This window comes from Bombina bombina, chromosome 4 (genome assembly GCF_027579735.1).
Source record: "Bombina bombina isolate aBomBom1 chromosome 4, aBomBom1.pri, whole genome shotgun sequence".
NCBI lineage: Eukaryota > Metazoa > Chordata > Amphibia > Anura > Bombinatoridae > Bombina > Bombina bombina.
In genome coordinates, this window is record NC_069502.1 from 388,352,655 (window position 1) to 388,424,743 (window position 72,089).

At 38.3% G+C, this 72,089-nt stretch overlaps 1 protein-coding gene across 2 annotated transcripts; it reads left to right on the forward strand.

Annotated features, from left to right (window-relative positions):
• Window positions 1–10,362: 10,362 nt before the first annotated feature.
• ZNF639 (zinc finger protein 639) lies at window positions 10,363–48,794 on the forward strand. 2 transcript variants are annotated; one of them, XM_053710161.1, is made up of 5 exons: window positions 10,363–10,439; window positions 32,460–32,525; window positions 34,638–34,731; window positions 45,477–45,578; window positions 47,262–48,794. In XM_053710161.1, the coding sequence occupies exons 3-5, from the start codon at window positions 34,647–34,649 to the stop codon at window positions 48,362–48,364; spliced, it is 1,290 nt and encodes a 429-aa protein (XP_053566136.1). In that variant the 5' UTR covers window positions 10,363–10,439; window positions 32,460–32,525; window positions 34,638–34,646; the 3' UTR covers window positions 48,365–48,794. The 2 variants fall into 2 exon arrangements, with proteins under 2 accessions (XP_053566136.1, XP_053566135.1); XM_053710160.1 differs by lacking the exon at window positions 10,363–10,439 and adding an exon at window positions 25,073–25,214.
• The last annotated feature ends 23,295 nt before the right edge of the window (window positions 48,795–72,089 follow it).

The window sequence follows — 72,089 nt, forward strand, 5'->3', positions numbered from 1 at the left end:
ACTGTTTTTCTGTATAAAAGTGCTGGAGCTGAAAGGACCCTAATGTTTTGCAGTAAAATGTTGTTGGATACAGAAGTGTCTGGATGTGTTTTTGTGGAAAAAATTAAATTTGTTTGTATCTGTCTAAATTAGGCATGGATCTGGCAGGATCCGGCTGTTTTTCTGAAAAAAAGTGTTGGTTCTGAAATGACTCAAATAGTTTTGTTTAAAATATTGATAGATCCAGAAGTGTCTGGATGTGTTTGTGTGGAAAAAGATTAAATTTGTGTATCTGTCTAAATTAGGCATGGATCCAGCAGGATCCGGCTATTTTTCTGTATAAAAGTGCTGGTTCTGAAAGGACCCAAATGTTTTGCAGTAAAATGTTGTTGGATAAAGAAGTGTCTGGATGTGTTTGTGTGGAAAAAAATTAAATTTATGTGTATTTGTCTAAATTAGGCATGGATCTGGCAGGATACAGCTGTTTTTCTGTAAAAAAAAAGTTTTGGTTCTGAAAGGACCCAAATGTTTTTGTTTAAAATATTGATAGATCCAGAAGTGTCTGGATGTGTTTGTGTGGAAAAAAAATTGTGTGTATCTGTCTAAATTAGGCATGGATCCGGCGGAATCCGACTGTTTTTCTGAAAAAAAATGTTGGTTCTGAAAGGACCCAAATGTTTTTGAGTAAAATAATGTTGGATACAGAAGTTTCTGGATGTGTTTGTGTGGAAAACACTTAGATGTGTGTGTATCTGTCGAAATTAGGCATGGATCCGGCAGGATCCGGCTGTTTTTCTGTAAAAAATTGTTGGTTCTGAAATGACCCAAATGTTTTTGAGTAAAATGTTGTTTGATACAGAAGTGTATGGATGCGTTTGTGTGGAAAGCACTTAAATTTGTGTGTATCTGTCTAAATTAGGCATGGATCCGGCAGGATCCGGCTGTTTTTCTGTAAAAAAAAGTGCTGGTTCGGAAAGGACCCAAATGTTTTGCAGTAAATTGTTGTTGGATACAGAAGTGTATGGATGTTTTTGTGTGGAAAACACTTAAATTTGTGTGTATCTGTCTAAATTAGGCATGGATCCGGTAGGATCCGGCTGTTTTTCTGTAAAAAAGTGTAGGTTCTGAAAGGACCCAAATGTTTTTCTGTAAAATATTGATAGATCCAGAAGTGTCTGGATGTGTTTATGTGGAAAACAAATTTGTGTGTATCTGTCTAAATTAGGCATGGATCCGGTAGGATCCGGCTGTTTTTCTGTAAAAAAGTGTTGGTTCTGAAATGATTCAAATGTTTTTGTTTAAAATATTTATAGGTCCAGAAGTGTCTGGATGTGTTTGTGTGGAAAAAGATTAAATTTGTGTGTATCTGTCTAAATTAGGCATGGATCCGGCAGGATCTGGCTGTTTTTCTGTATAAAAGTGCTGGTTCTGCAAGGACCCAAATGTTTTGCAGTAAAATGTTGTTGGATACAGAAGTGTCTGGATGTGTTTATGTGGAAAAAAATAAATTTGTGTGTATCTGTCTAAATTAGGCATTAATCTGGCAGGATCCAGCTGTTTTTCTGAAAAAAAAAGTGTTGGTTCTCAAAGGACCCAAATGTTTTTGTTTAAAATATTGATAGATCCAGAAGTGTCTGGATGTGTTTGTGTGGAAAAAAAATAATTTGTGTGTATCTGTCTAAATTAGGCATGGATCCGGCAGGATCCGAATGTTTTTCTGAAAAAAGTATTGGTTCTGAAAGGACCCAAATTTTTTTTGAGTAAAATAATGTTGGATACAGAAGTGTCTGGATGTGTTTGTGTGGAAAACACTTAGATGTGTGTGTATCTGTCGAAATTCGGCATGGATCCGGCAGGATCCGTCTGTTTTTCTGTAAAAAAAAGTGCTGGTTCTGAAAGGACACAAATGTTTTACAGTAAATTGTTGTTGGATACAGAAGTGTCTGGATGTGTTTGTGTGGAAAACACTTAAATTTGTGTGTATCTGTCTAAATTATGCATGAATCCTGTAGGATCCGGTTGTTTTTCTGTAAAAAAAGTGTCGGTTCTGAAAGGACCCAAATGCTTTTGTGTAAAATATTGATAGATCCAGAAGTGTCTGGATGTGTTTGTGTGGAAAACACTTACATTTGTGTGTATCTGTCTAAATTATGCATGAATCCTGTAGGATCCGGTTGTTTTTCTGTAAAAAAAAGTGTCGGTTCTGAAAGGACCCAAATGTTTTTGTGTAAAATTTTGTTGGATACAGAAGTGTCTGGATGTTTTTGTGTGGAAAACACTTAAATTTGTGTGTATCTGTCTAAATTAGGCATGGATCCGGCAGGATCCGGCTGTTTTTCTGTAAAAAAAAGTGTAGGTTCTGAAAGGACACAAATGTTTTTCTGTAAAATATTGATAGATCCAGAAGTGTCTGGATGTGATTATGTGGACAACACTTACATTTGTGTGTATCTGTCTAAATTAGGCATGGATCTGGCAGAATCCGGCTGTTTTTCTGTAAAAAAAAGTGTTGGTTCTGAAATGACTCAAATGTTTTTGTTTAAAATATTTATAGGTCCAGAAGTGTCTGGATGTGTTTGTGTGGAAAAAGATTAAATTTGTGTGTATCTGTCTAAATTAGGCATGGATCCGGCAGGATCTGGCTGTTTTTCTGTATAAAAGTGCTGGTTCTGCAAGGACCCAAATGTTTTGCAGTAAAATGTTGTTGGATACAGAAGTGTCTGGATGTGTTTATGTGGAAAAAAATAAATTTGTGTGTATCTGTCTAAATTAGGCATTAATCTGGCAGGATCCAGCTGTTTTTCTGAAAAAAAAGTGTTGGTTCTGAAAGGACCCAAATGTTTTTGTTTAAAATATTGATAGATCCAGAAGTGTCTGGATGTGTTTGTGTGGAAAAAAAATAATTTGTGTGTATCTGTCTAAATTAGGCATGGATCCGGGAGGATCCAGCTTTTACCCACACCCCTGAGAATGGCAATAGCTTGGACATTCTGGAAGTTTAGACACAGCAACAGGGTCCTGCTTTATTTGCACATTCAAATGCTCTTTGATATAGCTTAAGGGGTGTCCAAACTTTGCTCTCCAGAGGTTTTGGAACTACATTTCCGATGATGCTCAGCCAGCATTTTATCTAGCTGAGCATCATGGGAAATGTAGTTCCAAAACCTCTGGAGAGCAAAGTTTGGACACCCTGCCTTAAAGGGACATTATACACTCATTTTTTTCTTTGCATAAATGTTTTGTAGATGATTTATTTATATAGCCCATAAAGTTTTTTTTGTTTTTTTTTAATGTATAGTTTTGCTTATTTTTAAATAACATTATTATTATTATTATTATCAGGTATTTGTAGAGCATTGCTCTGATTTTCAGACTCCTAACTGTGTGATATTGAGATTATCAGTTGGTATGAACCATATCAACCTGTTGTTATGTGCACAATGGTAGAGTCAGGAAGTGCCTCTGGCATTGTGTGTGTGTGTGTGTGTGTATTAGAGATGGGAAGTTCAGTTCATCTTGATGAATCGGTTCATTTCGTTCAGTTCATTTAACTGAACCGGTTCATGAACCGATTCATCAGTTCACCTAGCCGCAGATTCTAATTTTGAGGAAGCTTTGCCCACCAAATCACCGTTCCGATTCTTCCTGAATCATTCATGACTCTTTAGTCTCTGTATGATTGACAGTTCCACTCCTCCTGACCACACAGCGTTATTTAGATCAGTTTTTTGTTAGATATACAATTCTTAGACAAATAATACATACACACAAGCAGCATATGTTCTATTTGTCTAAGATTTGCATACCTAACAAAAAACTGATTATTAACGATCATACACAGAATAATAAATTAAAAACACATCTTAAATGTATAATACAACTTTTGAAGATAAAAAGTGGCATTCATAAATGGATACTTATATAAAATATTTTATTGTAAAATACTTTTTTTTTTTTATTAATTTATAATTATATTTTTCTTAACAGGACATCTGTGAGAACTGCTGTCTGTTGGAAACTGCTGATTTGAATCAGTGAACTGTTAACTGAACGATCCATTGCAAAGGAGTTAGCTAACAGTACAGTACACTGATTCGCTGTGAACTGAACGATCCATTGCAAAGGAGTTAGTTAACAGTTCACTGATTCATTTGCAAACAGTTCACTTCTTGAGTCAGTAGCAGCACTGGTAATATGATCCTAGAGTGGGGCTGTCTGATTCTGCTGTGTGATTCATTGCAAAGGAGTTAGCAGAAGCAGGAATCACTCTAGGATCATATTACAAGTGCTGCTGCAGACCCAGGAAGTGAACTGTTTGCAAACGAATCAGTTCAGTCTGGTGAACTGATTCATACAGTTCAGTAAAAAGAACCGGTTCAAAAGAACGATTCGTTCACGAACTGGACATCACTAGTGTGTATAGATTTTATTACAGGACCAGAGACTTCATATTTGCATTATCTTTCTTTACTACTCAAGTGCAGCTTTTAAAGTACATAAAAACACATAAACATTTAAAATAAAACAGAAAAAATAGAGTCTATATAACTAGCCAATGAGAATGCTAGGTTAGAGACAAAAGAGAAAATGGACCAATCAGAGGACCCATATTGGCCATAAACAGACCAGTGAGCACCCCATCTTCCTCTTTCTTTTGCTGCTCATGCAACAGATAAGTGTGGCTCATTATTCTCTAATATATATTTTATTGTCAAATTATTATATTACTTTGTTATTACATTTTATTTATTTCCTTTTGTTCTATTCCTACACACACATATTTTCTCTCCTTTCCGTTTTCATTTTACACCCTTTGTGCCTCTTCCTGCACTCGTTTTTGGTGTAATGCTCGTTTTTTTCCCTGTGCCTATTCTGCTTTTTTCCCCCTCTAATCCGGTTCTCTGTTTGAGTAATTTTATTAAAATCTAACTTGCCGTTTTTCTGCTGCGTGTCTCTGTCTCCTCTCCCTTCTATTGAGCTCCGGCGCCATCTTGTGGGCGTTCTTAGTGACGTCACAGCCCGCCTTCTGTTTTTCCTCAGAGTGCTGTGGACGCCTCCTGCCCTCTTACTGAAAAGTAATTTTGTTTCTTTCGGCTCTTTTTCAACTCTAAGCTTGTGTCAGATGCTAATTTTCTTTCTCTTTCTTCATTTTTAGGCATTTGCTGCCCTCCGGTGGTGCTTTTTATATTTACTAAAGATTTTTCCTGTCAGAAAACTTTTCCTGTCAGAAATTTTCTCTGTGAAGCATTTATGTTTTAAAAAAATTTACACAATAATTTTCTCTAATATTACATATTTTTTCTAGGTGTTTGTTGCTAAAGGTTCAAATATATTTTATATAAAAAAATTTTAATCAAAAAAATTGTTTGTCAATATATATTTTACCTTTGTATCAATATGTCTCTTGACATTTCTCCCAATCCCTTATCTGAACAATCTGTTCAGATTATGATTGATAACTCAATAAATAAATTAATGTCTCACATGTCTTCCCTTATGCATAAATCTCCTCCAAAGAAAACAATTAAAAGAAAAGCTCCTTCCAGTGCTTTTAAATTAAGCAAAAAGCTTGTCAGTAAATCCAAGCATACTCTGACTGAATCTAATCTTCCTTGCGGCAAAGGAAGTAAAACATCCGCTAAAAGACCCCTTACTCCCAAGGGGAATAAAAAGGGAGTTCAAATTAAAAAATCTGAAATATTTTCCAAAGAAAAAGGTTCTGATTCCTCTACATCATATAATTCAGATAATATGTCTGAGGACTCCAATAATTCCTCATCTAATAATTGTGATTCAGACTCCTCCTCTGAATCTGAGCCTAAACGCAAAAAAGCTAAAAAATGCTCCAAAAAATCCAAACATCTGGATGATGATAATTTTAATTTTACTGACGCTCTTGGTAACCCCCGCTTTAATGCGGACACCTTACACCATCCTAGATCCTCAGAATGGTTTCCTCCCATGGAAATCGCATCCTTTATAGATTTTCAACTTAAAAAGACCCTAAAGAAAAGGGCTAGAAATAATATGAGAGCTGAATGCCCCAGACCCCTTCTTCCCAAAAATTGTAACATTACCCCTGAAATTGACCCCAAAGTTCTCAAATTTATTGGCTCCCCGGAGTACAAAATCAAAAAAGGATTAGACAAAGCCTGGAAAAATTGCCAGGATAAACTACTTGACACCATTGGTCCTATTACAAAGCTCTTTGAGTTATCTGAAGAGGCTGTACTACAAGAATCCCCTATGGACCCTTCCCTCGTTAGAGAGTGGGTTCAACGCATTCTCTCCTTTGTGGGTAATGCCAATACCGCTATTATAATTGAACGCAGAAAGAATATCTTAAGAAAAATTGACCCTAAGATCTGCGATTTCGCAGTTAATGAATTACAATCGGACAAAGACGGTCTTCTTTTTGGAGACGCTTTTCTAAAAGATTTGAACCTTTATGCGAACACCTTTTCCACCCTTAATAAAGTAAAAACCTCTATGAGAAAAATGATGTACTCTCAGAATTTCTCTGACAGGGCCGGGAAAGGTAGAGGTCGCTTTCCCGGCCGTTCCTCACAAATTTCAAGACCTCAATTCCAACAAAACTACCCCTCTCAGTATCAGCACTACAGATACAACAATGAAGCCTCTCCAGCTTTCAACTTTTTTCCACAACGGTCCAGACCCTGGCAACAAAGAGGTCAACGTTTCAGAACCCGATCTCGCCCTTCTCCAGGTAAAATTTCCTCTTTTCAATACTCCTCTTTCTTCCCCACTAAAAGTTGGGGGAAGAATAGCCTTCTTCGCTCACAATTGGAACCTCATATCTTCAGATCCTTGGATCTTAAACACAGTTCAAGGAGTTCACATAGATTTCTTATCTCCCCCTATCCAAAATTCTTTTCCAAAACCTATTCATTTTTCCCAAAAAGACAGACTTCTAGTTCAAAAAGAGATAGAAAATCTTCGACAAAAAGAAGCTATCTCCCCAAATCCAAATCCTCACTTAGCTTTCTTCAGCAACCTTTTTCTAGTAAAAAAGAAAAATGGTCAGTTCAGACCTGTTATAAACTTAAGAACTCTCAACGCTTACGTTGTTTACAATCACTTCAAACTAGAGGGGATTCATCTTCTAAGAGACTGTCTTTTGGACAACGATTGGCTGGTCAGACTAGACCTCTCGGATGCATATCTCACAGTTCCCATAGATCCAGAACACTGGAAGTACCTGACTTTCACTTGGGAGGAAAAAGTTTGGAGTTTCACTTGTCTCCCTTTCGGACTTTCATCCGCTCCATGGATATTTACAAAACTCCTCAAACCAGTAGTATCTTTTCTGAGACTCAGAGGAATTCGTCTGATCATTTATCTAGACGATATCCTGCTGATGAATCAAGATTTTACTTCTCTTCAATCTCAGTTATCCATGACAATAAATCTTTTAGAGAATTTAGGTTTCCTAGTAAACAAAGAAAAATCAATCCTTCTTCCTTCCAAATCTCTAATTTTTCTTGGTTTTCTTATAGATACGGCGAAAGCCACTTTAAGCTTACCCCTTTCAAAGATAAAGAACATCAAGAAGGAAATTTCAAAGACTCTCACCAAACAATTTGTCTCGGTCAGACAGATAGCCAGGATAGTTGGGTTACTTTCATCCTCTATTCAGGCTATCTTTCCGGCTCCCCTTCATTATCGAGAACTCCAAAGATTAAAGATTTCTTACCTTCAGAAAGGTTTCTCTTATTCTCACCTCATTCCATTATCCTTGGAAGCCAAAGAGGAGCTTTCATGGTGGCTTTCCCAAATGGAAGCTTGGAATGGGAGAGCTATTTTTGGAAAATCCCCAGATTTGATCATAGAATCCGATGCCAGCCTGTCGGGTTGGGGTGCCCGCTGCGGTCCATCTATTACCGGAGGGAAATGGTCCGCAGAAGAAAAAGGCCTCCATATAAATTGTCTGGAACTTTTAGCCGGGTCCTTTGCTGTAAAAAGTTTTGTAAAATCTCTAGCCCCTGCCTCTATCCTTCTTCGGATGGACAACATCTCAGCTGTGAGATATCTCAATCGATTAGGTGGCACAAAGTCCAGAAATCTGTCAAATATTACCAAGGATTTTATTCATCTCTGTCTAGACAAGAATATCTCTATCAAGGCAGAATATATTCCAGGTCTTTCGAATTCAGCTGCAGATTGGGGTTCTCGTTTCCTCAGGGACTCCAGCGATTGGAAAATTCACAGAAATATTTTCCTATCCATCCAAACCCTTCTGGGTCCTTTCTCTTTGGACATCTTCGCTTCTCGTCTCAACCGTCAACTTCCTCTCTACTTCAGCTGGCGTCCAGATCCAGAAGCATTAGCAATAGACGCTTTCCTTCAAACCTGGCCGAATCAAGGGGCTTATGCTTTTCCCCCCTTTTCCCTGATTGCCCGGACGATTTCTGTAGTTCGCAGGAATCTTCTATCTCTTACCCTCATAACTCCCCTGTGGCCAACTCAAGCTTGGTATCCCTCTCTTCTGGAGATGTCTTTCAAACCCCCAATTCTCCTCCCTGTTTTTCCGGATCTCCTCTTAGATCCAGAGGACAACCCTCATTTTCTCATTCTCAATCACTCTCTCAGACTAATAGCATGGTCGATTACGGGGAACTCAGAAATCTCCTCGACCTTTCGGACTCAACTAAATCTCTCATGCGAGATTCATGGGCCCCAGGAACCCACAAATCTTATTTTTCCGCATGGTCCAGATGGTCTAGCTGGTGCATGCTTAGGAGTCTGGATCCCTTTTCATCTCCTTTAACTCAAATCCTAAATTTCCTCTCTCACCTCTTTGACCTAGGCCTTGCATACAGGACCATCAATCTTTCCAGATCTGCTATTTCGGCTAGACATGATTTCATTAACAATCTCCCTATCGGAAAACATCCTTTAGTATGTCGTCTTCTTAAAGCTATTAGACTAAAAAGACCTCCTACTCCAAAACATAATTTCTTTTGGGATGTAGATTTAATTTTCTCCCTCTTTAAATCTTGGCCTTCCAATGACTTTCTCTCTTTAAAACAAATTTCTGCTAAACTTGCTACCCTTCTTTGCCTGATCTCTTTTCGCAGGGTTTCTGATGTCTGGGCTCTAGATTTCAATTCTAAATCCTTTTCTCCTGAAGGTGTCACTTTCCTCATTTCTCGTAGAACTAAGACCTTATCCTCTTCTATTTTCTACCCCTATTTTCCCTCCGAACCTTCCCTCTGTGTTGTTTCTTGTCTCAAATCTTATGAATCTAAAACTGCATCTTTCAGAGATTCTTCTAACAACCAACTCTTGTTATCTTTTGTTCCTCCTCATGCTCCTGTCACTACTACCTCTATTGCTAGATGGATAAAATGGGTCATGTCCGAAGCTGGAGTTGACCTTTCTTTTTCCGCTCATTCAGTTAGAGGATCGGCCGCTTCTAAAGCTCTTCTGAAGTCTGCTCCATTGCAAGACATATTGAAGGCTGCGGACTGGTCCTCCGACTCCACTTTCAAACACTTTTACTTTAAACCTATCCAACATGCTTCACTTAATCTTTTTCAATAATTGCTTTAAACATGCAAATATGAAGTCTCTGGTCCTGTAATAAAATTCCGATTATCCTAGCTTAGTGAAGGTATAATCTAGATTTTATTAAGGACACAGAGACGAATATTTCCCTCCTCTATACTATCTTATCCCACCCATACAGTTATCTATTTTTAATTGTACTAACGTTTCTATATATTTTATTTTAGTTACCAACTTCCCAAATGTCCCTAGTTAAATCAGGATTTGTTCCTACAATGAAGACTCCTGTCTCTTCATGGAAGAACAGATGGATCTTTAAATCCTCTCATTCATCTCCTCAATCATCGAGTCAAGCCTCCATGAAGACTCTTCAATTCCTGTGGTTTTGTTTACTGATTTGTTTATTCCTTGGACTGTTGGGACTATTAAATTTCTTCAAAAGTTTCCTGTTTATGAGCATCAAACAAGAAAGAGGAAGATGGGGTGCTCACTGGTCTGTTTATGGCCAATATGGGTCCTCTGATTGGTCCATTTTCTCTTTTGTCTCTAACCTAGCATTCTCATTGGCTAGTTATATAGACTCTATTTTTTCTGTTTTATTTTAAATGTTTATGTGTTTTTATGTACTTTAAAAGCTGCACTTGAGTAGTAAAGAAAGATAATGCAAATATTCGTCTCTGTGTCCTTAATAAAATCTAGATTATACCTTCACTAAGCTAGGATAATCGGAATTCTTAAAGTTTACAGTTATGAAGACATGTGCTTGATCTCCTTACATAAATAAGATAAAAAATGGTGTAAGAATAAGGAGTTCCCTGCTTCCATCTGAACTGACAAGCAAGGACTCCGAGGAATCCATAAGAAATATTTGCAGCAAATTGAAAGTGTGAGAGTCAAGGCTCTGGCAGAGTGACTACAGCTTATTGTCATGAGTAAGTGCATCATAACTTGTACAATTGACTGATTCTAACAGCACTACAGACTTTTATATTAATACTGCATAATTTACAACAAACAGAAATCTAGAGTCACTAACATTATTGAAAATGACTGGTAATATGGAAGATGCATGGCAGAGATTTAAGCAAAGATTCCAGCTATTTGTTAGAGCTATAGGAGCTCAGGAGCAAGATGATGAACAAAAGATTGCACTTTTTCTGACTGTAGCAGGATCAGCAGCAATAGATGTATACAACACCTTCACATTTACAGATGAAGAAAGGGATGTTTATCAGGTTGTTCTAGACAAATTTGAACAGTACTGTATACCTAGACGCAATGAAACCTATGAAAGGTATCTTTTCAGATGTAGAATGCAGAATGAAACAGAGACTATTGAGGAGTATGTAACTGACTTAAAACTGAAAAGTAGATCATGTAATTATGGAGCAATGTGTAACTCATTAATCAGAGACCAGCTAGTCATGGGCTGCAGAAATATAAGGGTTAAAGAACGCTTGCTCAGAGAGAAAGATTTAACACTGGAAAAGGCAGTAGAAATGTGTCAAAGTTCAGAGGCAGCACAGGAATAAGTGCTCACACTCTGCCACAGTACAGCAGCAACACCAGTAATGGCAGTTACAGTGGGGAAAAACAAAGTGCATCCACAATATGAAAATAAAATGAAAGGAAAAAGTTTTATCACACAAACAGCAAATTCTCAGCCTGTATCAGACTGGCTATGTACGAGATGTGGAAAGCAGCATGGTATAAGACAATGTAAGGCTTATGGGCAAATCTGCAGAAAATGTGAAAAAGGAATCACTTTCAAAAGATGTGTAAAGCTAAAAAAACTGTTCACATTGTTGACCAGTCAGAAAGTGAGGAATCAGAAGAATTCTTTATTGGAATACTTGACTTAAGCAAAGCTACAGATAAGGAGTGGGTCATTGAAGCTATTACAAATGGCACTAATATTGCTTACAAAGTAGATACAGGTGCACAAGCTAATTTGATGCCCGAGAGCAAGTATCACCAACTGAAGAACAAACCAGAACTGCTGAAAAGCTCAGATAAACTAAAGACATATAATGGGGATTTTATTCCAATGCTTGGCAAGTGCAGTGTGTTCCTAGAATATGGAAATCAAACGCATAAAATGAACATTCTGGTAGTTCCAGGAAACAAACCAGCCCTACTGGGTCTTCAAATGTGTGAAACAATGTTCCAGTTGCTCTAAGGGATCGTCTTAAACGGGAACTTGCCAGGATGGAGGATAAAGGTATTATAAAGAAAATCAAGACACCTACTGAATGAGTTCATTCTATGGTGTTGGTGGAAAAATCGGATGGGGGTCTCAGAATCTGTATTGATCCCAAGGAACTGAATAAAAGCATCTTAAGAGAACACTTCCACTTACCAACAAAACCAGAATTGCTTGGGGAGCTAAGTGGAGCAACTGTATTCAGTAAACTGGATGCATCCTCAGGATTTTGGCAAATTCCACTAGAGGAGGAAAGCATGAAACTCTGCACTTTCAATACTCCTTATGTGAGGTACAAACGACTGCCCTTCGGCTTGTGTTCAGCACCAGAAGTGTTTCATAGTACCATGCAGCAACTTCTTGAACGAATACCAGGCACAACCATATTCATCGATGATATTCTGATTCATCGATGATATTCTGATCTGGGGTAAAACTAAGCAAGAACATGATGAAAGGCTAAAGATGTAGGAATATTAATATCTTACAGCGCTGCGTCTGGTGACCTCTAGCTCCTGTCTATAGTGGGCCCCCCAAGCACCCACTAGGTGAATAGGATATGTTAGAATAGATAGATACGAGCGCCACAAATAGGCAGGGTCTTGTATGATTTATATTTGTAGGTCTAGTGCTAGACCATGGGTTAGAGTAGCATATATTAAATGTATAAAAAAGTCTCTGTATAAGATTATGTGGCACAGGGATAGGCTTAGATGTTTGATATAAAATGTTTATAAAAGATTTTTTATTACAATTTGCACAAAATATCATATAATTAGAAACAATTAGGTACAATTTGCACAGAATATTATATAATTAAAAACAGTTAAGTACATGGATCCATGTGGACAAAATCCTATTTCGTATAAGTATGTCCTAAAATAGTCTAAAACAAATGTGACTGTCTGAATGTTAAATTATGTATGAGTCTCACATATACAATGTAATGGTGTGGTCGCTCTGATAAGTGACCTCTCTAGTGTAGTTAACACAAAAGCTATGTGATAAAAGCACAAGAACAACAACACAATGTCATATAAGGATAAAAACAATGATGGTATAGTAAACAAAGATGTGAGCGTTGTGATCAAAGATATTTAAAAAATCGGTCTCCAAAGATGAGATCTACAAAAGCAGTTTAAATAAACATGTGAATAAATACAAATAAAAATGTGATCCACAAAAACATATATATGTATATACTCAGTCCAAAGTTGTGAAAGCAAATCGCAAAAATTGTAAAAAAATGTTGAAAAAATGCTGAAAAAAATCTTTTGTGAGCAACTAGTGTGTACACAAACTAGTAAACGTGATTATGAAGTCGTTTTGGAGGTGTGAAAGTTCCTGGAATTTACTCCATTTGGTGTAATGATCCTTTGTTTGTAATCCTAAAAAATGTTTGAAGATCAAATATAAAATTGTGTAAAAGTGTGACCAATGTGTGATGAAAAAAATAAAAAATAATAAAAATAGATGGTAAAAATAAAAATGATGATAAGAAAAAATAAAAATAGAAATATTCTGGGAATTCCTCAAGACCTGGAAATAGAAAATACTGACATAGTGTAATACTGTTTAGGTATTTTAAAACTGATAGGAATAAAACTCACCATATATCTGTCAACGCGTTTCGGCCTGCCAAGGAGGCCTTTTTCAAGACTAATATATGGTGTTGGTGACTTATATACCTTTGTCTGACCAATCATCTCTACATTGATGGCGCCAAGATTTTGCACCAAAAACGTCAAACCGGAAATGGTAAACCGGAAGTGGTTATGTATTTAACCGGATGTTGTTCCATTATTAACCTCTATCTCAACATAGTTGTTTATTTGGGAGATGTAATAATTAATTGTGCCACATTGTCTCCCATTTGTGTTTCTTTATCACCTGTCTGGTGTTACTCTATTGGGCTTCTATTGTATTATCGGGTGCCGTGATTTCTGAAAACCGGAAGTGCTTAGAGTAATGTGACTTCCGGTGTAGTTCCCTACAACCGGAAGTGAGAGAGGAGAAGGCTTCCGGTTTCTCCCGGATGTTTACATTATGTCTGATTGTGTGATCTATTTTACCCATTTGGTTCCTGTTAGTGTATCTTTACCACCTATCTTGTGTATACTTTATAGGCTTCAAATATGGGTATCTTAATTCCGAAAAAACGGAAGATTTGTGGACCAATCCACTTTCGGTATAATTTTCTAAAGCCGGAAGTGGAAGACAAGATGTCCGGTTTCTCCCGGATATTTACATTATGTTAGTGTAATATGAAATCGATTGATCAAGACCAGGATATATGATTCTAGAGTTCATGTGTGTATAAAACATACAGATCGAGTTACAATATGTTTAGCATACAATTGATTGGCGTGTGTCATTCTAGATTGTCATATTGAAACACATGCTTATGATTACATGTAAATCGAGAGTGAGTCTTATATATGAAATTAATGCAATAGATGTATATCCTTGTAGGTTCGTATAATTCTCAAGAATTGATAGTTTATATGTAGTCTGTTTTTCAGGTTACAATATTATGGACTGGTGTATTTTTTTTAAAAAGTGACTTATTTATATTACAACTCCTCTATGTTAGCCTGCTCTGTGTATAAAAGGCAGAAAAATAGAGTAAGTAGAATTCTTACTGCAAGATGGATTTTCTTATGTATATTACTTATATTCTATGAGTAGCTACATGATCTATTGTATATATTATGTGAATATTGGGGCGAAGGAGAGACTTTTCTACCAATCTTGGGAATATGATAAAAACATGTTAAGTCGATTGGTGGCTGTGTGGTGGATTGATCTATACTTATTAATACTTTTGACAACCCAAAAAAATATAGAATAAAATAATAGTCAAGAGAGTTTCCCACCAATAAGATATTTTTATCTCTTGTTGGTGGTATCTTTAGTGGAGTGTGGGGCATTGTATAAAAGGGTATGTTTATATGACCCAAGAGTAAGAACATTGGAGCGAGAGGAAACTTATCAGCCAGTGAGTATTATTTGAATCACTTCATAGTGATGCTACAAATGGGATTTGGGACATTGCAAAAGATAATAAGGGCTCTAATGGTGAAATTGTTTAATTTGATAAAACATACTATCTATGTTAGATAGGATATCTACCTCTTAGAAAGAACTAGTTGTTATGATTTATGTCATCCCTTTATTGGTCTGGTTTAGGTCTGAAGTGTTACTATCTGTGATTGGTGACCCCGTTGTTATTGTCCCTAAAGTTCTTTTTTATATATAATGGTAATTCTCCTAATTAGATAATATTTGACGATCTAAAATTATAAAATATATATATATGTGTTTTGTCTAAATATACAAGGATCAAATATGTCCTAGAGTTGTCTGAAAGGGTGTGTATTCATCCTTTTTGTAACCCGTATTGGGGTCCGTGTTCTTCATATTTTTATATATATATATATATATCTCTTGTTTACTCCTATGTCTGCTTTGAAGTGCAGAATTTCGTGAGGTTTTTGTCTCTTGTTTACTCCCATATATGTTTTGGAGTGGAGAATTCCATGAGGTTTTTCGTCTGATTTTTTCTTTCCCTTGTTCTTTTCTGTTGTTGTGTAGTCGGTTTCACATTAATGTAGTTATGTGTTTACTTCAGACTTAGAAGATGGGATAAGTCTTCCTTGTTGTTTAGACCCTTCGGATAGAGACAGTCAAGGTCAAAAATCCATCTCGACTCTGCAATTAGAAGCCTTTTTTCATAGTTCCCTCCCCTCCAATTTGGTTTTATTGTTTGAATTCCATAGAAGCTGAGGTCTTTGATGTTTCCTCTATGTTTGATGGAGAAATGTCTGTATAGGGCCGTGTCAGTGTTACCATGCTCAATCTGTAACAGATGTTCTCGTATTCTGTCTTTTAGACACCTTGAGGTCTGTCCGACGTATTGGAGTCCACAGCTACATTGGACTATATAGATCGTACCCTTATTGCTGCATCTTATCAGACTCTTTATCTCATACTCGATGTTGGAGTTGTGTGAGGTGAAGTTCTTGATTTTTAACCCCCTCTTGCACGCTTTGCAGCTAGGGCACGGATAGAATCCTTTGATGTATTTTCCTGATGTGTCTTTTATTTTTGTTTCTCTCAGACGCGGGATACTGGGGGATAGTATGTTCTTTAAGTTGTCCAATTTTCTATAGATAAATCTCGGTTTTTCAATGAGAGTTTCTCCTATGATGTCGTCATTCTTCAACAGGTGCCAATGTTTTTGTACGATTTTTTCTATTATCCGTCTATTTTCACTATATTGAGTGATAAAGGCAACATCTATGGGATTGGTGTTATCATCTGTTTTGGCCCTCTTATCCTTATATTTGAGAAGTTCTTTGCGGTCTCTGCTTCTGACCTCCTCTATATCTTTATTAAGTCTCTCTTCGTCATATCCTCTTTCCAGGAATCGTGTCTTTAGTACCTCCACCTGGGTTTCCCATAGGTTGTGATCTGAGCAGTTCTTTTTTAATCTGAGTAGCTGCCCCTTCGGTATATTCTCTTTCCATCTAGAGTGATGACAACTCTCGTTGTGGATGTAGTTGTTGCAGTCCACTGGTTTAAAATGTGTGGAGGTCTTGAGTTTCCCATTGGCGATCGTTATCTTTAAGTCCAAAAATGTGATCTCAGTACTGCTAATCTCGTAGGTGAATCTGAGATTGTCTGGGTCTTCAAATGTGTGAAACAATGTTCCAGTTGCTCTAAGGGATCGTCTTAAACGGGAACTTGCCAGGATGGAGGATAAAGGTATTATAAAGAAAATCAAGACACCTACTGAATGAGTTCATTCTATGGTGTTGGTGGAAAAATCGGATGGGGGTCTCAGAATCTGTATTGATCCCAAGGAACTGAATAAAAGCATCTTAAGAGAACACTTCCACTTACCAACAAAACCAGAATTGCTTGGGGAGCTAAGTGGAGCAACTGTATTCAGTAAACTGGATGCATCCTCAGGATTTTGGCAAATTCCACTAGAGGAGGAAAGCATGAAACTCTGCACTTTCAATACTCCTTATGTGAGGTACAAACGACTGCCCTTCGGCTTGTGTTCAGCACCAGAAGTGTTTCATAGTACCATGCAGCAACTTCTTGAACGAATACCAGGCACAACCATATTCATCGATGATATTCTGATTCATCGATGATATTCTGATCTGGGGTAAAACTAAGCAAGAACATGATGAAAGGCTAAAGATGGTCTTAGATGTTGCTAAGGAGAATAATTTGAAGTTCAATAAGACAAAGTGTCAATTCAGAAAAACTTCAATTCAATATTTGGGAGAACAACTAACTGGATGTGGTGTTTTACCAGACATGAATAAGATTAAGGCAATTACAGAAATGCCACAGCCAGAAAATAAGCAAGATATACAACGCTTACTAGGAATGGTGAATTACCTTGGCAAGTTCATACCTAATTTACCAGACAAAACTGTACTAATGCGACAACTACTCAGAAAGAACTATGCCTGGGAATGGTCAGAGAATGACCAGAAAGAATGGAAGTTTTTGAAGGAAATGCTTACTACTGCACCAACTCTGCAATTCTTTGATCCAACAGCAAAAACAAAGTTGTCAACTGATGCTTCACAGAATGGATTGGGAGCAGTTCTATTTCAAAATCAAGGCTAGGGATGGATGCCTGTGACTTATGCATCTAGGGCATTGACAGATACTGAAAAATCATATGCTCAAATTGAAAAGGAAACACTGGGACTGGTATACAGATGTGAAAAATTTCATGTTTATTTGTATGGGAGAGTATTTTCAGCAGAAACTGATCACAAACCTTTGATTCACATCTACCAAAAGGGCTTGATAGATGCACCTCCAAGAATTCAACGTTTGTTGCTAAGACTTCAAAGGTATGACTTCACCTTGGATTTTATACCTGGCAAGGAGTTGGTGGTAGCGGATGCTCTGTCACGAGCTTACTTACCATTTAACAATGAGGACTTACAGCTGCAGAAAGAGGTTACTGTTCACGTCTATCTAATCTTGAAGACAGCCCCGTTTAGTCATGCAATGTGGGCAGCAATAGAACAGGCTACAGAAACAGATGCTCTTTTAAGTCAAGTGAAAAAAGCAGTTTCTAGTGGCAAATTCAAGACACTAATGCCATCACTGTATAGACCATACATTTCTGAACTTTCTTTAATAAAAGGGGTACGTTTGAAAGGACAAAAGATAATTGTACCAGCGAGTTTGCAAAGTCAAATACTGAAAAGACTACATGAAGGTCATTCAGGTATAGAAAAGACAAAAAGACAAGCTAGAGACATTTTGTACTGGCCAAACATGAATGAAAACATTGAGACAATGATCACTCAATGCCGGACTTGCCAAAAATTCAGACCTCAGTTACCTAAAGAGCCTATACTGGATACAGACTTTCCGTTGGCACCCTGGGAAAAGTTAGGAATGGACTTGTTTGTTTTCAAAAATCAGCATTATATCTTAGTAATGGATTACTTCTCTAATTACACAGAGATAGCATTATTGGAAGATGAGTCAGCAAGTACAGTGATCAAAAAAGTAAAAGCATTCCAAGAGTAATAATATCAGACAATGGTCCTCAATTCAATTATAGAGAGTTTAGGGGTTTTGCCAGTACCTATGAATTTGAACATCGAACATCCAGCCTGGGATATCCACAAGCAAATGGATTAGCAGAAGCTGGAGTAAAGATAGTGAAAAACATACTTCGTAAAGCAACAGATACAGACGAGGATCCATGTCTGGCTCTTCTTAGCTATAGAGCTACTCCTTTAAAATGTGGGAAGTCACCGGCAGAATTATTGCTTGGCAGACAGCTGGTCACACGAGTACCAGTTGTAAAACCTTGGAAAAGGTTCGCACAAAAACATGTAATAGAAACCAAACTGAAACTAAGAGAAAAAAGGAATGAATACTATGATCGAGCTGGTACAAATTCCTGTGTGAGTACAAGGTTCAAACAGCTGGAATACTGAAGGGACAGTTATCCAGCAATATTCTCCAAGATCGTATGTAGTTCAAACCAATGATGGGCAATGTTTACGTAAGAATCGTAGACATTTGATGGCTATTCCATCAGTTCACAACAATTCGACAGTGAAAGAAACCTGTGAGGATACATTGAACACTCCATTGCAGCTGGAGAATGAAGATGCCAGAGAAACTTTGCAAAGCTTGACTGACTTGCCTGCCAGTGATGCAATGCAAACAAGGTCAGGTTGATATATCAAAAAACCTAATCGTCTCATTGAACAATGTTAAAAGGGACTGAAGTTTTTTCACATAAACTACAGTTAAAAAAAAAAAAAAAGTGTACTTTAAGTTTTCTGTTGTTTAAAAAGAAAAGAAAAAAGGAAATGTGTGATATTGAGATTATCAGTTGGTATCAACCATATCGACCTGTTGTTATGTGCACAATGGTAGAGTCAGGAAGTGCCTCTGGCATTGTGTGTATAGATTCTTAAACCCTTAACAACATATGTCGTACAGGGTACGTCTTGCACAAACTGGTCTTTAAAGACCAGCGACGTACCCTGCACGACGTTGGGGTTGAAAGCGGCTTCCAGCCGCTTTCCGGTTATTGCAGTGATGCCTCGATACGCGTAACTAGAAACCACAGGGCCCAGGTGCAAGAATCTAAGAAGGGCCCCATCACCCCCCCCCCAAAAAAAGTGAATTTGATACATATATATATATATATATATATATATATATATATATATATATATATATATATATATTTACATTTAACACAAAAAAAAATGTGAATCAGATTACATGTCTGTAAAAGGAGGTACCCTGTGCCCACAGTTTGTGAGATGGTCTGACCCCCTATTACTGTATATAGTGACACTGTTTAACCCACCAGCACTGTATATAGTGAGTCAGTGACACAGTCTGTAATCTGCCGGTGAGATGGCTGGCCTGACCCTACCCACCCCAGTACTTTATAAAGTGACCACAGTAGTCTGTGACATAGTCCAGCCCCCCGTACTGTATATAGTGACACTGTATAGACTGACACTGTTTACCCCCCCCCCCCCCATGCTGTAGTAAAAAAAGGTCTGTAATTTGCTGGTTCCACAAACATACACACACACACATACATGCATAAATACACACACAGTCGCATACATACATACGTACACACACACATAAACACCAATGGGTAAAACAGAAACACTAACCCCTGTAGTCAGAGACACTAGTGAAGCATCATGTCACACTCACATGATATCAGTGCAGGCAGTGGCAGGTCAACGTTTTTTATTGTAAAAAAAATAAATAGTTTTTTTGAATCTGGGCCCCCACCCTTGTGGGCCCAGTCGCAATTGCGACCTCTGCACCCCCTGCTCGATATCGAGGCATCACTGCAATAACATTTTTCCCCATCCAATGCAGAGAGAGCCACTCTGTGGCCCTCTCTGCACAGCCGACGTGGGAGGCGGGTGGGCGGCAATCGATGGCTTGCTGAGTGCAGAGGTGGGCAGGATCGTGGACGGGGTAGATGGGGGAGGCGGGCGCGTGCACGGGGAGGGAGCGGGTGGGATCCATTACACTATGGAACAGTTTGTTTAAATTTAGAGGGAGAGAGGGGGAATAAAAATTTTAATATAAATAACCGAAGTGAACTGGGAGGGGGTGGGGGTTTAGTCTTTGGGGGGGGGGGAAGCTACACTACAGAAAAGTGTGGGGGGGGAATGGACAGCTGCCAGTACCCAAGATGGCTCCCAATGATGTAGAGGGGGAGGGTTAGAGAGCTGTTTGGGGGGGATCAGGGAGTCTGATGTGTCAGGTGGGAGGCTGATCTCTACACTAAAGCTAAAATTACCCCTGCAAGCTCCCTACAAGATCCCTAATTAACCCCTTCACTGCTAGACATAATACATATGTGATGTGCAGCGGCATTTAGCAGCCTTCTAATTACCAAAAAGCATTGCCAAAGACATATATGTCTGCTATTTCTGAACAAAGGGGATCCCAGAGAAGCATTTACAACCATTTGTGCCATAATTGCACAAGCTGTTTGTAAATAATTTCAGTGAGAAACCTAAAATTGCGAAAGATTTTACGTTTTTTTTTAAAATTTGATTGCATATGGCGATGAAATGGTGGCATTAAATATACCAAAATGGGCCTAGATCAATACTTTGGGCTCTATTTAACAAGCTCCGTATGGAGCTTGATGGCCCGTGTTTCTGGCGAGTCTTCAGACTCGCCAGAAACAGCAGTTATGAAGCAGCGGTCACAAAGACCTCTGCTCCATAACCTGTCCGCCTGCTTTGAGCAGGCAGACACACATCGCCACAATACAACCCGATCGAGTATGATCGGGTTGATTGACACCCCCTGCTGGCGGCCCATTGGCCGCGAGTCTGTAGGGGGCGGCGTTGCACCAGCAGCTCTTGTGAGCTGCTGGTGCAATGCTGAATACGGCGAGCGTATTGTATTGCTCGCCGTACTCAGCGAGGTCTGGCGGACCTGATCCGCAGTGTCGGATCAGGTCCGCCAGACCTTGATAAATATGCCCCTATGGGTTGTCTACTACACTACACTAAAGCTAAAATTAACTCTACAAGCTCCCTACATGCTCCCTAATTAACCCCTTCACTGCTGGGCATAAAACACGTGTGGTGCGCAGTGGCATTTAGCAGCCTTCTAATTACCAAAAAGCAACGCCAAAGCCATATAAGTCTGCTCTTTCTGGGATATTCAGGTATTCCTGACAGATATCAGGGTTCCAATGTAACTAGCGCTCATTTTGAAAAAAAGTGGTTTTGAAATAGCGAAGTGCTACTTGTATTTATTGCCCTATAACTTGCAAAAAAAGCAAAGAACATGTAAACATTGGGTATTTCTAAACTCAGGATAAAATGTTGAAACTATTTAGCATGGGTGTTTTTTGGTGGTTGTAGATGTGTAACAGATTTTGGGGGTCAAGGTTAGAAAAAGTGTGTTTTTTTTCAATTTTTTTCCTCATATTTTATAATATTTTTAATAGTAAATTATAAGATATGATGAAAATAATGGTATCTTTAGAAAGTCCATTTAGTGGCGAGAAAAACGGTATATAATATGTGTGGGTACAGTAAATGAGTAAGAGGAAAATTACAGCTAAACACAAACACCACAGAAATGTAAAAATAGCCCAGGTACTTAAAGGGCCATAATACCCAAATGTTTAAACACTTGAACGTGATGCAGCATAGCTGTAAAAAGCTGACTAGAAAATATCTCCTGAACATCTCTATGTAAAAAAGAAAGATATTTTACCTCAAAAGTTCCTCAGTAGCCACCTCCCATTGTAAAGGATTTCTAAGCAGCATTTTAGTGTGTTTGTCCTGGGACATCTGAAGGGACTAGCATTGTGCACTCTCATATTATTTCACCAATCAGGTAAAGGAAGCTTACTATGAAATCTCATGAGAATTAAGTCAAATCTCATGAGATCACAGTAAGAGTTCATGACCTCAGCACTGCTGATGCTGATTGGCTGCTGTTCATTTCTTCATTTTTTTTAATTTTTTTTACCTGCAGCTGGGAGCAGCTGAGTATAACTTTTTACACAGAACTTACTCTGCTGAGCTGAGGAAATTGTGAGGTAAAATATCTTCCTTTTTTACATAGAGATGCTCAGGTGATATTTTCATGTCAGCTTTTTACAGTTATACTGCATCAGTTTCAAGTGATTTAGCATATCACATAGTTGCCAACATTTCAAAAATATTTCCAGGGACACTTTGCAGCTATCAATTACCTGCATTGAAATTTTAACCACACCCCCTGCCCTAAAGCTCCGCCCACTTTGCCAAACCCACATAATTAGCATAATTAAGCTCCGCCTATTTATTATGGTGGGAAAAAAAGCTAAATAAAGAACCAGTTTAAAAGATTACATGCCCTTATGTCTCACTCCTGTGCAGACTCAAAATGGATCATTCAAACAAAAGTCACATTCTGTGGCTTTGTATTTAGAAATTAGCAGTCTGACTTTAATATATATACAATATTATATATAACATGGGGAGCAGTTATAGGTGCAGTTAGGGGAGGGGACATATGGAGCAGTTATAGGTGTAGTTAGGGGAGGGGACATAGGGAGCAGTTAGGGGAGGGGACATGAGGAGCAGTTATAGGTGCAGTTAGGGGAAGGACATGGGGAGCAATTATAAGTGCAGTTAGGGAGGGGACATGAGGAGCAGTTAGTGGAGGAGACATAGTGAGCAGTTATAGGTGAAGTAAGGGAGGTCACAAGAAGCAATTATTGATCATTAACAGTTATAGCTAGCAGAATTTACACATTTAATATGTTTACATGTAACTGGAATGTAGAAAAAAATACATGTTTGCACAACTCCAAGCTATATTTGTGGCGATTAAAAGGTCTGTACAAGTTGGATTTAGAGGGAGAAAAACATTTGAATGCAATATATTTGTAACCTTTCATATGCCAGACAGAATTACCCTCTGTGCACCACAGCATCTCTGGAAGCAAGGAGTTAATCACTTAGGGGTTGGTCTTGTTTAAGTAAATGAATCTCTCCCCTGTATGTATCACCATTTCACTGAGTTACTCACATGCTGTGCTTTGTAATAGTAAAGGTTAATTAAGTGCCATAAAAGTCCCATATTTGTTCTAATAATTCATCCACCATTTCTATCTCACATGCAGCTCACACGCAATTTAACTCAGACAGCAACAAGTTAATAGGTGACTTTTGTTACCTCCTCAGAACTCCGTGATCTAAAATAAATTATGAGACCCCAGCAGCTGACAGGCATTCCTCCCAAACACTGACACCGTGGGATATGCTCTCTGCATCGTCTGGTGATCACAAGGAATGCATTTTTGTTATGCGCAGCATTCAGTTCCCTGATGCTGTTGTACAGTTTATTTTCCCATCTAAATAATAACTTTCAAGGAAGCACATACAGTATTTGCAAGTTGGCTTCTGTAGTGTACTATATAAATGGTAAATGCTGAATTATTTAAATGATAAATTTGTTCAGAATAAAGTAAAACTATACTTCATGAACAGTAAAACAGTAGCAGACAACGTTAACTGCAAGAATAATTGAAAACTTTATCTGGGGCTTTATTTTTACTTGCATATGAAGGGACAAATATATTGCTGGGGGTGAGGAATAAAAAAGCGAGACAGACACAATACACTTTAAAAAATAAAATACCTTTGTGTATTTAAGATAATAAACTGGCTTACACTGTGCAGATCAGGAGACTAAGGAGTTGTGCTGTTTACCATCACACCAGTTACACGCTGCACGGAGGTATCAATCAGAGGCACATCAACAACCGTTACCCGCGCCAAATGTGATGTCACTGCACAGCCAGCTGACGGGGAGGAGAAACTGACTTTTTTTTTTAATATAACAAACTTTATTAACAAAACACTGTCAGTTAACTCAAGTGATTTATAAGCCACAAAACGGTTGCCGGGACATTTAAATGGCCGGGACTGGGTCCCAAATTCCGGGACTGGGTCCCAAATTCCGGGACTGTCCCGGCAAAAACGGGACAGTTGGCAACTATGTGAGTATTATGTCCCTTTAAGGGAAAAAAAAATTAAAAATGGCCTTGTCCTTAAGGGGTTAATAAAGTTTACAGTTATGAAGACCTGTGCTTGATCTCCTTATATAATTAAGATAAAACACTAACCAATCCCCAAAGTTTTTTGTGAGTACCGTCAGATACCTTCCCCAGCTTGCTCCTGTTTGTGTAAAGGGTCTTTTCATAGGGGAGTATTTCCCAACAGAGCTAAACTGAGAGCTTCGCTTCTAAGTAAGTTTTTAAAACAGTTTTATACTGGATTTTGGTACTGTATCAGTATCTGTTAATCTTATTCTTTATAGTAGTGTCTATTGCATACAGTTATATGAAAACGAGTGTATACTGTCCCTTTAACTATGGTGGACAAACCATTATCATCACATTATATAGTTTACATAAATGCAACTCTTATTTATACCGTTTCACTACATAAAGTGCTAACGTGCAATATAAATATTGTACATATCACCAGTCACTGACTGATTAAATTGATCTATAAGTCTGTGTAATTTACAACTGTGCCTCTCTTTAATAATGTGCAAATAGTGCGTTTTTAATAATGTGCAAATAGTGCGTTTTGAGTTTAGACAGTATAGACATATTTGGTGCAACCTGACATAGCAGAACAGTGCTGCTGAGTCTGACGTCCCAGTGGGAGACAGCAACAAGTCGCAGCTTCTATCTCTTCTCCTGCGCGGCTTGCACCTACCTGGCGACTACTAGAGGTCGCTGTGTTGCTTTCCTAGGCTCTCACACCGGTACTTGTCTTCCGCCTCTCTGTCCCTCTTTCCTCTCAGGCTTCTGGGAGGAGTGAGCTCCATGTTGTTTCAGTCCCCGGCCTGTCAGGGCAAGAGGTGCCCGAACAGTGTTCGCATTGTCGTGTGTAGATCTCTCTGTTTGGGCCTGTAGGCAGATCCGGTAAGAGAGATATATTATAGATAATTGTGTGATGATTTAATACTTAGTGATTGCTGCGATCTCATAGGACAGTGCAGATCTGGGTTTATCCCCAAATCCTCTCATTCATTGAGCATTCCTTGTAGATGGTGGGTGCGTAAGGCATTGGGTGACAAAGTTACAACCATGGAACTTGAGTCAAATTCTCTCGATTACACCAATATTCCAAGAAACAAAGGAGACCTCTAAAATGTTGCATAGGGCTGTATAACACACTGTCGTTACTATTAGTAACGTGTCATAGATTAGTGCAAATTGTATATAAGGCTCTTGTTTCCAGTCTTGGTGTGCACAACTATTGGGATCAAGTGTTAGTCGTACTACCAAATTATGCTGCAGTTAGGGTTGGGTAGCAACCCTAGCTGCAGTTTACTTTCATATAGTCTATACATCACAATAACCAAAACGATCGAATCATTAAAATAAGCCTTGCTGCAATCACACCAGTCTTTAAATTGGCATTAAACTTCGATCAGACTGGTTGTTGGATGATTATGAAAGATGTGCAAGTGTTTAATCCTTCCAAATGTCAATAAATTGAACCACAATCAGAGTCTGGGAGTTAAACCTTTGTTCATCAAAATCTGAGTCTATTTAACTGCGAAGGTACTAATATTTCCCAGCTAGATATCAAATTATTGTTAATTAGACATTGGATCTATTACTGGGAGTGGGTTAAAGCTGCAATATGTATAATATTAGGAGTGAGAGAGATAGACACACCCCTGTTTACTGGGCACACAAACAGCTGATTTTAATGAACACCTGTAAAATTTAATCCAGTACTAAAGTGATGGTAAATTTGTGCATAGTAGAACAAAAAATTGTAAGAAAAGCTTTTAGTATAAGGTTAATTCAGGGCTCGACAAACCCAGGAGCCATTGGCTCCTGGAAAGTTACAACTGGCTCCTAACTTTTTGGGTTATTCTCCATATATCTATATACATATACCACTGTCTGGCTCCTAAAAGTATGCCTGGCTCATAAATATTCTTAGTGGCTCCTAAATTTTAAACAGATTTTTCAACCCTTGGGTTAAGTGTTAAAATCTTTTTTTTACACTAAACAAAAGTTATACCCTAATCTGACATCCTCTTCTTCCGTAGCTGTCTGCCCTTTACTAGACTAGACTGACTTTTATTTTTATGTTGTCTTCGTGCGGCAGCCAATCAAATTGCGTGGCATACGACACAAAAGTCTGATTGGCTGCTGCACGAAATCAACATAAGAAAAAAAAAGCAGCCTAGTTGTACTAAGTCACAGGCTGTATAGACTGTAACAAACTGGTTAAGGTGTAAAGCAGAACTTTCCAAACTTCATGTTGGTGACACACTTTTTAGACATGCATCATTTTGAGAAACAGTAATTCAGATATGAACACATACATAAATTGTATAATGGCGAAATGTATTTACGAGTTTTGGAAAACATTTCAAAATTTCCTTCTGTCACCTTACAATACATATCATACATACAATATATATCATGACACATAGGTCCAGGTTGCTCAGCTTCAAAAACACATAAAGTAAAAAAGCAAAAGCCCAACAAAACGGTGTGTGTGTATATATATATATATATATATATATATATATATATATATATATATATATATATATATATACACACACACACACACAGAGTGCAGAATTATTAGGCAAATGAGTATTTTGACCACATCATCCTCTTTATGCATGTTGTCTTACTCCAAGCTGTATAGGCTCGAAAGCCTACTACCAATTAAGCATATTAGGTGATGTGCATCTCTGTAATGAGAAGGGGTGTGGTCTAATGACATCAACACCCTATATCAGGTGTGCATAATTATTAGGCAACTTCCTTTCCTTTGGCAAAATGGGTCAAAAGAAGGACTTGACAGGCTCAGAAAAGTAAAAAATAGTGAGATATCTTGCAGAGGGATGCAGCACTCTTAAAATTGCAAAGCTTCTGAAGCGTGATCATCGAACAATCAAGCGTTTCATTCAAAATAGTCAACAGGGTCGCAAGAAGCGTGTGGAAAAACCAAGGCGCAAAATAACTGCCCATGAACTGAGAAAAGTCAAGCGTGCAGCTGCCAAGATGCCACTTGCCACCAGTTTGGCCATATTTCAGAGCTGCAACATCACTGGAGTGCCCAAAAGCACAAGGTGTGCAATACTCAGAGACATGGCCAAGGTAAGAAAGGCTGAAAGACGACCACCATTGAACTAGACACACAAGCTGAAACGTCAAGACTGGGCCAATAAATATCTCAAGACTGATTTTTCTAAGGTTTTATGGACTGATGAAATGAGAGTGAGTCTTGATGGGCCAGATGGATGGGCCCGTGGCTGGATTGGTAAAGGGCAGAGAGCTCCAGTCCGACTCAGACGCCAGCAAGGTGGAGGTGGAGTACTGGTTTGGGCTGGTATCATCAAAGATGAGCTTGTGGGGCCTTTTCGGGTTGGGGATGGAGTCAAGCTCAACTCCCAGTCCTACTGCCAGTTTCTGGAAGACACCTTCTTCAAGCAGTGGTACAGGAAGAAGTCTGCATCCTTCAAGAAAAACATGATTTTCATGCAGGACAATGCTCCATCACACGCGTCCAAGTACTCCACAGCGTGGCTGGCAAGAAAGGGTATAAAAGAAGAAAATCTAATGACATGGCCTCCTTGTTCACCTGATCTGAAACCCATTGAGAACCTGTGGTCCATCATCAAATGTGAGATTTACAAGGAGGGAAAACAGTACACCTCTCTGAACAGTGTCTGGGAGGCTGTGGTTGCTGCTGCACGCGATGTTGATGGTGAACAGATCAAAACACTGACAGAATCCATGGATGGCAGGCTTTTGAGTGTCCTTGCAAAGAAAGGTGGCTATATTGGTCACTGATTTGTTTTTGTTTTGTTTTTGAATGTCAGAAATGTATATTTGTGAATGTTGAGATGTTATATTGGTTTCACTGGTAAAAATAAATAATTGAAATGGGTATATATTTGTTTTTTGTTAAGTTGCCTAATAATTATGCACAGTAATAGTCACCTGCACACACAGATATCCCCCTAAAATAGCTATAACTAAAAACTACTTCCAAAACTATTCAGCTTTGATATTAATGAGTTTTTTTTGGTTCATTGAGAACATGGTTGTTGTTCAATAATAAAATTAATCCTCAAAAATACAACTTGCCTAATAATTCTGCACTCCCTATATATATATTCTCCCTCAGTTTACGCCGGGGTTAGGTTCCAGGAGGAATGGTTGTAAATTGAAACCCAGTTTATAATGTAAGTCAATGGAAAGTGAGGGAGTAAGGTTCCAGGCTCCTCTCAAAATTGTCATAAGTAACACCTAATACATTATTTTTAAAGGTTTGAAATGAAGACTTTAAATACTAAACAGCATTATAAACCTAATAATATAGATTGTATCTTCATCAATCTAAGTTTAATGAACAAAAACATTTGCTAAACATCACCTGATAAAATAATTACACAACAGACTGCAACATCATCAAGCTAAGTTTAATGAACAAAAACGTTTTTTTACTTGCATTTTTCTGCCATCAGTTCTCTGCATTGTTAGCATGTTAGATAATATTGGGTCTGCACCTATTCTATGCATTTCAATCTGCAGTGATTAACCCCTTAACGACCAAGGATGTACCCTGCACGTCCTCAGTCTCTGAAAGCGGTGGAAGCGATCCTGATCGCTTCCAGCCGCTTTCCGGTTATTGCAGTGATGCCTCGATATCAAGGCATCCTGCAATAACCCTGCATGGCCATCCGATGCAGAGAGAGCCACTCTGTGGCCCTCTCTGCACCGGACATCGATGGCCGGTATCGTTGGTGGGTGGGCGGCCATCGATGGGCCTTGTGATGTGGAGGGGGCAGGACCAACTGGGGCGCCAAAGGGGCGGGAGCGGGTGGGAACCGCTACACTACAGAAAATTTTAATAATAAAAGTTAAAAAAAACGGGTATGTTAGTTTTTATAAAAAGCATCTAAGGGATCTGGAAGGGGTGAGGGGTTGGTCTTGGGGTGGGGGGGAAGCTACACTACAGAAAAGGGCAATTGTTTTTTAAAAAAGCATATTTTTTTACTTAACTGGGTACTGGCAGACAGCTGCCAGTACCCAAGATGGCGCCTATTAAGGTAGAGGGGATGGTTAGAGAGCTGTTGGTGGGGGATTAGTGAGGTTGAGGGCTAATGGGGGATCTTACACAGTATTATAAATGTGATAGTGAAAGACAGCACCTTTTTTCCTTCTGGGGCATGGAAAGGGGTTAGCCAGACCCCAATATGTATTCAAAAGAAGTAGTTTTCCAGCCTCCAGTTAGATTTTAAAAAGACCTTTATTAATTTCTTACAGGGTCCATCATATCAACAACGTTTCAAACCTATACCAGGTTCTTAATCATGTCTTAACCTGGTATAGGTTTGAAACGTTGTTGATATGATGGACCCTGTAAGAAATGAATAAAGGTCTTTTTAAAATCTAACTGGAGGTTGGAAAACTACTTCTTTTGGATCTTACACAGTAGCATATGTAAATATGCTACAAAAAGCACAAAGCCCAAATATTCCTTTTATTTTAGTACTGGCAGACTTTCTGCCAGTACTTAAGATGGCGGGGACATTTGTGGGGTGAGGGAGGGAAGAGAGCTGTTTGGGAGGGATCAGGGGGTCTGATGTTTCAGGTGGGAGGCTACACTAAAGCTAAAATTAACCCTGCAAGCTCCCTACAAGCTACCTAATTAACCCCTTCACTGCTAGCCATAATACACATGTGATGCGCAGCAGCTTTCTAATTACCAAAAAGCAACGCCAAAGCCATATATGTCTGCTATTTCTGAACAAAGGGGATCCCAGAGAAGCATTTACAACCATGTGTGCCATAATTGCACAAGCTGTTTGTAAATAATATCAGTGAGAAACCTAAAGTTTGTGAAAAAAAGAACAATTTTTTTTATTTGATCGCATTTGGCGGTGAAATGGTGGCATGAATATACCAAAATAGGCCTAGATCAATACTTTGGGTTGTATATTACACTAAAGCTAAAATTACCCCAAAAAGCTCCCTACATGCTCCTTAATTAACCCCTTCACTGCTGGGCATAATAGACGTGTGGGTCGCAGTGGCATTTAGCGGACTTCTAATTACCGAAAAGCAACGCCAAAGCCATATATGTCTGCTATTTCTGAACAAAGTGGATCCCAGAGAAGCAGTTACAACAATTTATGCCATAATTGCACAAGCTGTTTGTAAATAATTTCTATGAGTAACCGAAAGTTTGTGAAAAAGTGAACAAATTTTTGTATTTGATCGCATTTCACGGTGAAAAGGTGACATGAAATATACTAAAATGGGCCTAGATCAATACATTGGGATGTCTTATAAAAATATATATACATGTCAATGGATATTCAGGGATTACTGAAAGATATTAGTGTCCCAATGTAACTAGCGCTAATTTTGAAAAAAAGTGGTTTGGAAATGGCAAAGTGCTACTTGTATTTATGGCCCTATAACTTGCAAAGAACATGTAAACATTGGATATTTCTAAACTCAGGACAAAATTTAGAATCTATTTAGCATGGGTGTTTTTTGGTGGTTGAAGATGTGTAACAGATTTTTGGGGTTAAAGTTAGAAAAAGTGTGTTTTTTTTCCATTTTTTCCTCATATTTTATTAAAAAAAAATTAAAGTAATTTATAAGATATGCTGCAAATAATGGTATTTTTAGAATGTCCATTCAATGGCGAGAAAAACAGTATATAATATGTGTGGGTACAGTAAATGAGTAAGAGGAAAATTACAGCTAAACACAAACCCCGCAAAAATGTAATAATAGCCTTGGTCCCAAACGGACAGAAAATGGAAAAGTGTTGTGGTCATTAAGGGGTTAATAGGCAGTTAGGCACCCTCATCTCAAGCAGCTGGACAGGAAGATAATAGGAAAGTGGCTGCAAGATCTTGCTCGATAGGTCTTGTCTGATCTGTGTACACAGATCAATTTCAGGCTGTTAAACTAGCTTAACTTTGCTGAAACACAAGCGGACACTATTTTAATTAGTGCACTGATTTTTAAAGGGACACTGAACCCAAACTTGTTCTTTCGTGATTCAGATAGAGCATGCAATTTTAAGCAACTTCCTATTATCAAATTTTCTTTATTCTCTTGGTATCTTTATTTGAAATGCAAGAATTTAAGTTTAGATGCCGGCACATTTTTGGTGAACAACCTGGGTTGTCCTTGCTGATTGGTGGATACATTCATCCATCAATAAAAAAAGAGCTGTCCAGAGTTCTGATCCAAAAAAAGCTTAGATGTCTTCTTCTTTTTTTTTTCAACTAAAGATAGCAAGAGAATGAAGAAAAATTGATAATAGGAGTAAATTAGAAAGTTGCTTAAAATTGCATGCTCTTTCTGAATCACGAAAGAAAAAATTTGGGTTCAGTGTCCCTTTAATGCATTTCAATAGCAGTCCCATGACTGGAAAAAGAAGGTTGTTATTCTGAAACGGCGCAAATTGAACTGGCGTAAACCGAGGGCCACCTGTATAGATAGATATATACAGTATATAGATAGATAGATAGATAGATAGATAGATAGGGCACTTTCACCTCCAAAGGCAAATGCCAGGGTGCCAGCAGGTAAGTATATAGATGAAGGAAGGCACTCTCTGGTCTTTTAAGTGAATAGTGGCCTGCTCGGTGCAGTAACAGTCCAGGACCTCTGGGGGACTCCTCCGCTCAGAACAGCCAAGATTTTGTGGTGGCGTAACTCCTTGCTCCATTCTTCTCACTCTAGTCTACAATCCACCTTCTTCCACACTCCTCGGCCTACCGCTCCGACACCGCAAGTCACATTAGCAGAGCTGCTTTAGGTAGTTCCGGGGTTGGGACCAAGGGAAGCAGATGCGAGTAAGGGAGCTCCGCAGTGCCCTTCTGCAAAATATTCTGCATTTCGCGCGACACACAGTTTGGAAAGCACTGGTGTATAGGGCTGGTTAACCCTTTATGTGACAAACTTGTGACTGTTGCAGGGTTGGTAAAAAACTACAACACTTTTTGTAGTGGGATTTATTTTAGTAAAAAATCTATGGAAACTTAGACATGAAATGATTACTGAATTTACTTTAGATTTAATTGTGTGATTTGCTAAATGTAATGTATTAAAAAATCACTAATTTTGCTTTTTGTAAAGTTTAATTTTACTTTACAGGTGCCTACAGCTGCGCTATCGCATAACCTTTTGGCAGAGTACACTTCTTATGATTAGTCAGATACCGTAAGTAATACACCAAATATTAGAAGGTTATTGGTCTTCCTTTATAGTAGATATGGTATAGTTATGTTCAATAAAGGACCCAAAGGATTTAATATGAAAGAGTGTTCTGTGTATTATAGAGAAAGTCAATATAAACGTTTGTGATTCAGACAGAACATGCAATTAAAAAAAAAACGTTCCTATGTATTATCAAATTTGCTTTGTTTTCTTTGTATTCTTTATTGAAGAGCAATTCTTTGTCTATTAGTTCAGGAACACGCATATGTCTTAAGCACTATGGCAGCAATGCAACAATACATAACATCTCTATATGCATTGTTGCTAACACTGCTGTATTAGAGTACTAGATATGCACACGTGCATACTCCTCTGAGCCTATTTAGGCTTACTCTCCAACAAAGGATACCAAGAAAACCAAAGCAAATTTGAACTAGTAAACTTGAAAGTTGTTTCAAATATATCTATCTAAATCATAACTATGTAATTTTAACTTTACTTCCCTTTAATTAAAAGGACAGTGTAGTGCAAAAATACATGCTCTAAATTGTTTTGCAGCGGTACTTTACCCCCCCACACACACACACACACACACACACACACACACACAAAGAAGTTAAATGCAAACAGTTCCACCATAAGTAGTCCAAAAATAGCTGCTCTGACAAATAGGATGATGTAATTTTTGCAATGTCTTTGTATACTAATACTTTTTTTTGTTAAAGTGAAGGTAAAGTTACCCTCATCACTATCTAGAATATGATTCAATGTTTAAAAATAATATGACTTTAATTCATCATATTTTATATAAATAGATATAAATAAATATATTACCTGTATAATCCTAATTATATACATCCCCAAATTCAACCCGTAAATTATTATTTTTTTCTACTTAACATCACATGTATTTTATAGCCAATTGATTTTTAGGCCGTTAGGCAGCCGTCATCCGCCCCTTTACTCGTCGTCGCATGCGCACTCTAATTTTTCTCCTTCTTATCAACCAAGCGCGCTCCAGTTTCGCGCATGCGTCCCACAGACTACCTCATCGTCTTGTTACAGTGTGCACAATCAGAGCCAGGAGCTGCATTTATTGATATTGTTGAAACGTTTCTTAAAAACATCGATCTATTAACTCTGTTTGCCCAATTGTACTATAGATTTTATAGTACAATTGGGCAAACCAAGTTAATAGATCAATGTTTTTAAGAAACGTTTGAACGATAACAATAGATGCAGCTCCTGTCTCTGATCGTATAGTACTGAATGAATATACCTATTCATTCAATACTATACTACAAGGCAAATTAGCGCATGCGCATTGTAAAATAATAGGAGAGTAACGCATGCGCAATTTTTATCCTGGGTCGTGCACGCGCATTTGCGAGGGGTAGAGACTTCACAAAATGCAGCAGGAAGTAAAGGCTTGGGAGGAGTCAGGAGACAAATGGTAGGGATTTTTAAATTAATTTTTAACATATATATTTGAATATTCATTAAAAAAAAAACTTAGCGACTATTATAAGTTGATACTGAGAAATGGTTAAATTAATTAAACAAATGTTAACTTTACCTTTACTTTAATATGGGCAGATTTTTTAAAAGAGCGATACTAATTTTTAATATTTTTTAGTTATTAAGTACTCATCTCTGGATCAAATTAAACTAACAAATCCAAACTTTGAAATCAATTGGGAGACTACTTCTACATAGTAAATAAGATTAATGAAAAAACAATCTGTTCATTTACTTTTTAACATCCTTGTGTCATGGTTTTACTTTTAAAATATATTTGTGTCATTTCTGGCTGCTGTGTGAAGCCATGGCTTAGCTTGTGTATTGACTTTCTTTTTTTACACTTCTAATTATATTTATGTTGTTAATAGAAATGTAAATGATTCAAATGCACTAGTAAGAAGATTATTTAGAACAACATTCAGTTTTTTGTATCTTACTCCCCCCCCCCCCCCCCCCCTAGAATGACAACTCCTATCTCCTCTAATAAGGAAATTCAAACCTGTTGTATGAATGTTTAAACATATGTAACAAGTTGTAATCGGTGATAACAGGATAAACACCTCTTTATTTCTCAAAAATAATTTTTTTCTTCAGATTGCAAAGATGAATGAACATCCTAAAAAAAGAAAAAGGAAGACACCTTTTCCATCCCGATATGCGGGTCAGAGCTTGGCTGTATCCTCCCCAGGTAATACACATATGTTGTATTTTATTTGTGCACAGCTTTTGTTGTTTTAGTAAAACTATAGTAAATCTAACTTACAAGAAAGACAGGTGTTAACAAAATAGTGTTGTATTTTTGTTCTTCAAGTGGAAATATCCATTAAGCTAACAGGTGTGGTGTACACTCGGGTCATTTCTGAGATTGATTTTAAAGGAGAATTCTAGTACAATTTAATTGTGTTTAAAGGGGATTTAAACAGTACTCCTTTGGTAAAAACAAAATGTTAGAGACGGTCTACACCCATAATACACTTATTGGTTTGGATTCCTTGGCCCCCTAATTAGTCTGTAGAACATGCTTACAAGTATCACTCATAATTTAATTGCAGGCAAATCTGTGTATGTTTTTTGCCCTTTACATTTTTTTAAATGGCTGCCAGACTCCTATGTACTACATCATCTTGTCATTTTATATTATTGTTGTGCACTTTGTTCCAGGCTTGTTCATGGTGACTAGCGCATGTGCAAAGAGAGCACCTCTTAAGCACGTATGAGAGCACGGCTTTCATAGCGTTTACGCAAAGCCAGCACCCTCCAGCATATGAGTGAGAGTTAGGGAAGCAACAAAAACCCATAAGGACATGACACAGTACATAGGAGGGGTCTAACGGCCTTTCAAATCTGTAAATGCTGGAAAACATACAAGAATTTACCTGCAATGAAAATATGAGTGATACTTGGAAGCATGTTCTATGAACTAATCAGAGGGCAAGGGATCCAAACCAGTAAAAGTATTATGGGTGTAGACTGTCCCTTTAAATCGAAGTAAACCTAAAAATAAACTGACTTGTAAAAACAGCAAACAACTTACTTGTTTTCTGGCAAAATTAGCACTTAAAATTGCTCACTGTAGCCCCTGCCTCCAGTTTGGTAAGATGGCAGTTCTAAACATCCGCAAACCTGACTTCCTGTTTTATCTAGTTTAGTCACTTAATACTAAACCAACTCTGCAAGTTTTACAACATCATGGTAAATACGTTTTCTATAGAGACCATAGCCTCCTTGGAGGGCTGTGACCGGAAGTAATGGACACGGCACAAATTTAAGTTTTTAAATAAAAGGCTAAATCCATTTCAAATAGATAAATGATACATAATGTAATTATTTCTAGTAAGTATATACCACAGCTTAGTGCTTTTTTTTTATTACAACAATGAAACAGACTGTAATAAGTGTAGTAATAAAATATGTAGGTTTTGTTAAATACCTTGATAAATATTTGCCTATTTGAAGTTTGTTTATATAATTTTATTTAATAGAATTGCTAAAATGTAAATGTTTCTGTGTTCTGGCAAATACTCTTTTCATTACACCTGGCTTGATGTAGTATAACACCAGTCACATTTATGCTAAAATCCATTGCATGCCGATCAGGCATAAAAGAATCCACCGCACTGAGGTTAACATAGATAACTATATTGTAAACCATATACTAGGGAAATCCTCTGTTTTACCTCTAATCTACTGTACCCACTATAATAAACCATATCTGAAAGCGCTCTGCATACTCTGACTCCAATCCTGTTAAGATTTTCGGATCACTTGCAAAAATTCACCTCCGCATTCGATGTAGTATATAAACATATAAAAATGAAACTTAAAAACACAACAAGATTTGTAAAATTTTAAAGGGATAGAATGGTAAAAATTTAAATGTGCATGGCGCATTTCAATGTTATATAGAAATAGTTTTCCAGTATACTTCCATTATCAAAAATGCTTCTAGCAAAAGTTATTACAGGTAGAAATCCCTTTATCCACACTGCTTGGGACCGGAAAAGGTTTGGATTTCTGAATAGTTTGGATTTTGGAATATTTGTATATTTGCATCTTTAAAATAGGACAGTTTGGAGAAGGGATGGAACCAATATTTGTCATAATACAGCTTATACATGTAACCTAAAGGTAGCAATACTTATTATTACTTTTGTATATATAGTACAGTACTGTAATCAAAAAGGTTATATATATATATATATATATATATATATATATATATATATATATATATATATATATATATATATATATATATATATATATATATCTCTCTCTCTCTCTCTCTCTCTCTCTCTCTCTCTCTCTCTCTCTCTCTCTCTCTCTCTCTCTCTCTCTCTCTCTCTCTCTCTCTCTCTCTCTCTCTCTCTCTCTCTCTCTCTCTCTCTCTCTCTCTCTCTCTCTCTCTCTCTCTCTCTCTCTCTCTCTATATCTATCTATATATATATATATCTTTCTGAGAAGTTTCTCTCTCTCTCTCTCTCTCTCTCTCTCTCTCTCTCTCTCTCTCTCTCTCTCTCTCTCTCTCTCTATCTATCTATATCTCTCTCTCTCTCTATCTCTCTATCTATCTATATATATATATATATATATATATATATATATATACTCCACAACAATTGCAGCGTTGCGCTCTATCACACTCACCATGCACGTTCTCACGGCACTTTCGGAGCTCCAGTGGGGGGGATGACGTCATCAACTCTCCTGGATATGCTTGCTGAGTAGGTACTGCTTGTCTCGCAATACAGGTATGCAAAAGGTACAAAGGGTAACTCAGGCACTTCCCAGAGAATTATGTAAAAATGAAAGCTTTATTGATGAACATAGTAAAAACAGACTAAAGCTTAGTCCAAACTGACACAGCTTAAACAGTTAATATACAGTGAATAAGGACTGCTGGGCTCCTGCTGCAGACATGTTTCGTGCTAGGATAGCACTTATTCACTGCTAATATATATATATATTTTCCCAAAAAACAGATCAGCACATCAAACAGTCATAACAGCAGCCAGGGTGCACTTAAACGAAAATCCACAAATCCAAAGGCAAAAAAAGGCACTCACTGTTCACAATAAAATATAACTTTTAATTAGTATTCAAAGGTTAAAACGACATAACGTTTCGGTGTTCACATAACACCTTTGTCAAATGTCAAAAACAGTTATAGACAACTTAATGCCCAACAACTCACCTATCATACCTTAACACACGCAACCTTACATACATTGTTGTTTGGCGCTCCTGTATGCGATCAACCATGTGCGCAGTGACGTCATGACGTTGCTGCCTAGCGTGACCACGTGGTATCACGTCACCCAATCACGCCCAATCAGATTACCATGGCAACCGGTATACAATACCTCCATAGCTATACCGAGCTAATAGATTCCGGTTTCAAAAAGTAAGTAGGCATAACAGCCCATCAATTAATGCACTAGGCACTACACACTGGCCTATAGTTACTGACCACAGCAACACGTATTGCTCACAGTGAAGATCATACAGCAGGAGCGCAAAACATTAAAACCAAGTGTAATTACAGTTAAAAAATTAATCAATCATGGATAGCAGGGACATCTGAATGATTCTTTTGTCTAATATAAGCAAATTTACATGTCTAGAATCAGGACGAATCTGATCCATATGCCTAAGATACATTACTCCCCCTTTTTTTGTCTTTTGTATTCTATATGTTTTTTATCTATACCTAAATTTAATCTTGCCACCTGGAGTATGATCAGAAACCCGTAGGTACCCACTAGGATGAAAATCCATGTGAATAGTTCTGGGTGACTTAGCATGCATCCCTTATTGGTAGGTATAGTTGAAGATTCATTTGTTATAGAATGGTCCAAAGTCAAGGACAGTATTCAGCCCCCTAGGGACCAATGTGTCCAGCATATGGATCCATTTCGTTTCCACTTGTAACAACCGGTTGTCTCTGTCGCCACCCCTTCTTAGTGGTGGTACATGGCCAATCAACATTGACCTCAGGCTTGATAAGCTATGGTTACATTCAGCAAAATGCCTGGCGACTGGTTGCTCCGATTCCCCCTTTTTTTAGTGCCTCACGTATTGCACTATAGAACACAGTTGAGAATGACTAGAGAGAGAGACGTTTGTATAGGTGGTTGTATAGCAAGGAGGATCTCCCTATGAGATCAAGGCGTAGAAACCCACGGGTACGCAATAATCTCAGCTTAGTTGACACAATGGGTAATAGTGAGGGACTTACATCTAGTCAGTCACAGTCTTTTTCTGGGATTGCCACCAGGTCAGCGGCAAAACCACCGCTGGCCGGAAATCTAAAAGACATAGACGCATGCACGTCAGGCGAGGTAGACGCAAACCGCAAAAAGCAGCCCAAAAAGAAGTATTGTATATAATTTGAGCAGTCGGTCTCTGAATGATGTGGAAATTTCAGTTTTGAACCGTGGGTTATCTTTCATACCCACGCCTAGATGTGATAGATTTGACTCTATAGTGGATATCCACAAGCTACAGAGACAGCTCAAACTAAAAGATCATTTTAAAAATGATACTCAAGGTGTGATAACTAAATTTAAAAAGCCATCATCATTTGAACCTGTAAATACACATCCCTCCATCAAGAATTTTACCAGAATGTTATGTAATGAGATTCCTGATAAACTTCCTTTTTCCACTTATCCGAATTTAAATTGGGATGAGAGGAATGCCATCAAATCACTAAGCAATGATAATAGCATTATTATCCGCCCAGCGGATAAGGGCGGGTCCATAGTCCTACAGGATTATGTTGACTATAGGGCAGAGGCCTACAGACAGCTATCCGACCCTAGTGTATATGTTAAACTCTCTGGGAATCCAGGCAGAGCATTTAAGAAACATATTGATGAATGCCTTTACAGAGGCCATGAAGCAGGGCTATTGACAGAACAGGAACTTGAATTTCTAATTAATGATCACCCTAGAATACCGGTACTATATCTCTTGCCAAAAGTACATAAGACTTTGGACCACCCCCCTGGCAGACCCATTGTATCTGCCAGGGACTCCTTGCTATCCAATTTGGCCATCTATATAGACTTCTACCTCCAACCAGTGGTCAAAGGAACACCAGCATATTTGCAGGATTCCCCAAGTTTACTGAATGTCCTAAGGGGCTATACTACATTACATGAGGATGATATCCTGGTCACCATGGATGTAGACAGCCTCTACACCTCCATTCCCCACGGGGGGTGGCGGCAGTCAGGTCCATGGTGACAGGGAACCCCCTATATGAGGGTCCTCCTATTGAATTTCTATGCAAACTACTTACCATGTGCTTAGAGAAAAACTTTTTTAAGTTCGAGACTGGTTACTTCTTGCAGGTGTCAGGGACGGCCATGGGTTCAAACATGGCACCCACATATGCCAATCTATATATGGCTTGGTACGAACAGATTTTTATGAGACCATTTGCTCATCCCCACATCAGATATTATGTACGGTACATCGATGATGTGTTTCTGGTGTGGGGGGGTAGTAAAGAGGAGCTCCAGGAGTGGGTGACATGTTTGAACACCATGGACTGTCCCATAAGGTTTAAATTAGAATATAGTAATGAGACCATACATTTCCTGGATCTTAACATATACAAGATCATGTCTGAGGATGGTTGCTCCTTTGGTACTTCGTTATATACGAAGCCAACCGACCGTAATTCTTTGTTAGAAGCAAGGAGTTTCCATCCCAAACATCAGAAAATGGGGATAATCACCTCTCAACTTATGCGGGTCATTCATAATAATAGTGAGGTACCCACTATGATTAATCAACTAACCGTAATGGAAGACAAATTGGTAGCAAGAGGCTATGACAAAAGAATGGTCAGAAAGGTCAAGGATGAATTGCTAAAGGACCCCAAAGGAAAGGGACATGATAAGCCTATTATAGAAATTGAAAGGCTAAATTTTGTGACCACTTATACCCCGACCAGCGACATACTTAGGAAATCGGCACCGAAAAATTGGCCGATCCTGGAAACAGATCCAACTCTTCCTTTTCACAGGATGCAACCACCTAGGATGGTGTATCGCAGGGCTGAGAATTTGCGTGATGTACTGGAGAAAACCGATCCGGTGAAGTGCTACCAGAAGGATAACTGGCTGAAGACGTCCAAAAATGGATGCTACACATGCGGAAATTGTACTACTTGCAATACCATGATGAGGGGCCAGACATTCCAGCATCTGCATACGAATAGGCGATATACCATCCGTCACAGACTAACATGCACTAGTACATATGTCATCTATATGTTGGTCTGTCCATGTTCCCTGGTGTATGTTGGTAAAACAATAACAAGTTTCAGAGACAGGATGGCAAACCACCGCTGTGCAATACGTGAGGCACTAAAAAAGGGGGAATCGGAGCAACCAGTCGCCAGGCATTTTGCTGAATGTAACCATAGCTTATCAAGCCTGAGGTCAATGTTGATTGACCATGTACCACCACTAAGAAGGGGTGGCGACAGAGACAACCGGTTGTTACAAGTGGAAACGAAATGGATCCATATGCTGGACACATTGGTCCCTAGGGGGCTGAATACTGTCCTTGACTTTGGACCATTCTATAACAAATGAATCTTCAACTATACCTACCAATAAGGGATGCATGCTAAGTCACCCAGAACTATTCACATGGATTTTCATCCTAGTGGGTACCTACGGGTTTCTGATCATACTCCAGGTGGCACGATTAAATTTAGGTATAGATAAAAAACATATAGAATACAAAAGACAAAAAAAGGGGGAGTAATGTATCTTAGGCATATGGATTAGGTTCGTCCTGATTCTAGACATGTAAATTTGCTGATATTAGACAAAAGAATCATTCAGATGTCCCTGCTATCCATGATTGATTAATTTTTTAACTGTAATTACACTTGGTTTTAATGTTTTGCGCTCCTGCTGTATGATCTTCACTGTGAGCAATACGTGTTGCTGTGGTCAGTAACTATAGGCCAGTGTGTAGTGCCTAGTGCATTAATTGATGGGCTGTTATGCCTACTTACTTTTTGAAACCGGAATCTATTAGCTCGGTATAGCTATGGAGGTATTGTATACCGGTTGCCATGGTAATCTGATTGGGTGACGTGATACCACGTGGTCACGCTACGCAGCAACGTCATGACGTCACTGTGCACATGCTTGATCGCATAGAGGAGCGCCAAACAACAATGTATATAAGGTTGCGTGTGTTAAGGTATGATAGGTGAGTTGTTGGGCATTAAGTTGTCTATAACTGTTTTTGACATTTGACAAAGGTGTTATGTGAACACCGAAACTATATAACACAAAAGCCAAACCTAAGACACAGGCAGAGAAGATTGTGACTTACAGGCGGGAAAAAATAGTAATTTTTGATAATTTTATAAAAAATAAAAAAGTTTGGATTTTGGAATCCAGATTTGGGGATTTGGGGACAGAGCATGCAATTTTAAGCAACTTTCTAATTTATTCCTATTATCAATTTTTCTTCGTTCTCTTGCTATCTTTATTTGAAAAAGAAGACATCTAAGCTTTTTTTTTTTTGGTTCAACACTCTGGACAGCACATTTTTATTGGATGCATTTTTTCCACCAATCAGCAAGGACTACCCAGGTTGTTCACCAAAAATAGGCCGGCATCTAAACTTACATTCTTGCATTTCAAATAAAGATACCAAGAGAATAAAGAAAATTTGATAATAGGAGTAAATTAGAAAGTTTCTTAAAATGTCATGCTCTATCTGAATCACGAAAGAAAAAAATTGGGTTCAGTGTCCCTTTAAGCATATGCTGTGAGTGCCCCTGTACCAGTATTGAAACGTTATAGCTTCAGGATCAGCAGTGTGTGAATGACACAAATTAAGTTTTCACAGGCACAATACACATCACTGTCAGTTTTCTGAGCTTGAAGACTGGTGCACAGTCCTTTTACTAGAAGCATTTTGCTAATGGAAGTTTATTGCTTCTATTTAAAATTTAAAATGCACCCATGTAATTTTCAATTTTGACCTTTCTATCCCTTTAACTTTTAGAAAAAGGTTCCCTATTTTTAGCATTTCAAGGAGGCCATGCTGGAAGAACCTTTTTAAGGGATAGAGCAAGTATGCCAAGGAGAGACATTCCACAACCAATCACTTAAAATATACTATAATGAACCTTTCACAAACCCGTGTACTAACCATGCTAGTATGTTAGATCATTTGAGCATGCGCGGGTCTCCGTGTGCATGCACAATATGAATCTGTGTTGTAAAATTAAATTGAAGGCACAGCAAATAAAGCTAATGAGCTTTTAAAACTGCAAGTCTGGGTTTATTTGTTTTTCCGCATGTACCTACAGGCTGACAAAGTAAATGGCAAACTATTCTGCTTTAAACTATGAGATAAAAAGTCAGAAAAAGGAAAGGGGACACATTTTGAAGGAAATATTACATGAAAGCTGAATTCTGCCACAGGCGGATGTGCCCAAGCTTAAAAAGCTTATACAGTTTTTACTCTAGAGGTGACATTATGAGGAAACTGTGCACATGCACGGAGCATACACTAGTGAGCAGGACACTATATGAAGGCTTGTAAAGTATGCTTTTGCAAGTTTAGCGTTTGTTTAGGTGGCTACGAATGTCCACAATAATATTTTAATTTAAAAAAATGTATGCTTTTCTGCTAAATCACACCCAGAGGGACTACATTAACATCTTATTTATAAAGATTTATGCATAGAAAATGTAAGTGCAAGGTACACTACCTTACACCTGTAATATACATTATAAAGTTTTAGATTAATGACTAATATGCTACAAATGTTCACTGATCAGGGATTTAAACTCTACGTTCCAACAATGGTGGTAGTGCTTTTATTGAGATGGGAAAAAAATATTAACATTAGCATTTGTGTTTCTTTACCCCAGGATAAATAGTTCTAAATATATATAAATATTTTTTTCCATTTGTGCTATGCTTTACTTAAAGGGACATGAAACCCAACATTTTCTTTCATTATTCAGATAGAACATTTTTTTTTTTATTCTCAAAAACTTTGCAATTTACTTTTGTTATTAATTTTGCTTCATTCTCTTGGTATACTTTATTGAATGTGCACCAATGCGCTACTGGGAGCTCCCTGAGCAGTGATAGATAAATATATATATATATATATATATATATATATAATAGTGTGTGTGCGCAGCCATCAATCAGCAGCTAGCTCCCAGCTATTGAGGCTATCTAGATATGCTCTTCAACAAAGGATACCAAGAGAATCAAGCTAATTTGATAATAGAAGTACATTGTTGTTGTTTAACCCCTTAAGGACTGGGCAGTTCAGACTAAGACTTCCCCAAAAGACCAGACCATTTTTGCCATCACTACATTTAAACAGAAATAGAGCCTTGTTTTTTATTTAATATAAATATATATATATATATATATATATATATATATATATATATATATATATATATATATATATTCCAATTTACTTTTTTCACCACCAAAAGCGATAAAATACGTTAACGTTTTCACAAACTTTGGGTTTCTCACTAAAATTATTTATACTGCTTGTGCAATCGTGGCACAAATGATTGTAAAAGCTTCTCTGTGATCCCCTTTGTTCAGAAATAACAGACATATATGGCGCACCACACTTTTTTATTATTCCCACCAGTGAAGGGGTTAATTAGGTAGCTTGTAAGGTTAATTTTAGCGTAGAAGTTAGCCTTCCACCTGACACCCTCCCCCACCCCCCACTGTGCAGCCCCATCTTAAAGGGACAGTCTAGTATAAATTAAACTTTCATTATTCAGATAAGACTTAATTTTAATCAACTTTCCAATTTACTTTTATCATTAAATTTTCTTTTTTCTCTTGGTATTCTTAGTTTAAACTAAACATAGGCAGACTCATATGCTAATTTCTAAGACTTTGAGGGCTGCCTCTTATCACATGCTTTTTAAATCTCTTTTCAACACAAAGACAGAAAGTACACGTGGGACATATAGATAACACTGTGTTCAGGCACAGAAAGTTATTTAAGATTTAGCACTATACAATGCTAAATTTAAGACAATAGATAATAAACAGTCACAGTCATGTGAGCAGGAGGCTGGAAGAAGATTCCTAGATACAAGGTAATCACAAAGGTAAAAAGTATATTAATATAACTGTGTTGGTTATGCAAAACTGGGGAATGGGTAATAAAGGGATTATCTATCTTTTAAAACAATAACTTGGTAGACTGTCCCTTTAAGTAGTGGCAGACAGTCTGCCAGTTTGCAGTTTAATACTTTTTTATTTTTTTTAAACTATTATTTTCCTAGGAATACCCCCTTACCTTCCCACCTCCCTGATCCCTCACAAAAATCTCTCTAACCCTCCCCCTTCTAACTAATTCCCGGAATCTTAGGTACTGGCAGCTGTCTGCCAGTACCCAGTTATCCATTTTTTTAAAATTAAATAATACTAAAACTTTTTCTCTGTTGTGTAGCTGCCCCCCCTCTCCCTCCTTCCCCCTCCCCACTCACTGGCGCTCAAATTTGTTTGTTTTTTTCCTTAGCATTGCGGTCCCATCAGCATCCGCCCACCTGCAGTGATGGGCCCACCTTTTTCCTAACCCTGCCACACTGTCCAACGATCGCCACCACCGCTGCCCACAGAGTGGCCCTCTCTGCATCGTTGCCTCTGCCCGTCTATTTCTGCACTGCCCCACTCGTCGGGCATGCAGAAATAGCGCAATCTGGCTACTTTTAGCGAGATCGTGGCAGAGAGAGGCCGCAGGTTCGGCGCTGGTCGTTAAAGGGTTAAAATTATATGCTCTATATGAATCATGAAAGAAAAAAATCTGGGTTTCATGTCCCTTTAAAGTGACAAATAATTTGTTAGAAGAGGAATCCCTGAAGTGTTTTTCTTTTTGTCTCCTAGATGTTACCATTCCGATTAAAACAGTAGAAAACAATGGGATTTTCTTTGATCACTGTTACAGTGTCTGTTCAATAATCCAAGCAGATCCCAAAGTTCCTGAAGGTGAGTTCTGTGCTTAATTGTACAGTTTTTTTTTTTGTTTGTTTTTTTTTTGTGCTGAGTGAATATTTACAGAAAGCAGGTCCTGAAATTTCACAGAAGCTATTGCTTCAAAAAAATTCTAAATGATAAGTAATTTGTAAACTTTTAAGTATATTCATACATTGCTAGGCAAAATGTCTAAATAGTTCTACAAGGATATTCCTCATTTTCAAGTGAGACCCAACACGTTTTTGTATAAGCGCTTCATTTTGGACATGTGCATTAAAGGGAAATGAAAGTCAATATAAAAACCTTTCTGATTAGGGTAGATAGAGCATGCAATCTTAAAGGGACAGGAAACCTCAATTTTCTTTCATAATTTGGATAGAACATACAATTTTAAACAACTTTCCAATTTACATCTAACAAATATGCTCCATTCTCTTGTTATCCTTTGCTGAAGGAGCAGCATTCTACTACTGGCAGCTAGATGAACACATCTAGTTAGCCAATCACAAGAGACAAATGTGTGCAGGCACCAATAGGCAGCTAGAGCCCACTAGTATAGGATATGTGCGTATTCTTTTTCAAAAAGGGATCAAAGCACATTTGCAAATAGAAGTGAATTTAAAATTACACTCTATCTGAATTGTGCAACTTTCATTTTGACTTTCCTATACCTTTTTAAGCCACTTATAAATATCTCTATCTATAAATAATAATCTAAACAGCAATGCACTACTGGGAGCTATCTGGTCTTTGGTGGCTACACACAATCACTGGCTCACCAAATCTATTTAGCTCCCAGTAGTGCCTTGTTGCTTTTGGGGCTGACTTTATGACTTTAATCCTTTTGCAGAGGTTAAACATTTTTATGCAAAGAATAGTATAGTAATAGAATGTTCTAACCATAGAACATTTTTCTTTTGCACTTTTATGTGCTAATCTTAGAGTTAAAAAGAGGCTAAAATAGCCTTTTCAAAGGGCCATAATAGTCAGATGTGCATTATATAAGTTTAAAGGGACACTCAAGTCAAAATTTAAACTTCATGATTCAGATAGAGCATGCAATTTTAAACAACTTTCCAATTTACTTCCATTAACAAAATGTGCACAGTCTTTTTATATTTACACTTTTTGAGTCACCAACTCCTACTGAGCATGTGCAAGAATTCACAGCATATACATATATGCATTTGTGATTGGCTGATGGCTGTCACATGATACAGGGGTAGTGGAAATAGACATAACTTTGCAATTTATTTAACAAAAATCGACTACTCATTTGAAGTTCAGACTAAGTGCTATTGCATTGTCTTCTTATCATGCATTTGTTGATTATGCAAATGTACAGTGTTGACGGGTCCTTTAAGACTAGTGACCCTGAACTGCTGGTCCTGAGCAGAAACCACCACTGTCCAATCGGTAGCGCTAGTCACACGACTCAACTGTGTAATTAGTGCCATTGATTGGATCAATGGCGGTTTCTGCTCAGGACCAGCAGCGCTCTGCAGCTCCTGAACAGTACTTCCACTGTGTGTCTTAACCCCTTTTTAGGGGGTTAAACACATTATAGTGCAGGATCACTAGTCTTAAAGATAACATGCTTTAACAAAATAGAGCATGCAATTCTATTATGGTCCTTTTGAAAGCTGTTTTGTAGCAGGTGCGTATAAGTGATCACATTTCTCTCTTGCTTTTCAGAGGAGCCTATTACTAACGGAGTCAGCAGGGAGGTCTGTGAGTCTCCCACAATAATACCTCAGCCTGCTCATGAAGATGCTGTAATAGAAGTTCATACTGAAGAGCCCGAGTGTGTCCCTTCTCCTGCTGCAGAGGAGGAAATAAAGGAGATTCCTCTTCAATCTATTGAAAGTCCTGTTAGTAGTCCGTCCTCCAACCTCACAACACCCCAGAAGTGGCCCTTACTGAGGGCCAACAGCAGTGGCCTGTTCCGATGTGAGCAGTGTGACTACAACAGCAAATACTTCTCGGATCTAAAGCAGCACATGATCCTAAAACACAAGTGTGTAGAATCGCACATCTGTAAAGTTTGCAAACAGGGTTTCTCAAGCGAGGACTTGCTTCTGGAGCATGGGAAGCTGCACGTAGAGGAGCAGCAGCAGCTCAGCTGTAAGCATTGTGACTACAAGACTAATGGCTATGAGAGTCTTAACCAGCATGTTGCAGATGCTCATTTCAATGACTTCCTCTACTGGTGCGAGCAGTGTGACCTTCAGTTTTGTACTAGTAGTGAACTGTACCTGCACTTTCAGGAGCACAGCTGTGATGAACAGTACTTGTGCCAGTTTTGTGAGCACGAGACTAATGATCCTGAAGACCTGCACAGCCATGTAGTGAATGAACACACGTGTCGACTAATAGAGTTGAGTGATGCCTACAACAGTGGAGGACATGGGCAGTTCAGTCTATTAAACAAAATTAGCTTTGATAAATCCAAAAACTTCTTTGTTTGCCAGGTGTGTGGTTTCAGCAGCCGCCTCCACACCAATGTGAACAGGCATGTTGCAATAGAGCATACGCGTTTTTATCCACATGTTTGTGATGATTGTGGGAAAGGGTTTTCGGGCATGTTAGAATATAGTCAGCATCTGAATTTGCATTCATCTGAAGGGGTCTATTTGTGCCAATATTGTGAATATTCCACAGGTCAACTGGAAGATCTGAAAACCCACTTGGATTTCAGGCACTCGGCTGACATGCCCCATAAATGTGCTAACTGCCTTCTGCGGTTTGGATCAGAAGATGAACTTAAAAGTCATCTTCAGACACATGCAAGAACATGATTTGTACAGTGGAAGCGCTCATGTGGTTTATAGTTCCTTTTTCCCACACACAGGTTTTCTATGCCTAGTAAATTAAAAGCTTTTTTTTGTACATGTTTATTAAATAATACGTGTACTTATGTGACATCCATTTTGAATTCTGTGAATCCCTTTTGTAGATAAGTGAGACCACATTCTTTTAAAGTGCCAGTAAACCTAGAAAATAAAAAAATTCCCAGCAATATTAGGTTACATAAAGCTAGCACATGTGCAGAATTATATAACATTATTTTCTAGGTTTACTGGCCCTTTAACAAGCATTGCAGGTCTCAATGCCGACAAAGGGATTTAAAAGTTATTCTATTAAATCAGAGCATCCATTATGGCGGGGAAATGTAAAAGTTGCAAATATTGTTTGAGGGTAATTAAATTTTCAAGAAAATCAACTAAACACTTGTCTTTTATTATGGACTGTGATTTATGTATTATTGTGTAACATAACCAAAGGAAGACTTGGAAATTGCTTCCCTCTGGGGCTTGGCAAGTAGCTTTTAACCCCTGAATAGTAAACCATAGTTATATTTTCCACCGCTTATAGGAATATTGTGTTCCCATACATGTTGTGGGACATTCATGTTAAAACCAAATATTTCCCCCCTCAGATCAGACAGGCTGGTGATACAAATCAAACATCTTGCTAAAAAAAAAAAAAGACTGGTTTAATTTCTTTCAATTGTTTAATGCATATCCATTGCTATTATGTGCTTAAAAAAAAGGGACAGGAAGTTAAAATGAAACTCGCAATTTAGATATAGCACGCAATTTTAAACGACATTCAAATTTTTCTTTTCTTATTAAATTTGCTTAATTCTTTTTGTATCTTTTGTTAAGTAGAATAGGTAGGTTTGGTAGCAGCAATACACTACTGGGAACTAACTGGGGATTGGTGTGTGTGTGTATGTATGTGTGTGTGTATATATATATATATATATATATATATATACACCTCTTGTATTGTCTGTGTTTTAATTTTAATTTCACTGTCCCTTTAATTCCTGATATATACTATTGTTATATAATGTACCTTCATTTCCCTTAAAGGGATATTAAACAGTCTTTCATTGTAATAAAAAAGCACTAAGCAGTGGTATATGCGTAATAGAAATCATTGCAATATGTATTATTAATCTATTTAAATGGATTTTACCTTTTTTTTTTTTTTTTTTAAACTTCATTTGTGCAGTGTCCATTAATTCTTGTCACAGGCCTACAAGGAGTCTATGGTTTCTACAGAAAGCTTTTTTAGCATGATGAAAACTCCCAGACTAGATAAACAGGGAGTCAGATTTGCTCATGCTCAGAACTGCCGTAATGAAACTTAAGTTTTAAAAAAATATTCAATTCTTATCGCACTGGGGGTAGGGGCTAAAGTGACAAATTAGAAGTGCTAATTTGCAAGAAAAATATTTTTTACCAAAGGAGCACTGGTTAATATCCCTTTAATTAACTTATTTGGAAACAGAACATGCCAGAGGGACAGGGTAAATGCTTACTATAGCAAATAGATACCTCTGTTTAAAGCTTACCAATTTTAAACATGGAAACAATTGTGTATATACAGGGCTGCAAATTTCCACTAGTCCTGGATGTTAATAACTGTAGCTTTTTTTTTTTTTTTTCTCCTATGTTTAACTCTAAGGGGAATAGCAAGATTTTTTTTCCCCTCGACTAGTGAGTTTTCTACACCGACTACATATATATATATATATATATATATATATATATATATATATATATATATATATATATATATATATATATATATATATATATATATATATATTAAAATGTGTGTGTATATAATCTGTGTGGTTTTATTTCCAAATATACACAGTGTGCTTTTTGTTTATTTTGACTAGTAGGACATCAGAAAAATTACACACAAAAAAACTTTTGAAGGGCTATTGCCACCCAATTCCATTTCAATTGTATATAATATATTTTATTTATAAACTGCCAACAGATTGTGCTCATAAACTTAAGTATGGTGCATCACGCGTGTGTTTTTTGTTTTGTTATATATACATAAATGATCAATGATATCTTTCACTCCCAATTCTTTTATTTAATTTAGTAACCAGATGCTTCAGTGGCATAACAACCACTAGACATACTGTATGTATCAATAACCTATCTTGTTATTTATAGAAGCAATGCTTTGTACTTTTACCTGTAGCTACATACCAAATCTGCTGCTTCAATTGAGGGACTTGGGAGTCTGCTGTATTGATGTCATCACCTTGTAATGATTGTTATACAATGCCTTGCAAAAGTATTCACCCCCCTTGGCATTTTCGTGTTTTGTTGCCTCACAACCTGGAATTAACATGGATTGTTTGAGGATTTGCATCATTTAATTTACAGAACATGCCCACAACTTTAAAGATGATTTTTTTTTTTTATTGTGAAGCCAACAACAAATATGACAAAATAACAGAAAAAGTCAATGTGCATAACTATTCACCCCCTTAAAGTCAATACTTTGTAGAGCCACCTTTTGCGGCAATCACACCTCCAAGTCGCTTTGGATAAGTCTCTATGAGCTTGCCACATCTTGCCACTGGGATTTTTGCCCATTCCTCCTTGCAAAACGGCTCCAGCTCCTTCAAGTTGGATGGTTTGCACTTGTGAACAGCAATCTTTAACTCTGACCACAGATTTTCTATTGGATTGAGGTCTGGGCTTTGACTAGGCCATTCCAACACATTTACATGTTTCCCCTTAAACCACTCAAGTGTTGCTTTAGCAGTGTGTTTGGGGTCATTGTCCTGCTGGAAGGTGAACCTCTGTCCTAGCCTCAAATCACGCACAGAGTAGTACAGGTTTTGCTCAAGAATATCCCTGTATTTAGCACCATCCATCTTTCCCTCAACTCTGACCAGTTTCCCAGTCCTGGCTGCTGAAAAACATCCCCACAGCATGATGCTGCCACCACCATGTTTCAATGTGGGGATGGTGTTCTTTGGGTGATTTGACGTGTTGGGTTTGCGCCAGACATAGCATTTTCTTTGATGGTCGAAAAGTTCAATTTTAGTCTCATAAGACCAGAGCACCTTCCTCCATACATTTTGGGAGTCTCCCACATGCCTTTTCGCAAACTCAAAACGTGCCATTTTGTTTTTTGCTGAAAGTAATGGCTTTCTTCTGGCCACTCTGCCATAAAGCTCAACTCTGGAGTGTACGGCTTATTGTCCTATGTACAGATACTCCAGTCTCTGCTGTGGAACTCTGCAGCTCCTCCAGGGTTACCCTAGGTCTCTGTGCCGCCTCTCTGATTAATGCCCTCCTTGCCCGGTCCGTGAGTTTTGGTAGGCGGCCGTCTCTTGGCAGGTTTGCTGTTGTGCCATGTTCTTTCCATTTGGTTACGATAGATTTGATGGTGCTCCTGGGGATCATCAAAGATTTGGATATTTTTTTTTTATAATCTAACCCTGACTTGTACTTCTCAACAACATTGTCCCTTACTTGTTTGGAGAGTTCCTTGGTCTTCATGGCAGTGTTTGGTTAGTGGTGCCTCTTGCTTAGGTGTTGCAGCCTCTGGGGCCTTTCAAAAAAGTGTGTATATGTAATGACAGATCATGTGACACTTTGATTGCAAACAGGTGGACATTATTTCACTAATTATGTGACTTCTGAAGGTAATTGGTTGCACCAGAGTTTTTTATGGGCTTCATAACAAAGGGGGTGCACACATACGCACATGCCAATTTTCTGTTTTCTATTTCTAAAAAATAGTTTTATGTATATATTTTTCTCATTTCACTTCACCAACTTAGACTATTGTCCCTAGTAACCACTTGTACATTTTTGAACATTTACACAAATTATGTGATAGCAAAATAAACAGTAGCTAATTAATTTGGCTGAATAATCAACCACTAAATACGAACTACACTGAGAACACTCTGTAAGCTGATTTAACAACCATATTGTCGGCATTATAGATAGTAAAATTGTGGTGCTGCATTATCACTTGTCGATTATAGTAAGTTAAAGATGGTTGTTATCATATCATCTGTACTGACAATGTACTGGTTGACCCTATTGAGACTGAAATTGAAGATTGCTGTTTAATTTTTTATTTCCCTTTTTATTTGATAATCATAACTACGTTAAAGCACAATTGAGCAAAAGATACCAAGAACATGAAGACAAATTAATCATAGAAGTAAATTAGAAAGTTATTTAAAATCAAATGCTCGATCTGAATCATGGGAAAAAAATTGGTTTTAATAGTAGTTTTTCTGTTGAAACCTTCCCTATACTAAACATGTCAGGACTGCAGTAATAGCTACAGCAAAGTAATGTAAACAAAACGCATTAAAACAAATCCGCGTTGGTGAGCAATAGGAGAGAGAAAGACAAGCCTTTTATAAATGGTGTTCCTAAAAACATTTTTAAGGGCTGGTAACCCTTTTGCTGCTCAGCCCTTTTTCACCCCAGTGCTTAGCCAATTTTGAGCTTTTTTTTTGCTACTTAAATTTAAACCCTATTTCTCCTGTTAAGTGTAGTCAGTCCACGGGTCATCCATTACTTATGGGATTATATCTCCTCCCTAACAGGAAGTGCAAGAGGATCACCCAAGCAGAGCTGCTATATAGCTCCTCCCCTCTACGTCATATCCAGTCATTCTCTTGCACCTAACTAAAGATAGGACGTGTGAGAGGACTGTGGTGTGTTAAACTTAGTTTTTATTTCTTCAATCAAAAGTTTGTTATTTTAAACGGCACCGGAGTGTGTTGTTTGTTCTCAGGCAGCATTAGAAGAAGAATCTACCTGAGTTTGTCTATGATCTTAGCGGTCGTAACTAAGATCCACTTGCTGTTCTCGGCCATTCTGAGGAGTGAGGTAACTTCAGAACAGGGGATAGCATGCAGGGCCCACCTGCAAGGAGGTATGTGCAGTAAATTATTTTGTAAGGAATGGAATTGACTGAGAAAATACTGCTAATACCGATGTAATGTAAGTGCAGCCTTAAATACAGTAGTAGCGACTGGTATCAGGCTGATATGTATGTATGTATACTCTGAGGTATTTCTGGGGAATGGAATTTCACTAAGAAAATACTGTCAATATTAAAGTAATATTTGAGCCTGCACTGCAGTGAAAGCGACTAGCAGCAGGCTTATTAATAACACTTCATAATTTTCAATTTTAAAACGTTTACTGGCATGTTAATCGTTTTTTCTGAGGTACTTGGTGATAAAACTTTATGGGCATGATTTTTACCACATGGCTGTCGTTTTTTTTTATGCATAAAAACAGTTTACTGAGCTTCCCCACTGTTGTAGTATGAGTGGGAGGGGCCTATTTTAGCGCTTTATTGCGCAGTAAATATTTAGTCACAGTCTTCCTATTTCTTCCTCCATGATCCAGGACGTCTCTACAGAGCCCAGGGGTCTCCAAAACTAGTTTTGAGGGAGGTAATCAGTCACAGCAGACCTGTGACAGTGTGTTTGACTGTGATAAAAACGTTTATTATTTCAACTGTTATCCGTTTTGGGTATTAAGGGGTTAATCATCCTTTTGCTGGTGGGTGCAATCCTCTGCTAACTTTATACATTTTCTGTTAAAATTTGGTTGTTTTAACATATTTGGTTCATTGTTAATTCAACTGTGTTACATTTTTATGTTTTCTTAAAGGCGCAGTAGCGTTTTTTATATAGCTTGTAAATTTATTTAAAAGTTTTTTTCCAAGCTTGCTAGAGTTATTGCTAGTCTGTTTAAACTTGTCTGACACAAATGAATCTGTTTGTTCATTATGTTTAAAGGCCAATGTGGAGCCCAATAGAAATTTGTGCACTCAATGTATAGATGTTACTTTGAATAAAAGTCAAACTTTACATGTTAAAAAGATATCACCAGACAACGAGGGGGAAGTTATGCCGACTAACTCTCCTCACGTGTCAGTACCTTCGCCTCCCGCTCAGGAGGTGCGTGATATTGTGGCGCCGAGTACATCAGGGCGGCCCATACAAATCACTTTGCAAGACATGGCTAATGTTATGACTGAAGTACTATCTAAATTGCCAGAATTAAGAGGTAAACGTGATCACTCTGGGGTAAGAACAGAGTGCGCTGATAATAATAGAGCCATGTCTGATACTGCGTCACAATTTGCAGAACATGAGGACGGAGAGCTTCATTCTGTGGGTGACGGATCTGATCCAAGTAAACTGGATTCAGACATTTCAAATTTTAAATTTAAGCTTGAGAACCTCCGTGTATTACTAGGGGAGGTATTAGCGGCTCTGAATGATTGTAACACGGTTGCAATTCCAGAGAAAGTATGTAGGCTGGATAAATATTTTGCGGTACCGACATGTACTGACGTTTTTCCTATACCTAAAAGGCTTACAGAAATTGTTAACAAGGAGTGGGATAGACCCGGTGTGCTCTTTTCACCCCCTCCTATATTTAGAAAAATGTTTCCAATAGACGCCACCACACGGGACCTATGGCAGACGGTCCCTAAGGTGGAAGGAGCAGTTTCTACTCTGGCTAAGCGCACCACTATCCCGGTGGAGGATAGCTGTGCTTTTTCAGATCCAATGGATAAAAAGTTAGAGGGTTACCTTAAGAAAATGTTTGTTCAGCAAGGTTTTATATTACAACCCCTTGCATGCATCGCGCCTGTCACTGCTGCGGCGGCATTCTGGTTTGAGTCTCTGGAAGAGACCCTTAGCACAGCTCCATTGGATGAGATTATGAACAAGCTTAAAGCCCTTAAGCTAGCTAATTCATTTATTTCTGATGCCGTAGTACACTTAACCAAACTTACGGCTAAGAACTCCGGATTCGCCATTCAAGCGCGTAGAGCGCTGTGGCTTAAATCCTGGTCAGCGGACGTGACTTCTAAATCTAAATTGCTTAATATTCCTTTCAAAGGGCAGACATTATTCGGGCCCGGCTTGAAAGAAATTATTGCTGACATTACTGGAGGTAAGGGCCATGCCCTGCCTCAAGACAGGGCCAAACCAAAGGCTAAACAGTCTAATTTTCGTGCCTTTCGTAACTTCAAGGCAGGAGCAGCATCAACTTCCTCCGCTCCAAGACAGGAAGGAACTGTTGCTCGCTACAGACAGGGCTGGAAACCTAACCAGTCCTGGAACAAGGGCAAGCAGGCCAGAAAACCTGCTGCTGCCCCTAAGACAGCATGAAGTGAGGGCCCCCGATCCGGAAACAGATCTAGTGGGGGGCAGACTCTCTCTCTTCGCCCAGGCTTGGGCAAGAGATGTCCAGGATCCCTGGGCGTTGGAGATCATATCTCAGGGATATCTTCTGGACTTCAAAGCTTCTCCTCCACAAGGGAGATTTCATCTTTCAAGGTTATCAGCAAACCAGATAAAGAAAGAGGTGTTTCTACGCTGTGTACAAGACCTCTTACTAATGGGAGTGATCCACCCAGTTCCGCGGTCGGAACACGGGCAAGGATTCTATTCAAATCTGTTTGTGGTTCCCAAAAAAGAGGGAATCTTCAGACCAATCTTGGACTTAAAGATCCTAAACAAATTCCTAAGAGTTCCATCGTTCAAAATGGAAACTATTCGAACCATCTTACCCACGATCCAAGAGGGTCAGTACATGACCACAGTGGATTTAAAGGATGCCTACCTTCACATACCGATTCACAAGGATCATTACCGGTATCTAAGATTTGCCTTCCTAAACAGGCATTACCAGTTTGTAGCTCTTCCCTTCGGGTTAGCTACGGCTCCAAGAATCTTTACAAAGGTTCTGGGCTCTCTTCTGGCGGTACTAAGACCGCAAGGCATAGCGGTAGCTCCGTACCTAGACGACATTCTGATACAAGCGTCAAGTTTCCAAACTGCCAAGTCTCATACAGAGTTAGTTCTGGCATTTCTAAGGTCGCATGGGTGGAAGGTGAACGTAGAAAAGAGTTCTCTATTGCCACTCACAAGAGTTCCCTTTCTAGGGACTCTTATAGATTCTGTAGAAATGAAAATTTACCTGACGGAGGACAGGTTATCAAAACTTCTAAATGCTTGCCGTGTCCTTCATTCCATTCAACACCCGTCAGTGGCTCAGTGCATGGAGGTAATCGGCTTAATGGTAGCGGCAATGGACATAGTACTATTTGCGCGCCTGCATCTCAGACCGCTGCAATTGTGCATGTTAAGTCAGTGGAATGGGGATTACTCAGATTTGTCCCCTCTGCTAAATCTGGATCAAGAGACCAGAGATTCTCTTCTATGGTGGCTTTCTCGGCCACATCTGTCCAAGGGGATGCCCTTCCGCAGGCCAGATTGGACGATTGTAACAACGGACGCCAGCCTTCTAGGTTGGGGCGCAGTCTGGAATTCCCTGAAGGCTCAGGGATCATGGACTCAGGAGGAGAGACACCTTCCAATAAACATTCTGGAATTAAGAGCAATTTTCAATGCTCTTCTGGCTTGGCCTCAGTTAGCAACTCTGAGGTTCATCAGGTTTCAGTCGGACAACATCACGACTGTGGCTTACATCAACCATCAAGGAGGAACAAGGAGTTCCCTAGCGATGATGGAAGTCTCAAAGATAATTCGCTGGGCAGAGTCTCACTCTTGCCACCTGTCAGCGATCCACATCCCAGGCATGGAGAACTGGGAGGCGGATTTTCTAAGTCGCCAGACCTTTCATCCGGGGGAGTGGGAACTGCATCCGGAGGTGTTTGCCCAACTGCTTCATCTTTGGGGCAAACCAGATCTGGATCTCATGGCGTCTCGCCAGAACGCCAAGCTTCCTTGTTACGGGTCCAGGGACCCGGGAGCGGTACTGATAGATGCTCTGACAGCACCTTGGGTCTTCAACATGGCTTATGTGTTTCCACCTTTCCCGATGATTCCTCGATTGATTGCCAGGATCAAACAGGAGAGAGCATCAGTGATTTTAATAGCGCCTGCGTGGCCATGCAGGACCTGGTATGCAGATCTAGTGGACATGTCGTCCTGTCCACCATAGTCTCTGCCTCTGAGACAGGACCTTCTGATTCAGGGTCCTTTCAAACATCCAAATCTAATTTCTCTGAGGCTGACTACATGGAGATTGAACGCTTGATTCTATCAAAGCGTGGATTCTCGGAGTCAGTGATTGATACCTTGATACAGGCTAGGAAACCTGTTACCAGGAAAATTTACCATAAAATATGGCGTAAATACTTACATTGGTGCGAATCCAAGAGTTACTCATGGAGTAAGGTTAGGATTCCTAGGATATTGTCTTTTCTACAAGAAGGTTTAGAAAAGGGTTTATCTGCTAGTTCGTTAAAGGGACAGATTTCAGCTCTGTCTATCCTTTTACACAAACGTCTGGCAGAAGTTCCAGACGTTCAGGCTTTTTGTCAGGCTTTGACTAGGATTAAGCCTGTGTTTAAGACTGTTGCTCCGCCGTGGAGCTTAAACTTAGTTCTTAACGTTCTGCAAGGTGTTCGTTTGAACCCCTTCATTCCATCGATATCAAGCTGTTATCTTGGAAAGTTCTGTTTTTAATGGCTATTTCCTCGGCTCGAAGAGTCTCTGAGTTATCGGCCTTACATTGTGATTCTCCTTATCTGATTTTTCATTCAGACAAGGTAGTTCTGCGTACTAAACCTGGGTTCTTACCTAAGGTAGTCACTAACAAGAATATCAATCAAGAGATTGTTGTTCCATCATTGTGCCCTAACCCTTCTTCAAAGAAGGAACGGCTTTTGCACAATCTGGACGTCGTCCGTGCCCTGAAATTTTATTTGCAGGCAACTAAAGATTTTCGTCAAACTTCTTCCCTGTTTGTCGTTTATTCTGGACAGAGGAGAGGTCAAAAAGCTTCGGCTACCTCTCTCTCTTTTTGGCTTCGTAGCATAATACGTTTAGCCTATGAGACTGCTGGACAGCAGCCTCCTGAAAGGATTACAGCTCATTCTACTAGAGCTGTGGCTTCCACTTGGGCCTTTAAGAATGAGGCCTCTGTTGAACAGATTTGCAAGGCTGCAACTTGGTCTTCACTTCACACTTTTTCAAAATTTTACAAATTTGACACTTTTGCTTCTTCGGAGGCTGTAGTGAAATGAGGTTTATTGGATTAATAGAAAATGTGCAATATGCATCAAAACAAAATTAGACAGGTGCATAAATTTGGGCACCCTTGTCATTTGGTTGATTCGAATACCTGTAACTACCTAGCACTGATTAATTGGAACACACAATTGGTTTGGTGAGCCCATTAAAGGGAAATTCCAGTCAAAAGTTAAAGGGACACTCAAGTCAAAATTAAACTTCATGATTCAGATACAGCATGCAATTTTAACCCCTTAATGACCGAGCACGTGCAGGGTACGTCATCAAAAAAAAAAAAGGCAGTTAACGCCTGAGGACGTACCCTGCACGTCCTCGGTGTGGAAAGCAGCTGGAAGCGATCCTGCTCGCTTCCAGCTGCTTTCCGGTTATTGCAGTGATGCCTCGATATGGAGGCATCCTGCAATAACCTTACATGGCCATCCGATGCAGAGAGAGCCACTCTGTGGCCCTCTCTGCACCGGACATAGATAGCTGGTATTGTTGGTGGGTGGGCGGCCATCGGTGTGCCCTGTGACGTCAAGGGGATCGGGGGCGGGACCGGGTTATTTTTATTAAAAAATGCCCAAATCTTGTTTGTGCAAAAGCACAAAAAGAGATCGTGGAGGGGTGGGGGGTTGGTTTTGTGTGGGGGGATGCTACACTACAGAAAAGTTTAATAAAAATTTTAAAAAAAACATGTTTTCTTCTAAACTGGGTACTGGCAGACAGCTGCCAGTACCCAAGATGGCGCAGGTTAAGTTAGAGTGGGAGGGTTATAGAGCTGTTTTGGGGGGGGGGATCAGTGAGGTTGGGGGCTAAGGGGGGATTGTACACAGCAGCATATGTAAATATGCTTTTTTTAAAAACACACAAAAAAAAAAAACAAATATAGCTTTTATTTTAGTACTGGCAGACTTTCTGCCAGTACTTAAGATGGCGTGGACAATTGTGGGGTGGGGGAGGGAAGAGAGCTGTTTGGGAGGGATCAGGGAGTCTGATGTTTCAGGTGGGAGGCTGAGCTCTACACTAAATGTGATATTAACCCTGCAAGCTCCCTACAAGCTACCTAATTAACAACCATGTGTGCCATAACTGCACAAGCTGTTTGTAAATTATTTCAGTGAGAAACCTAAAATTGTGAAAAATTTAACTTTTTTTTTTAATTTGATTGCATTTGGCGGTGAAATGGTGGCATGAAATATACCAAAATGGGCCTAGATCAATACTTGGGGTTGTCTACTACACTAAAGCTAAAATTACCCCAAAAAGCTCCCTAATTAACCCCTTCACTGCTGGGCATAATACATGTGTGGTGCTTAGTGGCATTCTAATTACCAAAAAGCAACATAAAAGCCATATAAGTCTGCTATTTCTGAACAAAGGGGATCCCAGAGAAGAATTTAAAACCATTTGTGCCATAATTGCACAAACTGTTTGTAAATAATTTCAGTGAGAAACCTAAAGTTTGTGAAAAAATTTGTGAAAAAGTGAACAATTTTTTTTATTTGATCGCATTTGGCGGTGAAATGGTGGCATGAAATATACCAAAATGGGCCTAGATCAATACTTTGGGTTGTCTTCTAAAAAAAATATATACATGTCAAGGGATATTCAGAGATTCCCGAAATATATCAGTGTTCTAATGTAACTAGCGCTAATTTTGAAAAAAAAAATGGTTTGGAAATAGCAAAGTGCTATTTGTATTTATGGCCCTATAACTTGCAAAAAAAGCAAAGAGGATGAAAACATTGGGTATTTCTAAACTCAGGACAAAATTTAGAAACTATTTAGCACAGGTGTTTTTTGGTGGTTGTAGATATGTAACAGATTTTGGGGGTCAAAGTTAGAAAAAGTGTGTTTTTTTTTTTTTTTTTCAAATTTTCCTCATATTTTATCAAAAAAAATTTATAGTAAAATATAAGATATGATAAAAATAATGGTATCTTTAGAAAGTCCATTTAATGGCGAGAAAAACTGTATATAATATGTGTGGGTACAGTAAATGAGTAAGAGGAAAATTACACTAAACACAAACACCTCAGAAATGTAAAAATAGCCCTGGTCCCAAACGGACAGAAAATGGAAAAGTGCTGTGGTCATTAAGGGGTTAAACAACTTTCCAATTTACTTCCATTAACAAAATGTGCACAGTCTTTTTATATTTACACTTTTTGAGTCACCAGATCCTACTGAGCATGTGCAAGAATTCACAGCATATACATATATGCATTTGTGATTGGCTGATGGCTGTCACATGATACAGGGGGAGTGGAAATAGACAGAACTTTGCAATTTATTTAACAAAAATCTACTCATTTGAAGTTCAGACAAAGTGCTATTGCATTGTCTTCTTATCATGCATTTGTTGATTATGCAAATGTACAGTGTTGACTGGTCCTTTAAATGCACATAGATAAATTACATCTTTGAATATAAACATATTTGCAATATAAATGTATTATCAAAAATGCTTCTAGTAAAAGTTCTCACTGTTTTAGTGTTAACAATTTTCTCTGCACGTGCATGTGAAGCATAGTTAGATATTGTCACTGCACCCACATTTTAAATACTGCAGCTGCTCAGAGCACCAGTAGGGCTTCTATCATGTCAGCAATTAATACATTGAGTCATTACCAGATGGTACAAGCACCTTAGGCTCTCTGAGCAAATGCTGTGTTTAAAATGCTGGCGCACGGTGCATACTTAAATACACTTTTGAAACAGCTATAGCTTTTATTAGAAGCATTTTTGCTAATGCATGTATATTACAAAATTTCTTCTGTTCAATACCGAAATGCACCCATGTGGTTTCGAATTTTGGCTGGAATATCCCTTTAAGCCTTGAACTTCATAGACGGGTGCATCCAATCATGAGAAAAGGTATTTAAAGTGAATGTAAATTTTGATGCCAAAGTGCCTGTTTTTTTAAAAATTTGATTTAAAACAGGGGCACTTTATTTCACCAAAATTTACATTTTACTCGTGTTGTTAAAAAAAAACTTACCTTTTAATCTTGACAGCCGCTCCAGCTTCCTCCGCCCATCGCAAAGCCTCTTCCTGAGTCTAAAATGAGGAATCCAGCTTCCTCCAATCACGGCGTTGAATCAGACACTCATTCCCGGGGGGGGGAGCCGTGATTGGAGGATGACCGATCCATCATTTCTGACGTCAGAAAGGGCTTGTGACGACCGGGAGAAGCTGGAGCGGCTGTCAAGTTTAAAAGGTAAGTATTTTTTCACAACTTGAGTGAAATGTAAATTTTGATGAATTAAAGTGCCCCTGTATTTATTAAAAATTTTTTTAAAACTGGGCACTTTATCATCAAAATTTACATTCACTTTAAGGTGGCCAATTGCAAGTTGTTCTCTTTGACTCTCCTCTGAAGAGTGGCAACATGGGGGCCTCAAAACAACTTTAAAATGACCTGAAAACAAATATTGTTCAACATTATGGTTTAAGGACAGAAGTGGCAGGCCAAGTAAAATATCGGAGACGCAAAGAATGGTGAGAATGGTCAAAAACAGCCCACAGACCACCTCCAAAGACCTACAACATCATCTTGCTGCAGATGATGTCACTGTGCATCGTTCAACAATTCAGCGCACTTTGCACAAGGAGAAGCTGTATGGGAGAGTGATGTGGAAGAAGCCTTTTCTGCACACACCCTACAAACAGAGTCGCTTGAGGTATGCAAACGCACATTTGGACAAGCCAGCTTCGTTTTGGAAGAAGGTGCTGTGGACTGATGAAACAAAGATTGAGTTATTTGGTCATAACAAGGGGCGTTATGCATTGCGGCAAAAGAACACAGCGTTCCAAGACAAACACTTGCTACCCACAGTAAAATTTGGTGGATGTTCCATCATGCTGTGGGGCTGTGTGGCCAGTGCCGGTACTGGGAATCTTGTTAAAGTTGAGGGTTGCATGGATTCCACTCAATATCAGCAGATACTTGAGAATAATGTTGAGGAATCAGTCACAAAGTTGAAGTTACGCCGGGGTTGGATATTTCAACAAGACAACGACCCAAAACTTCTCTGGTATTTATGCAGAGGAATAAGTACAATGTTCTGGAATGGGCATCCCAGACCTGAAAATCTCTGGGGTGATTTGAAACGGGCTGTCCATGCTCGACAACCATCACACCTAACTGAACTGGAGATGTTTTGCAAGGAGGAATGGTCCACAATACCTTCATCCAGAATCCAGACACATTACAGGCTATAGGAAGTGTCTAGAGGCTGTTATTTCTGCTAAAGAAGGCTCTACTAAATATTGATGCAATATTTCTGTTGGAGTACCCAAATGTATGCACCTGTCTAATTTTGTTTTGATGCATATTGCACATTTTCTGTTAATCCAATAAACCTCATTTCACTACTTAAAATTTTACTGTGTCCTTCAGTTATTTGATCAAAATGAAATTGCTGAGCCAAACACCCAATTATTTATAAATAAAAATCATGGAAATTGTCAGGGGTGCCTAAACTTTGGCATACAACTGTATATTACAAAAAGACAATGCAATAGCCCTTACACTGAACTTTAAAATAGCAAAATAAGGGCAACTCCTATAGCTCTATTGGTTAACAGTAACACACTCCACAAGCATACAAATTATTCTTTTTTTCCAGTACAGGAACATCAATCACAAAAGTAATACATTTTAAAATGGCACCTTTTTAGATGCACCAAAGAAAACCAAATACTTTAACTTCCACCATTAAAGGCACCCTGAACCCAATTTTTTTCTTTCATAAATCAGATAGAGCTTGCAATTTTAAGCAACTTTCTAATTTACTTCTATTTATCAATTTTTCTTTGTTCTCTTGCTATCTTTATTTAAAAATCAGGAATGTAACGCTTAAGAGACAGCCCATTTTTGGTTGAGAACCTGGGTTATGCTTGCTTATTGGTTTGCTAAATGTAGCCACCAGTAAGCAAGCACTATCCAGGGTGCTGAACCTAAAATGGACTGGCTTCTAAGCTTTAAATTCCTGCTTTTTAAATAAAGATAGCAAGAGAACGAAGAAAATTTGATAGTAGGAGTAAATAAGAAAGTTGCTTAAAATTGCATGCTCTATCTGAATCATTTAAAGAAAAAATTGGGTTTAGTATCCCTTTAAGTAGGTAAAGGAAAACTTTATGTTTAAGTACTTATTAGATATTCAAATTCAAAATGGAACAACTGGCTGCTCGTGTTCTGTTGTTTTGCAAGAGTTTGGTACACCCTTGGCATTTCTGTGCCAAGGGTGTAACAAACTCTTGCAAAACAGAACACGAGCAGCCGGATGTTCCGTTTTCATCCAAACTACTGTTCGGGAGAAACGCGTTGAGTAAAACCACTAGCCTGACGTCCTGGAGAGGCCATCTGTTCCAGTGGGGACTGTAATTTATGCAAGTTACCCACTATTGTTGCGCTCCAAGTGCCCTGCTTATGGATTGCTGCCAAGTGTGATCTACACTGTCCACTGACTTAAAGGTGTGTTTTATCTTTTTATCTGGTGAGTGCAATCTATGTTATTGTGCACTCCCCTTGTTTATAAATAAATTCACTTGAGTCGGAGCTGCGCTGTTTTTTTTTTCTTCAAAATCTTTTTATTGAAGAGAGCTTGGGCATACATCATGTAAACAAATACATAGACAATTTGAAGTTAAATAAGGACATACTTAATGCATTCACAATAGATATTGTAAGGAAAACATGTGAGGCTCAACAAGTAAGAATAGAAGACATGAATTGTAGGAATATATCATCATCATATATATCATATAATCATAGCTACAATTGTATAAACCTAATATGATTCTCTGTTTCTATTTAAGTGTACCCAATATTGTTTCAATAAAGAAGATATTTAAAAAAAAAAAAAAAGGAATATATCATCATGGGCAGGTTTGTTTCATATCTGCATATAGATAAGAAGTGAGCTTCCATGACATGCAATATGAATTATAATAAAGGTATATATGAAAATTCATTCCAGACAGATAAAACAAGTATCGATTGTACATGTTCACCAATGTTTTCTCATTATCTGCTACCCAAGCTCTCTCATTTTTAACTTTTCTTTCATGTAATTAGCAAGAGTCCATGAGCTAGTGACGTATGGGATATACATTCCTACCAGGAGGGGCAAAGTTTCCCAAACCTTAAAATGCCTATAAATACACCCCTCACCACACCCACAATTCAGTTTTACAAACTTTGCCTCCGATGGAGGTGGTGAAGTAAGTTTGTGCTAGATTCTACGTTGATATGCGCTCCGCAGCAAGTTGGAGCCCGGTTTTCCTCTCAGCGTGCAGTGAATGTCAGAGGGATGTGAGGAGAGTATTGCTTATTTGAATGCAGTGATCTCCTTCTACGGGGTCTATTTCATAGGTTCTCTGTTATCGGTCGTAGAGATTCATCTCTTACCTCCCTTTTCAGATCGACGATATACTCTTATATATACCATTACCTCTGCTGATTCTCGTTTCAGTACTGGTTTGGCTTTCTACAAACATGTAGATGAGTGTCCTGGGGTAAGTAAATCTTATTTTCTGTGACACTCTAAGCTATGGTTGGGCACTTTGTTTATAAAGTTCTAAATATATGTATTTAAACATTTATTTGCCTTGACTCAGAATGTTCAACATTCCTTATTTTTCAGACAGCCAGTTTCATATTTGGGATAAATGCATTTGTTTCAATCATTTTTTCTTACCTTAAAAAATTTGACTTTTTCCCTGTGGGCTGTTAGGCTCGCGGGGGCAGAAAATGCTTCATTTTATTGCGTCATTCTTGGCGCGGACTTTTTTGGCGCAATTTTTTTTTTTTTTCCTGTTTCCGGCGTCATACGTGTCGCCGGAAGTTGCGTCATTTTTTGACGTTTTTTTGCGTCAAAGATGTCGGCGTTCCGGATGTGGCGTCATTTTTGGCGCCAAAAGCATTTAGGCGCCAAATAATGTGGGCGTCTTTTTTGGCGCTAAAAAATATGGGCGTCATTTTTGTCTCCACATTATTTAAGTCTCATTAGTTATTGCTTCTGGTTGCTAGAAGCTTGTTCACTGGCATTTTTTTCCCATTCCTGAAACTGTCATTTAAGGAATTTGATCAATTTTGCTTTATATGTTGTTTTTTTCTTTTACATATTGCAAGATGTTCCACGTTGCAACTGAGTCAGAAGATACTTCAGGAAAATCACTGCCCAGTGCTGGAGCTACCAAGCTAAGTGTATCTGCTATAAACTTTTGGTATCTGTTTCTCCAGCTGTTGTTTGTATTGCATGTCATGTCAAACTTATTAATGCAGATAAAATTTCCTTTAGTACTGTTACATTTCCTGTTGCTGTTCCGTCAACATCTAATTTTCAGAGTGTTCCTGATAACATAAGAGATTTTATTTTTTAAATCCATTAAGAAGGCTATGTATGTTATTTCTCCTTCTAGTATACATAAAAGTCTTTTAAAACTTCTCTTTTTTCAGATGAATTTTTAAATGAACATCATCATTCTGATACTGATAATGGTTCTTCTGCTTCAGAGGTTTCTGTCTCAGAGGTTGATGCTGTTAAATCTTTGTATTTGTTCAAGATGGAATTTATTCTCTCTTTACTTAAAGAAGTATTATTTGCATTAGAAATAGAGGATTCTGGTCCTCTTGATACTAAATATAAACGTTTAAATAAGGTTTTTTAAATCTCCTGTAGTTATTCCAGAAGTGTTTAATCTCCCTGATGCTATTTCTGAAGTAATTTCCAGGGAATGGAATAATTTGGGTAATTTATTTACTCCTTCTAGACGTTTAAGCAATTATCTGACAGATGTGCCATCTGACAGATTAGAGTTTTTTGGGACAAAAATCCCTAAGGTTATGGGGCTGTCTCTACTCCTGCTAATGTACTACTATTCCTACGGCAGATAGTACTTCATTTAAGGATCCTTTAGATAGGAAAATTGAATCCTTTCTAAGAAAAGCTTACTTATGTTCAGGTAATCTTCTTAGACCTGCTATATTTTTAGCGGATGTTGCTGCAGCTTCACCTTTTTGGTTAGAAGCTTTAGCGCAATAAGTAACAGATCATAATTTTATAGCATTATTATTATTCTATAACATGCTAATAATTTTATTGGTGATACCATCTTTTGATATCATTAGAGTTGATGTCAGGTATATGTCTCTAGCTATTTTAGCTAGAAAAGCTTTATGGATTCAACTTGGAATGCTGATATGTCTTCTAAGTCGACTTTGCTTTCCCTTTCTTTCCAGGGTAAATAATCATTTTCGTTCCTTTCCTCACAACAAGGAACAAAAGCCTGATCCTTCATCCTCAGGAGCGGTATCAGTTTGGAAACTATTTCCAGTTTGAAATATATCCAAGCCTTATAGAAACCTATAGCCAGCTCCTAAGTACCTATGAAGGTGCGGCCCTTATTCCAGCTCAGCTGGTATGGGGCAGATTACGTTTTCTTCAAAGAAATTTGGATCAATTCCGTTCTCAATCTCTGGTTTCAGAACATTGTTTCAGAAAGGTACAGAATTGGCTTCAAGTTAAGGCCTCCTGCTAAGAGATTTTTTTCTTTCCCGTGTCCCAGTTAACACAGCAAGGCTCAGCATTTCTGAAATGTGTTTCAGATCTAGAGTTGGCTGGAGTAATTATGCCAGTTCCAGTTCTGGAACAGGGGCTGGGGTTTTATTTTATCTCTTCATTGTACCAAAGAAGGTCAATTCCTTCAGACCAGTTCCGGATCTATCATTATTGAATCGTTATGTTAGGATACCAACATTCAAGATGGTTACTGTAGGACTATCCTGCCTTTTGTTTAGCAAGGGCATTATATGTCTACAATAGATTTACAGGATGTGTATCTGCATATTCCGATTCATCCAGATCACTTTTAGTGTCTGAGATTCTCTTTTTAGACAAGCATTACCAGTTTTGTGGCTCTACCGTTTGGCCTAGCCTCAGTTCCAAGAATTTTTTTCAAAGGTTCTCGGTGCCCTTCTTTCTGTAATCAGAGAACAGGGTTTTGGTATTTCCTTATTTGGAAGATATCTTGGTACTTGCTCAGTCTTCTCATTTTCGAAGAATCTCATACGAATCGACTTGTGTTGTTTCTTCAAGTTCATGGTTGAAGGATCAATTTACCAATCAGTTCATTGATTCCTCAGACAAGGGTAACCTTTTTAGGTTTCTAGATAGATTCAGTGTCTATGACTCTGTCCTTGTCAGACAAGAGAAGTTTAACATTGATATCAGCTTGTCAAAACCTTCAGTCACAATCATTCCCTTTGGTAGCCTTATGCATGGAAATGTTAGGTCTTAGGACTGCCGCATCAGATGCGATCTCCTTTGCTCGTTTTCACATGCGACCTCTTCAGCTCTGTATGCTGAACCAATGGTGCAGGGATTACTCAAAGATATCTAAATTAATATCTTTAAACCGATTTTACGACACTCTCTGACATGGTGGACAGATCACCATCGTTTAGTTCAGGGGGCTTCTTTGTTCTTCCGACCTGGACTGGGGAGCTGTGTGGGGGTATCTGACGGCACAAGGGGTTTGGGAATCTCAGGAGGTGAGATTTCCGATCAATATTTTGGAACTCCGTGCAATTTTCAGAGCTCTTCAGTCTTGGCCTCTTCTGAAGAGAGAGTTGTTAATTTGTTTTCAGATAGACAATGTCACAACTGTGGCATACATCAATCATCAAGGAGGGACTCACAGTCCTCTGGCTATGAAAGAAGTATCTCGAATTTTGGTTTGGGCGGAATCCAGCTCCTGTCTAATCTCTGCGGTTCATATCCCAGGTATGGACAATTGGAAAGCGGATTATCTCAGTCGCCAAACGTTGCACTTGGGCGAATGGTCTCTTCCCAGAGGTATTTCCTCAGATTGTTCAAATGTGGGAACTCCCAGAAATAGATCTGATGGTTTCTCATCTAAACAAGAAACTTCCCTGGTATCTGTCCGGATCCCGGGATCCTCGGGCGGAGGCAGTGGATGCATTTTTCACTTCCTTGGAAGTATCATCCTGCCTATATCTTTCCGCCTCTAGTTTTTCTTCCAAGAGTAATCTCCAAGATTCTGAAGGAATGCTCGTTTGTTCTGCTGGTAGCTCCGGCATGGCCTCACAGGTTTTGGTATGCGGATCTGGTCCGGATGGCCTCTTGTCATCCGTGGACTCTTCCGTTAAGACCAGACCTTCTGTCGCAAGGTCCTTTTTTCCATCAGGATCTGAAATCCTTCAATTTAAAGGTATGGAGATTGAACGCTTGATTCTGGGTCAAAGAGGTTTCTCTGACTCTGTGATTAATACTTTGTTACAGGCGCGTAAATCTGTATCTAGAGAGATATATTATAGAGTCTGGAAGACTTATATTTCTTGGTGTCTTTCTCATCATTTTTTGGCATTCTTTTAGAATACCGAGAATTTTACAGTTTCTTCAGGATGGTTTAGATAAGGGTTTGTCCGCAAGTTCCTTGAAAGGTCAAATCTCTGCTCTTTCTGTTCTTTTTCATAGAAAGATTGCTATTCTTCCTGATATTCTTTGTTTTGTACAAGCTTTGGTTCGTATAAAACCTGTCATTAAGTCAATTTCTCCTCTTTGGAGTTTGAATTTGGTTCTGGGGGCTCTTCAAGTTCCTCCGTTTGAACCTATGCATTCATTGGACATTAAATTACTTTCTTGGAAAGTTTTGTTCCTTTTGGCAATATCTTCTGTCAGAAGAGTTTCTGAATTATCTGCTCTTTCTTGTGAGTCTCCTTTTCTGATTTTTCATCAGGATAAGGCGGTCTTGCGAACTTCTTTTGATTTTTTACCTAAAGTTGTGAATTCCAACAACATTAGTAGAGAATTTGTGGTTCCTTCATTATGTCCTAATCCTAAGAATTCTAGGGAGAAATCGTTGCATTCTTTGGATGTTGTTAGAGCTTTGAAATATTATGTTGAAGCTACTAAGTCTTTCCGTAAGACTTCTAGTTTATTTGTTATCTTTTCCGGTTCTAGAAAAGGCCAGAAAGCTTCTGCCATTTCTTTGGCATCTTGGTTGAAATCTTTATTTCATCATGCTTATGTCGAGTCGGGTAAAACTCCGCCTCTAAGGATTACAGTTCATTCTACTAGTTCAGTTTCTACTTCCTGGGCGTTTAGGAATGAAGCTTCGATTGATCAGATTTGCAAAGCAGCAACTTGGTCCTCTTTGCATACTTTTTCTAAATTCTACCATTTTGATGTGTTTTCTTCTTCTGAAGCAGTTTTGGTAGAAAAGTTCTTCTGGCAGTGGTTTCAGTTTGAATCTTCTGCTTATGTTTTTCATTAAACTTTATTTTGGGTGTGGATTATTTTCAGCAGGAATTGGCTGTCTTTATTTTATCCCTCCCTCTCTAGTGACTCTTGTGTGGAAAGATCCACATCTTGGGTAGTCATTATCCCATACGTCACTAGCTCATGGACTCTTGCTAATTACATGAAAGAAAACATAATTTATGTAAGAACTTACCTGATAAATTAATTTCTTTCATATTAGCAAGAGTCCATGAGGCCCGCCCTTTTTTGTGGTGGTTATGATTTTTTTGTATAAAGCACAATTATTCCAATTCCTTATTTTATATGCTTTCGCACTTTTTTCTTATCACCCCACTTCTTGGCTATTCGTTAAACTGAATTGTGGGTGTGGTGAGGGGTGTATTTATAGGCATTTTAAGGTTTGGGAAACTTTGCCCCTCCTGGTAGGAATGTATATCCCATATGTCACTAGCTCATGGACTCTTGCTAATATGAAAGAAATGAATTTATCAGGTAAGTTCTTACATAAATTATGTTTTTAAACTAAACCTAAAAAAATAAACAAAACTTGAGCTTAATATGATTGGCATGTATACCTGGATATGTGATCCAGCACAGTAAATTAGATATGGTTGCAAATTGCAGAGCTTCTATACCTTGCAAAGACATATATGGAACAAGTATTCTTTGTAGGGGTCATGTTATTAGTTTTAACGTCAATTATGAAATGAAGCGCTATACAGGAGATTGTTTTGGGGTTATTTGAGATTGAATGTATGCAGCATGTATAACTTTGTATACATAGTTTGAATGTACCCAATTGAAGAGTGCTTAATTGTTAACGAATGGAAAACCCTAGGAGATATATTATATTAGTAGTAATATTGACACGAACTGTTATAAGAAGATTGAAAAGTTTTTAGAAAAGTATTTTAAAATGTGTATACAGAAATAACCAATAAACACTTTCTAATTTTTTAAAATTTGGATTATCTGATCTTTTGAGTCAAGGACTGAAGAACTATTACCTTGTGTAAGTGAGCCAATATTATAAGAGTATACAACAAAGACGTTAGTCGATTGAGTCCTATGACTTTATACTCATTATAAAGATACTATATGTTGTGCTATACAATTGAGAAATATATGGTGATGTTTGTTTGGGGACGACATTAAGAGGATAGTTTACACAAAGTTTAGAGTATATCCAATTTAACCCAAACTTCTTTTAGCGCCCTCTATATTCTTGTTTCTCTAATCATGTTATTAGTTGGCAATATGGTTTCCTGAGCAGAGTACAATTAGTAAATTCACTATCCTACATCACATAAGTAAAGGCAAGTCCGGGTAAAACCCCAGTTTTGGATATTAGCACAACCTGTGTAGTTATTGTAAGTGTTCAGATGTTATTGGATAACAGTCACAACAGTAACAAAAATGCGGAAGGGTTTGGCTCTACATAATAAAAGAAACTTAAGAATTAGGTAAGAATTATAAACACAGGGATGTAGGCTATTTAAATTTTCCTATCATATATGATCGTTAACATGTTAATTTAACGTAAGCCAGTGATGGTACTATATTTCAAACGTTACTCTGTAGATTGAGATTCTGTAGTCACACTTATCTCTAAACAGAAGCACAATTTGCAAGGCCGCATGTGGTATACACATCCAGGCATGGGAAGTGTAGATAAGAGGTAGTGGCACAAAAGCTGTATTAGAAGCGACTGGAACTTGACACAGATTATGTATCACAGTGTACTAACTGTAGCTGAGTGTTTCTGAGAAAAGCAAATCATGTTGTAATTTAAACACAACCGTAAAGACACATATAAAGAGAGTGCAACAATATGAACTGTCCAGCATAGCTACTCAAAATCTTATAATTCACGTGAAAGTTAACGTGCTGTGGAGCTAGACATCCTAGTTTGTCCAGCTTGAAAAAGTAGATTACATTTTTGTAGCGTGTTGGCCAAAATACTGTAAAAGTCAGCTCACATATGGCCCATGCGCTGTGTTTTTAATTCTCTCTCAGCTTTATTCACTACAAGACCGGTTCAAGGAAACAGCGGTCTCTTCACAGCTGCGCTCTGTATATTGGAGTGTACACCAGCACGATTACCTGAGCAACTCTACACAGGACTTAACCCCTGCGAGTCTATTACGGCTGGTAACATACCACCTTTTGGTTTAATCCACAAGACTTTATATCTTTGCATATAACATACACTTTTTCTGTTTTGGGAATCTTTATCTGAGGAGATTTTCATCTGAGGACATTATTATTATTAATATTGTGTCAATATTTTAGTTTGTTTATTGAATCACTTGACCTGTTTGAATTGTTTTCAGGTTATTTACCAAGTGTATTACTTTTCAC

Bases quoted from the DNA above. Each gene is read 5' to 3' on its own strand.
- ZNF639 (XM_053710161.1), top strand. From the start codon at position 34,647: ATGAATGAACATCCTAAAAAAAGAAAAAGGAAGACACCTTTTCCATCC. The intron at 34,732-45,476 runs GTAATACACATA...TTTGTCTCCTAG, and splicing joins CTTGGCTGTATCCTCCCCAG to ATGTTACCATTCCGATTAAA. The intron at 45,579-47,261 runs GTGAGTTCTGTG...CTTGCTTTTCAG, and splicing joins AGATCCCAAAGTTCCTGAAG to AGGAGCCTATTACTAACGGA.